Genomic DNA, 72,089 nt, shown 5'->3' on the forward strand with positions numbered 1-72,089 from the left:
TGGTGAATTATACTTTGGCCAGTTAAGTTACTGGAAGGACAAAGAACCTTTTTTCTGCCCTCATTTTCACTCTCACAATGGGTCTGCTACCTATTTTAGCCTTTGATGTTACTCTGGTAAAACCTCATCATGCCTGTTATTTCCCAGCCACAGGAGAGCCAGGGAGGGTCCTGCAGTTCCTCCCCATTCAACAGCAGAATGAGGTTAACATGGATGAAGGAAGCAGGTCTTATTTACGCTCTTGTGACATTTTCAGGAGTACAGTCTCTTTGTGATTTTTACATTGTACCTCCAGACAAAGCCTGCTTCCAGGGCTCTGGCTGTGATGACTTTTTCGGTTGCATTGCATTAGAAGGACATTAGAGAGTTGCGGTACTAAAAGTTACATTGGAGGATAAAGATGAAAGAAAAGGAAAGCAAAAAAAAAAAGTAAGTAAGTGTGGTGTTTGTAAGAACAGAGAACAACGTAATAACCACATTAAAGATAATGAGAATGAAAGTTAAATAGAGTTACTTGTCGTACTTAAAACAGTACTCCACTACGAGAAAGAGGGTGGGAGAATTATCAAAGACAAGTTTTCCTAAATCCTATGTAGCCATTCAAAAATGGTTTCCAAGCAACCAGAACATGTAGATAGCCCCAGGAGTAAGAGGTATTATGAATGCTTGGAGACACAAAGAGGAAGAGAAAGACGAAACAGAGCTGGAGTCAGGCTGGGAAGATGCTGGAGTGGGGGGGTCCCCTCAAGCAGCGCCAGCACTGCAGCCGGTGAGGGAGGGGGCGAGCTGCCTTGTGCTGAGAAGGTCTACCAAAAGAAGGAAAATGAAGGAAAGAAAGCATACAGGGACTGGAAGAACCTAGTTGAAAAGCATGTGTTTTGTATCGCTCTTTCAGACCTCCCATTAAAACAAATGGGCAAGAGTACGTGTCTTGCTGGATGTGATTATCTTTATTTTGCAGAAGGCTGACATTTACAGTTCCCCTGTACTTTCTTTTAGCTGTTTAAGAAATGTTCTTGTTACCTTTTGTCCAGATCAGTAATTGTTCACTGCTTATTTTGGCAAATCTTTCATTAATGGCTGGATTTAATCACAAAGGAGAAAGATGAGTGTCTAAAAAATTACTGGTTGGCTAGATATGTGCGAAAGGTATATAATTGAGTGAATTTGATAGAAAACACTGAAAAGCTGGTCCAAATGGTTGTAACATTACTAGCTGGGGTAACCTGTGGTTCTGTGTACTCTGAATTATTGAAAACAAGTCACGAAACTCCTTATATCATCCTTGTGGAGAAAACTTGGATATATTTTTCAAAATCTGTGTATAACCGAAGAAGTAACTTCTCTAGTTCACACACTGGAACAGGTTGCCCAAAAAGGTTGTGGAGTCTCTATCCTTGCAGATATTCAAAACCTGCCTGGACATGGTCCTGGGCAGCCTGCTCTGGGTGGCTCTGCTTGAGTAGGGGGTTGGACCAGATGACCTGCAGAGGTGCCTTCTGACTTCAACTGTTCTGTGTCTCTGTGAAATATAGGAGGGTCCCTGCCAACAAGCTTTGAGGTGAGAACTTTTACATCTTCTCTTTTTTGTTTTATCCTGTTTTTCCTAAGTATATGGCTCCCCTAACCTTTCTTTTCAAACTCACTAAATGCAGCCCAGAAGACTATAGCACTCCATAAGCAATGGGACTGAAGCCTTATGAAAGCTGCTCCCAGCTAAATCCAGTGGCCATACAGCTAACCACCTGTATGCCGGGGATCCAGATCTCTTCCTTGCTGCATCCATCAAACCCAGAACCTACCTTCCTTCTTGAGTTAAATCTGGTAATTGCCATGCATGTACATATCTGTGTACATTTTCAGCTGGTTTTACTATGGAAGGCTTTAAATGGCAAATTTCTCTAATCCACTCTTTATGTTATATAAATCCTCGCAGTAAATAAATTAAGTAATGTATGTCTCAATACTGACGCACTGAACATCACCCACACCAATCTAAGGACTGCCGATTTTCTCACATTTGTAGGAATAAAATATCTTTGTGGCCTTTTCCCCTAAATCAGTTTTCTTTAACCTAGGTAACTACGGTCAGTAGTTACTAGGGGAAAGGATGGCCTGACGTGCAGCACACAGGCCACATGATTGTTTACCCTTATTTATTTAGGAAGTGAGGCTAAAATTATGATGTTTTCAGGTGTTTTGATGGGAAATTGGGAAGCCCGGGACACTTTTGTCTGTTACCATTTTTTGGAGTGTAGTTTAGATCTGGGTAATCACCATGAACCCTCTACATTTCAGTTCTTACGGAGAGGGGTAGGACCAGAGGAAAACATCTTCCAATCTCAGAGGCACCATCTCTTTGTAAAATATCTGCTAATTACTTAGGCCAGTGCAAAAAAGGCTGAGACCAACAGATTAAATCTGAATTGGGAACCATCCCGGAGAAGATGGTAACTCCTCCACAGCATTCATTGTCAGGACATGTTCCCAACAGGGAGAAAATTTAGTAATCCTTTTAGTTAATATTTTTCAGCAAAATGTCATTTTCAAAGCTTGTTATTAGTTAAGAGCCCTAGATAAAAAAAGAAGAAAAAAATAAGAAAAAAAAGAAAAAAATAAAAAGAAAAGCCAGAAGGTTCTAATAGAGCTATATCGGCTACACCAAAGTTGACTGTCTTTGGATTAGTGAAACTGTCCACAGCTGCAAAAGACTGTAGACCTTGCTGAATGTGACTGCAGTCAGAATGAAAGGCCTGAGTGTATTCAGTAGGGAAGAACATAGATCAAATTCTCCATCTTCCAGGTTTCTTCCTGAAGCCATGTATTGCTTGCATCTTTCTTGAGAGGAGCAACATAGGGCATATGCACTACCACCTTGGTGTCCAGAAGCCACCTTCTACCTGACAGAATGTCAGCATGATCAGCTTTGAGGCTTTCTTATGGCTCATGGCACAGCAACAGAATTTAACCTTAAGTAAATCACTGTTACAGTGAGATACAGTCTACAGCAATTTACATTTATTTACTCCAAAGTTTTCCTGCCAGTGACCAAGATCCATTTCAACAGCTAATGGAAAATATAAATCACATCTTTCTTTGATGTATCTGTAATGTGTATCTAGACAATGATTTAATTACCAAAAGACACTCGAGACTCTGATTCATCTCTAACTTTTTTTTGAACGTCCAAAGATTTTTAATAGATACTCTTGAGTAAATGGGTGATGATCAGCTGTGATTTACGTAGGCTGTTAGCCTCTTAATGTAGTATTTGATTTCCGTCTCAATTTCCCACTAGTTCCTTACTTACGAATAAGAAATTTCATACAGCTTATACAGCTCCATTTCTGCCTGTCTGAAAGGCTTTTCTCCATTCTGGGAGTGATGTACCATAGGCATTTCACTGAAATACTGCAGGATCACGGAAGTGGCTGAGCTGTATACAAGGTATCCTGCTTCTGGTACCTCAGTGGCAGGCTCTAAATTGAGGAGAATAGATTGGTAGAACAGCTAGAAACAATTCTGAATGCTTTGAACTGAGTTAGAAAAAGATTCGGTTTTGCAAAAATAGAATAAATATAGGCCTGATTTTCCAACCTGTCATCCCAATTTTTTAGTAGTGTAACCTCACAGACTTGCATGGAGTTAAAACAGTACACAACTAAGACAAGGGCGATGAGAGATGGACTCCTGTGGGTTTTGGGAAGTGTGCTGCAGCACAGTGCCTGATCTGCAGTGTTGAATTCAAAATGCAACAGAGAAAGCACTCATGTTACACTCACTAATCCCACACCCTCATCCCCTTTTTCAAGTAAGAGTAATATTTTCATCAGGCAATTTGGGGCGAGGAACATTTCAACTGAGGACAAATTGCAGAAGACGACCTGTTTCTGTTGGATGCAAATGTAGTTAGCTTTGAGCTGATAAGGATTAAACAAGATTGAAAAGATTTATCTTTTTATTATTATGCAAAAAAGAATTTTGAGTAGGAAAATCAGCTGGCTGGGAAGAATAACAAGGAAGCTGGGAAAAATAATAGGCGTTAAAATACAATGGAGGAAAAAGCAATCAGATTGGGGAAAAAAAAAAACAGCACGAAGAAAAAACTAGCACAAAGTTGTTTGTTTTTTTTTCCTTAAAAACAGAAGTCTTACATAGGGAACTGTGGTAAACTAGGAAATGGCCCAGTGGATGCAGATCCAGGCAAGGCCGCAGATCTTTGTAACGATGCCGAATGCACAGACTACAGAGGGGCTCTGCATAGATACTACAGTCTGCTCTGACAAATCTGATTGCAGGAGAAAGACTGCATATAGTTATTCACAGAATACTGAATCAACACGATAGCGATACACATTATAAAGTTATCCCAACAGGATCTGGGAGGACTTTGGGCCTCGTGCTTAATGCCAGGCCACTGTAGGGACACTGGGTAGGGGGAGCTCTCTGTTCCATTTAATTATGTTTTTTTAAAAGTGCATTGTTTTCTAAGTCATTTGGGATGAAGGGATTTGTGGGCAGAAATAATTCAGCATTAGAAGGAAGATCCCAGTGAGAAACTATTTTTGTATGGGCAGATGGATTTAAAACTGCAGTTGGCTCAGTGCTGTTCCTAATCTATAATAAGAAACTGTTGTTCTGTGTGATATCCTGGCCATATGCTGAAGCCAGAGGATAGTCTATTATAAAAGAGTGAGGAATAGTTTATCTTTCTGAATTTGTTCGTACACTCTGTGGCTCATGCTTCTTCATCAGACAAGGAAAGCTCAGCGGATGGAAGCAGATACTCCTCTTGACTCCTGTTTTTATCGTAAGAATAGAACATTCTCTGTCTTTCCTGAAAAATGTGGTTTTCAAAACAGACAAGAACGAAGTGAACTTTCAAGCTCAGAGGTTTTAAATAACTCCGTCCCTCAGACTTGTACTCCATTTTATGCTATGCTAGTGGGAGGGAGCACAAAGCACTTTAATTGTATGGAAAATGTGCAGGCGAGTCGGAAGAAAAGAAAAAACACAGTGCTTTCACTTCATGCCATTGCATCAGGTGTTTTTGCATGTACTGTCCTAGACAGCCATCACTCTCTTGTACAATCCTCTTCTTCCCAAGAAACACTGTTTTAATTTACAGACTTTTTTTTCCTTTGGAAGGTAGAACCAATTGAGATACATGAATAAGGTCAATGAATAAGAGTCTGATGCCATGAGGAAAACAGTAGGACAAAAGTGAAAGCTGGATTTGTAAGCGTCAAGGGACAAGACCAGGATCACGCACAATTATGCCAACCTGCAGGATAAGGAGCTGCTACAACTTAGCAAGTAGAAAAAGTAGATAGGAAAAACACGCTTACCTCATTCTTTCTTTGAAAGAGAGTTTACACAGAGCCTGGGAAACTGAATTGGTATGTAAGAGTGGGTATACAGATTCACAGAAAGAAAAAGGGAAGGTAACTCAAGGGACACTCAACAGCTACTCCAGAACCTCATTACAGTCCTTCTGGCTTGTGAAGGAGACTGGCTGCAGAAGAGAAATTGCTTGTGCATCCTCAGTCCCTCACTAGTGCAGTCTGTAAATAAGCCACGGGAGAGATCACAAAATGACACCTATTGACAGGCTATAAGTAACAGTGGACAATGTCCTCCTGCCTAAGGACGCCTGCAGAGCAGCCTGGTCAATGTGAAACCTTGCAAGGAACCTGGCGGGTTACCTCCATTATCACATATAAAAGCTGCTTTCACATTTTTGTAGTTGCAAAGTTTCACATCACTTATTGAGACTGAGTTATTTCTAGAAGCTGCAGATGCAGTAGTTGGTAGACAGTTCTGTTGATGTGTCTTTATATCAATTTATTTTGCTTGTTTGGTCCTATCATGGTTGTGTTAAGGAAGGGAGACTGGATCCTTAAGAAGACAAAAGAGCACTTGGGTGGGCTGGAGCTGCTGCTCTTTTTGTTAGATATATTCTGACTTCCAAATGCAAATACTGTAACATTTTCCTTCTTAGCCAAAACATAAAATTTTAGAAAAGGTATAAATATTGCCAAGATGTGCATATTTATCAGGAGGAACACAGAGCTGGTTGAAATATTTTGACTGAGCTGTAAAATCTGTACCTTTTGGCCTGTGTCTTTCTGGTTTAACATCCATTTTTCAAGTGATACATTTGCTGAAAGGTATGTTAAGAATCAGGACCATACGTGTAATTTCCAGTGAACTAGGACTTACTAGAGTTGTAGCATCACATCAAGGTTCTGGGATTCAAGTGAGATGGCTGAGTATATATATTTCAAAAGGTGGACAGCTCTAAAGGTAGTTTGGCAGATAGATACCTACCCAATCCAGAAAAGCATCGTGTTAGCATTTCCAAACCAGCTGCAAGTTAAGTAGTGCATCTTCACTCTGCAGGACAATGCTCTGCAGGTGCCAGCACCAGTCTCAAGGGTAGAGGAGTTAGCACAGTGCTGACCATGGGCTCATTTGCCCTAGTTCTCAGGACAGCTTATTGGTTTAGGCAGCACGTCTCATTGACATCATTGTCCTCCTTCCAGGCCAGCAGCTGACTTGGGGATCTCAGGACCCTTCTCCACTTTTCAGGTGATGTGATTTAAGCCCAGTTGGCAACTAGGACCATGTGGCCGCACACTCACTCCCCCCAGACTGGATGGGGAGAAAATCAAAAGAGTAAAAGAGAAAAAACTCATGGGTTGAGATAAAGACAGTTCAATGAGTAAAGCAAAAGCCACACAATGCAAGCAAAGCAAATCAAGAAATTCATTCACTGCTTCCCATCGTCAGGCAGGTGTTCGGCCATCTCCAGCAAAGCAGGTCTCCATTACGTGTAATGGTTACTTGGGAAGACAAACGCCATAACTTCGAATATCCCCATCTTCCTTCTTCTCCTCCCAGCTTTATATGCTGAGCATGACATCACATGGTATGGAATATCCCTTTGGTCAGTTGGGGTCAACTGTCCCAGCTGTGTCCCCTCCCAACTTCTTGTGCCGTCCCAGCCTACTCACTGGCAGGGCAAAACAAAGAGCGATAAAGGCCTTAACTGCCTAACAACAACTAAAAACACCAGTGTGCTATCAAAAGTATTTCTCATCCCAAATCCAAAACACAGCACTGTACCAGCTGCTAGTAAAAAAGTCAATGCTATCCCAGCTGAAACCATGACATGAGGACACACCAGTGCTCTGCAATTGCCAGTTTGGTTTGACTTTACCATGTTTTTCTTCTAAATCTCTTACCAATGTCACATGTCATTTAGTCCAAAAAGTTTTTTAAAAATGAAAATATATATCTTTGTCACAGACCTAGGAATGAGGTGATTTTCTTGACAAAATCTATTTTTGACTTTCCAGGCATAACCATTTCAGTGAAAATGGAGTAACTTTATAATAATACCTGGCCTGTCTTTCAGGCCATTTTGACTGCAGCATGATTTTTTCTTATATAAAAGATACGATTTGCATTTAGAAAGGCTGAGGGATACACCTTATTATAAATTAAACCGTTTATACGCAAATGAGAATTAACTAATATAGTGGATTACAAAGCATGTCTCTTTATTGCCTAAGGTCCAGAGAAAGCTCTTAGATCTAGTAAAAAAATAGAGGAAAATGGTTGTGAATATTCAGGTCTTTTATTCCACAGGTCTGGAAAATGGTTGCTTATACAGCCAGAAGTCTTCAGTTGTGATTTTACAGAAGCTATTTTGTTTTCCACACCCATTTTTGCCATCCTCCTTGTTTGCCTGTTTCTCTAGTACTTTACTGAAAAGATATGGTGCAAGAGAGAGAGATGAAAAATTCAATTTTCATGTTTTCATTTTCTTGGAAAAATATGGCATTAAAAAAAAAGGTTTACTTTAATATAAGCCCCTTTTAAATTAATGTTTATTGGAAGATGTTCAATGACCTTCAGAAACAGTAAAGAGCTAGCTAGTAAAAACAGAGTGCTGGTCTGTCCGGACTTTGCTTTGCAGTGAGGTTGCATGCCATTGCATGAAACCACTCCTTTGAACAGGCTGTAAGAAACAAAGGCTGACTATCTCTGTTCCTGTCGGACTGCTGTGCTAGAGAAGATCATGAATGCCACTTTGCTTTCACATGAGACCCAAGATATTGTGAGACCTATTATCTCAAAGCACAAGACATGAAGCTTTTTATGTTAAAACAAGGGGAAAAAAAATAAAATGAAATTCTTTAAGGGGGTCAGGGGCAGAAAGGGACGTGGGCTTTTAGTTTTAGCTGGTGAAAAGGTAGAGCCAAATTCAAGTTGAGTAACAATGAACTGCCTACAACTCTGAAACAGAAGGTATTCTTTGACATGATGGTGTATATAATTGATTTGTTATAATAAATTAAGAGAGGAGTAGTATAATCTAGAAGTTATCCTAAATCTAGGAAAGACAAAATTGGCTGATGGTCTATTCATGGTGGAGAGAGTAAGAATACATTGTAAGACTGTACAGAAATAGAAGAAGGACTCAAGAAATAAATCTGAAAGGGAAGAATGAGAATAAACTCAACGGATAAAATCCAGGCAGTCTGACTTTTGTGTTACTGTGAAGGGTACAAAGGTACGATCCCTTCATAGGAGCTATTTCTGACCAGACTTATCAGATTCTGCTGCCTTATACAAGCCCAGGTGGAGGACAGTAATGTTTGGAGACAGTAACTCGAATGCTTATGAAATTGATAAAAGATAGGCTGACATCAAACGCAGACGTTATCAGTCTGTAAGAAGAAAAGTCCTAAGATTAGAGGAGATGAGACTTATGTGTAGAAAGGCTTCAGCCCTGGCAGACAAAAATAAGATATTATTTATATTCCATAGGGGAAAATGTTATTCCTACTGGAGTAGAAATTTAGCTATATAAAAGACCACTCCAATGTCAACAATAAATAAAGCAAGGGTTTTAATTTGGGAGACATTCTTTCCAGACATTCAGGAAACCATTTGTGGCAGTCACTATTAATATGATTAATTTTGATACTTCGAAATGTGCCTAAGTGTTTGTTTTGCCAGATAGACATCCAGACACCTGAAAACGCTGAATATTTCAGCCAAGAACTGTTTTTTTCACAGATGGGGAAAAAAAAAAAAGGTCACATAACACTTATTATACAGTGACGATAACTTTAATTCTGTGGTTATGTTATTCTGAAAAGAGAAACTGAGTTATTGATTGCCAGAAAAGCCATACATTTTATGGCATTAGGTCAATAAAGCTCATGAAACCAGCTCATGAAACAAGGATGCTCTCAGGAAATGGCTGTAGTGGAGCACCATTAAAACAATTATAAATTTGCCAGTCTGACTACAGGGTAGAAGCAGTTATGAATTTATTAGTCTGACCCAGAGAGAGATAAAGTGCTCTAGAAAAAGATGGGATTAGATTTATTGATCAAAAATATAAAAAAGTAGTTTCAAAGAAAACAGTTAAGTTAATGCAGTGTTTTCTCTCCCAAAGTGGTTCAAATGACCGTCCTGCACCTAAAGCACTGAGGTTTACTTATTTACGTGGCTTCAAACACTAGCATTGATGAGACAAGACACCGCTTTAAACCCACTCTTGTTACTATAAATCCTTAGGGCCATAGGCAGATGCTCTTAATCGTATGGGGTGTGATCTCTTTTCCCAGTTATATCATTTAAAATGTGTTTGTGTGCTGGCAGGTATTTCCAGAACTTGTGTACCTCCAGAGCATTTGAAAATGTCTATCACATTTGAAGGGGAGAGAAGCATGAGACTTGTGCAATTTTACAAGTTTTTTCACATTTTCCTGTTTTTCTTTTTTTTTTTTTTTTCTGGAAACTCATCACATTCCTCTTTTCTTCATAGCCTAATACTTCTATTCCCTATTAAAACATTCCTTCCCCAACTATCCCTTCTTTATAAACTAAAAATTTTCTAAAATAATCTTCTGCTTCTGCTCTGATATTCTCAAAGGCGCCTAAGGGAAGCTGAATTAATTTCTGAAGGGAAGCTGGTAAAATCTCAGGCATAATCTGCAAGATGGTAGTGAATAAGAAATGGCAATAATTCATTAAAAATGAGTCTGGGAATGAATTCTTTGCGAGCTGGAAATGTTTTCTTAATGATGTGAAAGGAAGAAGAAGATCTTTTCAGAAGAAAGGTAGTAAAAAGGACATCAATTTTAATTTTTTATTAACCTAAAATAATAGTACAAAGGACGGAAGCATTGGTTGGACTGTTTTTTTGGCCGTGCTATATACTGCACCAGGGAAAAATAAATGCAAGCAGATATTCCCCAAGTCTGACTTCTTGTCATTAGAGGTTAATCTCAAGTGTCCCATTGTCTCACATTTGCTCAATGTATCTATTTGCTGGTAAGGTAGTCTTCTAGCAGGTGTGCTTGTTGATCTTCTACAGCAAATTCAGGATGTGTCTCCCTTTTGCTTCTCCACAGTTTCTCAGCAAATACCTCTGAAAACCTCCATACTGGGCTGCTGTTTAGCACCTCCTGGGGCAAACACAGATTTACAGGCTTGGAAAGCTGTGGTTGCAGACAGTACATGCACTCCAGGGCACGCAGGCATGGCCACTCTACCTCTTCTTCTGCCAACACAAGCATATTCCCAGTGCAGCTGTGTCCTGCAGTTTTAGGATAATATTGTTTCAGCCTCCTGAAGGATGCCTGCTCCAAACTGATGGGGGCCAGGGCCCAGCAGAGGTTTTTCCTGAGGGTCACCACGCCCCCCACCAAAAGGAAAGGTAAGCGCAGGGGAATCAGCTCTGAAAGCAGATGATGAAAGCTTGGAGAGTAGGTGGAGATTGGTTCACTGAAGGATGATGTGACAGGGAATGACAGGAGATGGGTGTCTCATATGTCCTCGGTCTTTCTCAGACGCTCAGTAATTGGGTCCTGAACCACCGCAGGAGCGGTAGTTCAGACTTTATTTAACTTAACCATTGCCCTCCCCTATTACTAATCGTGCAGTGACACTTCATCTGTCATGTCTTAACAAGCTGGAATGTTGGAAGCTGTGACACATTTCTCAAGAACGGTGAAAAATGATTTGTAAGAGCGTAATTTTGGATTCATAATAGCAGTGTTTCCATTGATTAACATATACACTGACTGCTGTATATTTTGTAGGCTGTCATATGTATCACCATTGTCCCTTTATCTGTCTCCATATAGTATTTGTTCTCTCAGACACACCAGTAGTTTACAAAATGATTAAATGTGCCTTTAAATAAACACAAAGGATATGGAAATGATTATAATAATTGTTTTATCACCTTGGTTGCCATTTATCAGCTCCCTCACAGTTATTAGGAACAGATTTACCCTTCAGACGAGACACCTTCTATGAGATCTGTCAAAGCCAATGCCTGCAAGTACCTCAGTAAAATCAGCCTTTTATCCCAGACAAGTTTTTCCTTCTTTCCCTACATAAAATACATACAGTAACCTCTAAGAAGACAATGGCAGTGCAAATGCATTAAAATCTTTCCAGCACTTGTCAGTTGTCAGTCCCCTTGCTCAGGCCATACTTTTCTGCGGAATCCTTGTCCCACTGCGTACAGCTGAGAAGGAACATCTCAAAGGAGCCAGTCAGCCAGCCATAAGCTCAACCCAGGCAGAGAGCAGCAGAGCCCATAGCAGCAGGGCAATCCAGAGCGAAACCCTGCTGCTGAGGGCTAAAGGAGTGCAAGACAGCGTGCCGGAGCACCAGCTCCTGTCCTCTCTTTTCCTCTTTGAGGGAATCGTGGTAACGAAAAGCAAGAAGAAATTCTCTCTCTCTCACCCTGCAGGGAAACTTGTCTATTTCGAAGGAACCTCACCAGCATACTTCAAACAAATCTCTTCTTTTTTTACACCGATCTAAAGATGAAGTCAGCAGTAGATCTGCCTTATAGAAGCTACAAAATTTCTTTTTTATTCCTTTCCTTCCTCTCTATTTTCATTGTTAAATGACGATGAATCAAGACAATCAAGCTGAAAATTCCTTCCTTGTGTTTTGCTTTCTATTTTTTACTCCAGTGGAAGTGACTGCTCGTTGGTGCAAGGCTAACAATTACAATAATTTATCCCTGAAGGGTTTTCAGATCGTATTCTTTAGAGCTGAAGCTTTTCTTTATGGCTTTAAAGTTGGGTTTTTTTGGTTGTTGATTTTCTTTTTAATTAAAGGCTTCAACCCTTCAATTTTAATCTTGCATTTGAACCATTGTAACATGCTTCAGAAGCTTGCAAACTGAACTTCAAACAGAGGGCCTGCTTCTGCTCCCTTTGAAGTCATGACAAACCTCCTGTTGATTGCAGAGAGGGAAACTGGACCAAAAGCACAAAGCACTTTTATTTCTTTCTGATTTCTTCCATTACCCTGCTATTGTACCATGTATCAGAAGTGCTGCAGACTTTTGTGGGCAAACCAGATATATCATTAAAACAACTTCCCTAGCAGCAGCTTATTAAGCTGCTACTTAAGCACAGTTAAGGGTCATTCAGCAACAACTTTGTCTGGTCTCTGCTCAACAGTCTAAACAGTCCAGCTATCAGATCCCTATGTCAGATTCCTACAGCCTATTGCAGAGCAAAAAGAAAGAGCCCGGAGGTGCTGCGACAGGCTCTGGAGATCAGTGGTGCCACAGCAGGCTGCCAGGCAGATCTGCCAAGGTGGCTGTAGTGCTAGAAAGTGCAAGTGTCCAGGGAGCGTCTCTCTTCTCTTTTAGGTAACATCACGGTTTCAGGATTCTCAAATCACACTTTCTCAGAACTGCTGTTTTTGTAAGAAACAGTAGGAGAAGATAAGGACTGTGGCTTGATTGAACTCAAAAACCTTTATATTCTTTTTTTAAATAGCGCTCCCCACAGATTGGCAACTTTGCTTTCCTTCTAGCTCTAATCAGAAAGACATCTGAAATTGGTCAAGTGGGATACAATACTTGTCCTAAACTTAGAAAACTTAGAAAAATCAGCGGTTGTACTCTGACAAGCCATCTTTGATAAGAGTCACCAGAATGAATGAAATGACACTATCTTGGAAATGAAAAATGTGTCAACTTCTTTAGCCAGGTCATGAGCAGAGATGAGTCTCCTTATGATGAAGGAGGAAGGCAGACTTGGGGGTTGTCATTGCCTGGATGTTGTGTGCTACACACTGACATGACTGCTGGTAAGTTCCTCAAAATGCATCCCACTAGAGGTGTACCAGCCTTGCTGAAGTTAAGTGCTTTCAAGATGATTCTTACCTATTTATCACTCCTGTTTTCTATATGCTTCTGTCCTCATCTTTCTGACTCACTCCTTATCTCTCTTTTCTTCAGATGAAAGTGCAAAGAAATTGTCCTGCTGAGAGAGGATAAAGAGAATATGCGTTCAGGAACGTGTCACTGGGGTAGTGACTGCCATTAGTGGTTGGCATAGGAGGGAGTTACAGATTTCCAAGAGCTAGTCTGGCGGTACTCCACATAGGAGAGGGAAAGGAGCAACTGCTTCTCAGGAATTTATGATATTCGTCAGGAACAAAAAAACATGTTGGAAACCTAATTCCTGTAAAGAAGGATGGCCACAATTCAGGGCTGGGGTCCCTCTCACCTGACAAAACTGAGCCATGCACACCCGGCTTCCTGAATTGCGAACAGACAGAAGCAGGAGGATCCTGTTGTGTGATTCATTTGACCTATTTTAATAGACTTAGATAATTGTCTTTAGTTGTCTTCAGGACAAGAATGGTTGCAACCTAAAAGTTCCTACTTTCCTCTGTTGGTTATAAATTTGCAGAAAATGCTCTGCATCCAAAAAAGGAGGATCAGGCATGACAGTGCAGCCAGGTTGATCCCACCCCAGTAGCCATGCTCAGGAAGTGAAAATTAGAGGCCTGGAAATTGCTTGATAAGTTAGAGTCAGGCGAGGGATTTGCGTTCAATAGGCCAGGCTGCAGCGTGGTTCAAAGCAAATCGCTAATATGAATACTTGCTGGAAGACAATGGCATGGGATGAGACATTTCAGCCAGCCAGTTGCTAGTCAATTTTATAGATGCTGAATTCTAGAGAGGTCACTACTGGCTTTGGGCTGCGAACGGTAACCTTTGGTGTGTAAAGCAAACAGGGAAACAGCAATGTCACGCTCGGTGTGGGTTTGTGCAACAATGCAAGGCAAGGAATCTTTTCTCAAGCACTGTAAATGTGTCTATATGTACCTTCTCTGAGCTCCCAATGGCACATGCCTTTCTCCCAGTCACCTCCATTGTTCACATCTGACTCTTCCTTGTTGAAAAGAAAATTCTTTCTTTAAAACCTAAAAATTCTGTGAATAAAAAAATCTGTATTATAAATTCTGCTATGACTTCAGAAGTGTTTCAAGGTATGTATACTACAAAGAATTTTGGCCAGCGTATGACTTACTAGGCACATATATCTCTGTAAAGAGTCCGGACAGCATTTTTCATTCAACTCTATTTAGGAAGGATATGTGGTCCAGTTATTAAGGAGAGAGATTACGAAGCAAGTGCCTGGTTTGTACTCAATTTTGCATGCAACACTAAGCAAATCCTACAGCTTCTCTGTGGCTTAGTTTTCCCATCTGTAAAATGAGAGTGATGGCACTCATTTATTTCACAGGGGTGAGTCTTAATTATTGTTTTTAGAATGCCTGCTGAGCTGGATGCGAATTCTTTCTTCTGCTGAAGTCAGTGCAGGTTTTGCTTTGTGTTCATTGCAACAGGATTGAGATTTCATCCTTGAAGCAATAACAGAATAAAGCTTCTCTCCTGCATTTGGAAACTTCTCTCTCCCCTGCTCATAGACACCTGAACAGCTCTGTGATAGTACAAATCACACTGATTCAATTTATGAATTTATACTACAAAAACATTTAAAATTATGAATAATATATGAATTTTCTGATTTCCATTTCCTTTTTTTTTTCCAGCAGGGATGGCTAAAGATGGCTTATCCACTCTGAATTTTTTTAAGTCTTCAAGACAACTGACTTTTTGGAACCACAGGAGATTTGTCGTCAGCAAGGTATTAAAACTCCTTTCCCCACTGCTGAAGAGCCTAAGTCATTAACAGCTGCATCCTTCCAGCTTTGCCCATCATTCAAGATATATTATTCCACAAAGAGTAATGGGAAACTTGAAATTAGGGAATTTAATTATTATATCACCTCCTCCCTTGAATTTAATGAGGCAAGGCTGTCAGTCACCACTCACGCATCTAAGATGGCTGGGCACAGAGACTTTGCAGCTGTCATGGAAAGAAAACCATAGTCATCCATAGTTCATCAGGAAAAGACAAGCTTTGAGAAAATATCCAATGACAGAGATTGTAAGAAGATTTAAAAAATACGTAGGGTATTAGCTCATAAAAATTGAGAAATATCTAGATTGAAGGATTTGATATCCAAAACAGGAAGAATTTGAAAATTAGCATCTTGCCAAGAAGATAGGAACAAATTTCAAGCAATAAAGAAAGGCTGTTAAAATAATGCATGACAATTTCTTTTGATGCTGAAGGAACAGTGAGAAGAAAAATCCTGAAAATGATGCTTTTTCCAAAAAGAGAAGACCAATGGAATTTTTCACTCTTGTATCTCTCTACTTCATTAAAGCTTAAATAGCAAATAAGCCCATTGTTCACCAGCAAACTCCTGCCTTCCTCCTCTTAGTGATTCCTGCACGTTGCAGAAGGCAGAGTCTGCTGCTTCCCAAAGTGCCTTGGCAGCACCTTCCCCACCAGTAAGCATCATCCCCCAACGCCCAGGGACCCAAATTCTCATGGAGCAGCCAAAGAGACTTCCTGCATATGGGTTATGTAAGTAAGTAAGAAGGCAAAGGTTCTGAATTTTCATTTAAAAAGGAGTATTTTTACTTCCTGAGCAATTTCTGAAATCCCACCAACCTGTGTAATGAAGAATCACCATTGGCTAAGAATAAAAAAATAAACAAAAAACCAAAACCTTCCATAAAGCTTACAAAACAACTTCTGTCTTGTAATCATTATTATGACGAAATAAGGCAAGGCAAGTCCTATCTTTTCTTCGTGACTTATTTACAGGTTTTTTTTATAGAATTCCTGGTCTTTACATTATAGTGTGGGAATGACAGTGGCACACAGAAAGCCACTTCACGTCTTGACCTGAAGGAAACTTTAATTTTTCTATTCGTAAGCCTGAAAAAAATGCAAATAAGCAGTGTTGTACTTTTAAACACAGCCGTTTAATCTATGTGAATATATTTACAAAATTATGACTATGGTTAAGAAAAAAGTACTTTACCTGTTTTGACCCAGCACATCAAATTTATTCCTCAAAAAAGGCCTGCTCTAGACCACACATTGACGGATGATACAGAATTTCATATTCATTCTGCAAATCTAGATGCAGTCAGTTCACTTGAAAAAAAATAATTGTTTTGATGGGAACAGACTATGTTAGTTCTAGTTCTAGTCACAATTTTTACTTCTTAACAAATATCAAAATATTTCCCTTTTCGGTTTGGAAAATTAAAGAAGAATGCCCATTATGTTCAGTCACTGTCAAAGAGTTGAATAGATCTGAAGAGAAACTCAGCGATTCAGACAATGCATCTTGTTTTACATTCAGGTGAACATTTTCCTACTTGTTACAAGCCTGGATCAATTATTTCAAATATCCTACAAATAGTAATTAACTTCGGCAACTTCTCCAACTAAAAGACAGATCACGATAAATCAGAAGCAGTGAGGATTTTGTTAGATAGAAATAGAACGGGGCATTTTATGGAAACATTCAGAACATAAAAGGAGAGACAAACATCAAAGATTTAGACATCCATTTCCCCTTGGAAACAGAAACAGAGCCAAGGTTAACGCAGTTCCAGTAACTGCACAGTTAGCAAGTGGCATAAATATATGGCAGGTACTTTTTCTTCCTTTTGGGAGAAAACAAGCATAGTTGAAATGAATGCCATTTATAGCTTGCTGTTTATTCTGAATATTCACCTTGTCCTACACTCCTGCCTTTAACGTTAATTAAAAAATACTGTCTATTGAAAGCTTTATTGGGCAGTGGAGGCTTACAAAACCAGAATTTCCTTGCAACAATGCAAATATCAAAATCTAGGAATTATTTTTAGATTTCAACTGCCCTGCTTATTTCTGCCAAACAGTTTTAATTCTGGAGAGGCTCGACATTAGTTTAATCTCCTGGGTTACGGAGTGCCAGACCAGCTGTAGTACACCTGGCTTCTTTATTCCTTCCCTACATGGTGCCCTCAGCGTGTCACGACAATCCTGCAGTGAACGGACAGCTCCAAAAAGTAGTGTGTGGTCTCCACTATCTTAAAAAAATCTTATTTTTCTGTGTGTCAGGGGGAACTCAAGTCTCTGCAGAGGAGACAAAGCTGTCCTCTGGTTTAGGAAGGTCCTCTGCCCAAGGAACTGGCTGCTAAACAATGTACTGCAAAAATACGCCTTCTTTTTGCAGCAGCAAAGAAAAGACTCTATCCAGAGAACAGCAAGAAATAGTGCTATATCCAACAGGACTAGGGTGTCGTCCTTTCAATAGCCCTGGTGCTTGGACTGTCACAGTGCCCTCCAGAATGACCTTTGCCATCCGCTGTGTCTGCCTGTGTTGCCATGGTGTGCAGCAAAATCACACATTGCTCACCAGGAAGTTCGAATTAAACACAGATTTCAGAAGAGAATGTGGGTTGAAGGATCTCTGCCACCCCAAAACCAAGGGAAACACATTTTCACATGTGTTCTCACCATTGCTTGGAGCTTTGCTTAAGAGTAATTCAGCAGAAAATTGCCTGAAAAATTGTATGTGGCCCCCTATTGACTATTTAAAACAGGTGATGCTAATCACACTGAGGCAGATGCCGTGACTTGGCAGGTGCTAAGTTGCTGCTTATGTCGTGGGAATGCCGTAAGATCTCTTTGCTAAAAGTGGAGCTGGGTGACAGGTTTATATTTTCACAGTCACAACAGTGGTATTGCAGCATAGCTATGCATCCTGCTAAAGAGAAGTTAAACAAATGTGAGAAGAGTTGGGCTTTTGGTTTGTTTTGGTTTTGTTTTTTAAGCAAAGAAGTTATTTAACACTGTTAATAGTGCATATTTTCTCTAGAGTGCACAGATTTCAGTTTTCATGCCTCAAACTAAGGACAGCCACAGCTTTCGAAGCCACACATATGGAAATAAGTGGGCAAACACTAGGAGCTGGAAGCTGCTGTCTCAGGTGGAAGCGAGCTACCATGTGTTGAAATGTGGCAATTTTGTTTTTTGTGGGACAGCTTGGCTGCATGGTTAGCTACAAGAACTCACTTGTCAGCAGCATCTGTGCTTCCCTGTAAAGATGCAGGTGAAAATTTGGAAACGGGAAATCCCAGGATTTTGAGGGGGTGGTGAATAATCAGAAGTTGAGAGCAGAACAATTGGTATCCTCATTTGGGAAGATGCAGGAAAGCAGAACAGAAGATGACCAGATAGTTGTCTGCTAGGTGAGTATTTGGGTACGTGGCACAGGCTCAAAAGGTCTGTCTGCCCTAGAAATATGTTGTAAAATCAGTCTGTTTCTTGCCCAGTGAATACTGAATCAGCCTCAATAAAAAATACTAAAAGAGAACTTTGGCATATCCAATAAAAGTAAGAGTGTTAACGGTATAAGAACTTGAGCAGGATGGGAGATCAAGGCCCTTTGTCATCTAGATTTACATTCCCTAATAAAAATATTATACTGCTATGAGAAAGGAAAACTGTGTTGCCAGTATCAGGTATGATTTATACACAGTAGTAGTTACAAGAACGCTTGGCATAAGTCTGGTATAGCTCTTTTGTGGGATATGTAAGTACCTCTAGACATCACAAGAGGGTCCAGGGGTATGATGAATAACGTTATACTCATTGTGCATACTAAAAAGGAGAGTGACCAGAAGGGTCAGTATACAGAGAGCAGAGAATAGGAAAGTCCTAAACAATTTGTCCTTGATGAGAAGGCAATCAGTCCTCTTTCCTTGTGGTCAGAGTTGTTTTTCTGAAGTTTCTGCCTGTAGTCAGGAGATGTTTTAGGCAGAGTAGGTGCTCGCCATAGAAGTAGATGGCTAAGGGCATCAAATGGACCTGATGATGGAAAGCCTGTGCTCTGCTATCAGTGCACCTGATGCTGTCCTGCACTTGCCAGCATCCCTCCATCTGTGGGGCTGCACTTTGCAGGTTGAGTGACCCTTATTCTCCTGTCCCACAGCTGGACTACAGCCTGTTGTGCTGCTGCAGTCTGTGAAGGCAGGCAGCCTGCCTGTCCATGGACACTTCCACACTCACATCACCCATATCCCTGTCCCCAAACTCTTCCTCTGCTTCAAAGACTCATGAATCATAGAATCACAGAATCGTTTTGGTTGGAAGAGACCTTTAAGATCATCGAGTCCAACCGTTAGCCTAGCACTGCCAAGTTGCCACTAAACTATGTCCCTCAACATCACATCTACAAGTCTTCTAAATACTTCCAGGGATGGTGACTCAACCACTTCCCTAGGCAGCCTGTTCCAATGCTTGACAACCCTTTTAGTGAAGAAATTTTTCCTGATATCCAATCTAAACATCTATGACATGGGACTTGGGATGTGTTTCTCCAAAGGAAAGGTTTCAGGGGAAGAGGACTTCTTCTGATAAATGACCTCCACTTAAATTCTTGGAGAAAGGGAGTACAGGAAGAGGAAAATCTTGTAGAAAGGCATATAGCAATGGATGAAGACAGGAGGGACAGCAGAGAGAAAGTGCTGGTATAGCTGGGGACATATATACCTGTGACCAGGGAAGTGAATGTAGGATGGAGACCTACTTAAGCCAAAGTAAAAAGTTGTCATAAGTAATGCAGCACAGTTAAGTCATGGGAGAAAAAACTCAACCTGGATGTGAGAAGACGGTTTCCATGTACCAGAGAGTCAAGTTCCTGGAGCAGTCTTTGGAAGGTAACCAAGCAGTGTTAGAATGGAGCCGATGTATTTATGAAAGAAATTATATAAGCTGGATGTTACAGCTGGCAGGAAACTGGTCATAGTGGTGAAAAGATCCCCTGAAGGATCTATCTGTCAGTGTTAACCAAAGTACACATCTTAACCAAATTACACATTTGAAAGGGGCCTCAATCTAGGATCCAAACTGTAGTACAACATGGCAAAAACCCTGTTACCCATTAAGCATAAACCAAAGCCACCACAGTGGAGGTGACCTGCTGAGGCTTTGCTGTACTACACCTTGCTTGTCCTCTGGCCCTCTCTGGGCTGATCCCGCTGGGCCCTTCCCAGTGCAGCTGCCCTGAGGGCCCTCCAGGGTGGGAGGTGGGCTGCAAACTGGCAAACGTGTGTGCATGGCACTGGTGTCAGGGAGTCCCCAGCCCGCACCACCCCAGCAGAGTGGTCACGGCCTCAGAGACCCCTGCTCCTCCGAGGGAACAGCGACATGGAATATGGTTCCCACCCACCATGGGAAGTCAGCCTGTGCCAGAACAGAAACACTGAGCTGAGAAATAAATGATAATTAATACTTTGTAGTTAAACAAAGAGGTCCAATGGCCAAAGTGTAGGTTAGAAAGCCAAAGTGTACAAAGCCAGAAGGGTCATCCATGTGAGCTGCAGCTAATGTGTTATCTACGGTTTCTTGTAAGATTGCTTTTAACCAAGAGGTTGATCAAATGCCAACGTGTCTTGATAGCAGGAATTGTTAGGTGAAGATGAAATATACCTGGTAGCAAGGAAATGCTGTAATCCACCTGATCTTCACTAGAAACGAGTGGTGGTGTTTTGAGCTGTGCTTGCTTCTAACTGCAATTGTATTGTGCAAGTGTTGAGTTTCATTTCTGCTGCTAGCCTCTGATGATGAATTAATTTGAATAAACACATTTTCCATTTCAAAGGAAAACCAAGCTTCTTCTCATGCTTTCTACAGCATACAGCATTTTTCTATGAACTTCTCCACTTCATAATAGTCTGGTTTAGCATTATTTAGGCAATTCAAATATAAAACAATTTAGGGATGTAGTTGCTTATTTCACAGTATTTTTGATCTTATTTTACATATCTTCACAATGAAAAGACATGGAATGAAATTCTGCATATTTTCACAAAAATGTATCTTTTCTGCATCATACTTCTTTTTGCATTTTCTGAACAAGATCTTTTTACTTTTTTTCATGGAATATCCAATGTCCTTTGAAGGTTCAGTTAGCAGCAACTGTCTATGGAGTTATTAAGAATATGTTATGGGCAAGAATAGTCTATTGTGAGTAATGTCTAAATATGTTTCCCCTTTTATAGGCTGTTTATAGATCTAATGTTGGAGTTTTTTATACATGCGTATATGTATATGTATTGTATGTATTACTTTTTGAAATGTATCAGCTCCAAAATAAGTTCCAGAATTTTTTTTAAGTTATTGTCTGCAATAAAATAGAGATTTTTTTGTGATGCAACTCAACCTTATCCAAAAAATTTAAACCAAAACCGTCTATAAATATTTAGTAAGCTCTCCAGAACATTTGAAATTATATATAGTATTATTTCTGTTGCACACTTCATAACAAAATAAATGATATCTGCATTGCCACAGTATATATCAACATTTAGCATCGCTGCCTGCCTTCCAACCTCAGCCAAGTTCCTTGGCACCCTCCATAGTTTTATGATCCAAGAAACTTACTCCAAAAGCCCCAAATAATACAGATACCACCACTGATATTTTGAAGTGTGATCATAAAGTCTCCCCACTCCCAGAACGAGATACATTTTGTCCTGACTTTGTCAAGCTATGGAGACCTAATAGATTTCTGTTGATTAAGAGGAACACTACTTCTTCATAGAGGCTTCTCGAGAGGTACGCTATTGCTCGATAAAGAAGCAGCACCACTAAGTAACTTCACCATCCATGCTATAACTGCATGAAACTCTGCTTTCCCATCCATGGAAAATGTCTCAGAGCTACTTGAACTCTCTTGACACACTAATAAAAGTCTTTTTAATATAGAAATGTGCTTTTAAGGTCGTACACAGAACACAGCTACTACCTAGGAGGTAAAGAAAGCAGCAGGGAGATCAGCTGGATGTTTTTCTGTCCTGACAGCTGTAAATGGCATCATTGCGACAACCTCTGGGAAAACCGGCTGCCTCTGGGTTCAGGGTACAACAGTAGAGGCACACACAGCAATACTGCCTATATACACATCAGATGAACCCTACGTTTCCATGATGATTTTCACATAACCCTGCCATTGTTTGCTCTCACCCACCACAGAAGGCTTGCTGGCTCCAGTGGTGCTCCTAGTTTCTGTCTTTCCTTTTAAATGCATTTTCACATTGCTTCTTCCCAGGTAAATGGTAGTGTGCCCGTGTATTCTTCTTCCTGGGAGAAGCAGCGAAAATGGGCATCCCTTCACCTCTGTTTATTATGACTTAGGGATGCCTCACTGTTGAAGTCTGGTGATGAGCTGATGCAGGAAGCTGCCTGCTTGGTTGAAGGTCAGGTGTGCGAGCTACTGTGTGCTGCCTACCAGTGCCTCTGATCTTTCCTTCCGACCCAGGAGGAAGAAGAGAGCAGAAAGAGTTCAACAGACACAAGTAAGAGAAGATCCTTCTTTTCTGCGAAGAAAGAAGCCAGACATCATCAGCATCAGCATGAAGCCAGTCTGTGCTGTTTTGACCAAGCAAATCCTAGACTCATTTATTAATATGACTCAGTTCATCATCCTTTCATTGACTCTGGCAGCCAAGATATCAGACAACTCCTTGTTGCAGATTCTTAAAGTAAGAAAGCTGTATTTAACTTTTCTTTGCTGAATGCCTACTCATAAGACACGGCAATTTCAGGCATGCTGAGGCCCTTTGCAATTGGTTGCTCGTTCCGCTTCAAAAATGAAGGATGGAAGTACTGTTGTACAATGGCTGCTTTGGAATAAATGTAGTATCATATCCCATCACCTTTGAAGGGACAATACATAATTTTTGTGACAACAGCACAATGTTTATTCTGCTATTACTTTCTTGTAATTCCTCATCTAACCAATTTTCTTTCATTCTGGGTTGTTGACATTGAGCTGACCTTGCCAATGGCTGTATTGATGGCTGTATAAGAGTAACATTCTTCAGCCTGATCTTTACTGTGTTTTTCCTTACATGCAATGAATGAAGTCTCTTCCAATAACAAGAGCTGAAGAAGCGACCCTGTATCAGAAACCCATAAAATGCATTTGTAGTTTGATAGAAGCGCTTTAGAAACCTGTATTTCTGCAATGGAAATGCTGAATTTGTTCAGAATTGATTTAAATAATTCTCTGACATCCTGAGAACTCAGATATTCTCCACTGCAAGATTTTCCTGCATTTGGTATCCTCTACAGTAAATCCCTTTCATCTTGTCTTTATTACACATCATGTCCCCCCTCCCTTAACTCCAATAAGAGTGTGGGTGGTAAACATGACTTTTCTTTTTAAAACAGAATCAGTCTAAGCATCTTCTGTGCTGTCAGCTACACAAAGGTACTTACTGAATGGGTATGTTCTGAAAAGATAATTGAACTTTATAAGAAAAAGCACTCTGGAAGGCAGTAGTAGGAATAATATATAGACCTTTTAGCAGCGTATACATAAACACTTTCCTTAAGGAATTCCTACCCTTGTAAATGGTGGCCTATATCTCGGGTATTCCCATTGGTGAATGATTCATTTGAAGTCAAACCAGGCTTATCTGACACATAAACAAGGTAAGTTTTCACCTTTTCGCTATGTCCAGATGTCTTTCATATCATGATATTGAGATTGGGTAGCTTAAAGGGATCCCTCTGCATTTTACAGCTGTGCTGCAGTTGTTCTGTGTACCTCACCTGGGACCTTGGGGCTTGTCAGTGGGGAAAATTTAGTGCACAAGCTGTGGTCTTAACTTACAGATCTATTCACTGCTTTTCACTGATTCATTGTGTGGACCATAAGTGCACATCAAGTGCAGGGAGGCATTATACTGTCTCTAAGGTATGTCTCTAACATACCTTATAAAACATCATTATTAGGGTATCTTGTAAAAGACCTTGAAAAGGTCAGTGCTCAGAGTGTCCTATTGGCTATTATCCCTGATGGGAATAGAAGTTTGAAAGACCAAATTTACCAGTGTCACTTTGTTCATTATAATTAAGACCACAATTAAAGACAAGAAACAGTTTTTAGTGAGCTATGGAGCTGCAATAGTCTTAGTGAAGAGAAGTAGATATACAGAAGATGGTATCATTTATACTTGACATACATTTTCTACCACTCTTGCTAAATGTTAAATACCCGAAGAACACAATCAATGTCCTTCACTGTCAAAATGATGAGATCTTCACAACAAGCATACATTATAGAAATATTTTAACAAACCAGTCCCTACCTGTTTTATAATTATTACTCACTGCAATCCTAATGTTCCTAAGGTTCATCAAGAGTTTACAACATCATTGCTTCAGAATTAGGGGAGTCTGGGTCTCACTTGATGGTAGGAAAAGAGACATAATTCTTACTGTAGGCTAATATATATTACATACATCATTAGGTAACAATCCACGTGGGGACTTGGTACTGGGTTATTAATATACTGTAAGTTGCATTCTAATTTACTCTGCGGTAATAAGAAAAGTGTTATGTAGACAAGCCTCATATAACTTCAGGAACAGAAAGTTCCTGGTTGTAAGGTTATATGCACCCTGTATGTAGATGGCAGGAGAATTTAGCATAGCCTTTAGCAGAAGGTTTACAATAAAAATACAGTAAAGCTTATCGCTAACACTTGTTTCCTTTCCAGAAGCATACCTTTAGGAAGATGGAGAGTAGAGTTTTGTTATTTATTATTTTTGCTTTTTATTGCTTATGGTTCCATTGAGACAAGAAATGCAGCTTTTGCCCGGAGTGCTTACATTGCCTAAAGAAAGGGAAGCTGTACGTAGAAATGCAATCAGTTGGCAGTGGAGCATAGACAGAGCTGATGTGCCTTTTTTTATTACTGATCCTTACCAACACCTGAGACTTCATAACAGAAGCCACCATTTATACTCATCTATAACTTCTCCAAACCGATATCATATGGTATTTCCATGCTAGCTTTCTGACCGTAATAACGGTCTTTCAGAATGGGAAAGAGGTTTCAGAGACAGAAGTTTATGATTTATGTACGAATTTCCTGTGTTCCTGCCTAGGACAAAACTTCCAAGGTCAGAGGCTTATGTGGTATTTTCATTAGTTGGAAAGATGTACTTGCAGGTAGGAATAAATAGCCTTTTGACAGCTGATTTGGCTTCTTCTATTAGCTACTACAAAGTGATGTTGGAGAAGACCTCATGAGAAAATGAAACATAGTTCTACTGAAATGTTATTTATTTATTTTTAAAAATTTCTTGTAAATAACTGTTCTCAGGATTTGTGATGGCTTGTCTGCCTGGCTGAGTGAGCTTCCACAAATCTGTCAGGCATGTGGCTGTGCACAAGTATCTCTTGGACTCAAACAGCTGCCCGAGCACAAGGCCCTCACCGTCGGGAATGGGAGGTGGGTGAGGAAGGCTGAAGTGAGAGTGGGCAGTGCATCTCTGAACTCATGTAGGTGAAGTAGGAAGTAGAAGAAGAAGAAGAAGGAAATGCTCATTTCCTAATGAGCACTAGTAGTGCTTTAACCAAGGAGATGCGTTCCTGACTTAGTATTATTCCCTCCAGACCTCCTGTTTGCAGGACATAAGCATGGACCTAGTGGCTATCAGCAAATAGGTGCCTGCTCTAGCTGCACTTGCCATGGGTAGGGACAGTTAAGTTCAGGCTCTGTGGGAAAAGCAAATCTAAGTATCAAGGTATTTTCTCTTTGCAAGCGCTTTCAGCCTTCCTCCTACGTGTGAAAATGCTTCTCTGCAACTCCGTGCCAGCGCTTTCTTCCGGTCTCCTTGCACTGCACATCAAGGCTTACCAGTACATCTGCTCCGTTCTGCTACGCCCTAGCAACTTGTGTAATAAACCGTTATATGACTCAGGATGACACCAACAGCTGTGGCTTACTCTCCCAAACTGTTTTTAAATTATTTATTCAATTTACCAAATTTGATGGGGTTTATCTCACTTATTGCACTGTTTACCTGTGGAGTATTTTTAAAGTTTATCCACCGCTGCCCTGCTCATTGCTTCATTTCTTTTTATTTTTATTTAATTCTGAAATTTAAGAAATAAAAAAATCTGCAGAAGTTCTGACTTCCTTAGAGAGATTTTAATAATCATACAAATTTATGATGATTTATTTATATTACTATAAACCCTAGTCACAACTAGTTCTAAATGTATATCTCCTTAATTTTTCTTATCACTCTCTTCCTGTTCCCATTTTTCTTGCAGTAACATTAATCTTTTGACATGGCCATCATTAGTTTGCAGGACCTGTAAGAACAGTTCCTTTATGTCTCTGTATTAAGCAAGACTAATTCATCCATTGGTCTGATTGTCAGGGTTAATATGTTAGTAAGAAAAATGCCTGCTGAGAAACATCTGCATTATTAAAGATTATGAATAAACTGAAATGAGGGCAATTTATCTGATGAAGAATAGCAGCACACTCTGTGAAACAGCCTTCCTTTTGAATGACGACCTGCGAAGGGGGCAGTGCTGATCAACAAGAGTGAGGGCTCCCGTGGAAACTTGCCCATAGCACTGTTGGAAATCTGGGTCTATCTGGGTCCCTGCCGCACACATTTACTCTGAAAATTTTCCTCAGGAGAAGTTTCAGACCCCAAAGCCTCAGATCTGGTAGTTCATCCTGCTACTTGCCTGCCATTTCAAGAGCAGGCAGGACTTGGGCAACCATGTTGCTGGAAATCTGGGGTCATGGGGTCCTGGGAAAGTCCACGTAGCATCAGCTTGGTGAGAAAAGCTCTGGGGAAACACCTCATCATCACACGTCTCCTGTTTCTAGTGCATGAGAAAGCTCAAATACCTCTACACTGCCCTATGCCCTGGAAACACACACTGAGAAAAATCTTTTAAATATGATGAGACACTATGAATTTGAAGATATGTAAACCAATGGAGGTGACTTCTATCTGTGTGACTGTTAATGGCAGCCGAGCAGGCTGGATTCTGTGAGAGCTGCATGGAGTTCATGCACTGTGTCCTGGCCTGGCACAACCAAGTACTCAATTAAATTCTTTGTTTGGACATCTCTCCTTTCTGATGGGAAATCAGTCTGTCTTATAAAGTAAGACAGGATAATTGTACTCTTACTGAAGATCACTGAGTCCTTAAAAAAATAATTAGATAGGTAGACAGGTAAATGAATCTGTGACTATGCCGGGGTAACTACTGGTATATCTTTACAAATTAATCTTCAAGCTCAGTCAATTACCAATTACCACGTGAACGTTTCAGTGAGCAAGACATGATTAAATTTCCCAGTTGTTTTCCATATCATCTTATATACTTCCCATGGGAGGCATCCTTGTATGACCTACCGTTAGCACCAGGTAGACGCAAGATAATTACAACGTAAGTGTAATCGATGTTTGCAAGTGTATGCATTATATTCTGTAAATAGAATACAGGACACATGCCTATTTCTTCTTTATATCCTACTGAGTATTTATTATTTAGAAGTGTTGAGCCCAAAGGGGCAGCATAGGATTAAAAAATTTATTATATCACCTTAAATTTGCCCTCTCCTAATCCAGATGTATTTATAATTGTCTGCTTTGCTACACAATAACCCGTTTTATTCATAACATATCAGTAATCAATTAAATGTAATTTAGATTGGTCTATGGGTTTTTTTCCTTTTTTTTTAATCCTGTCTTGCTATTCTGCATTTCAGTCTCCGCTACATTCTACTTGTGTTTAACATGAATCATTTTTGCTGTTGGAAACTGTGGAATGATTGCCCATGAGTCTTCAACTTCGCTATCTTAGGACTCAGAACTATATTAAAAATGGTCTATTGCTTCTTTGGCCAAAATTTCTAGTGGCAGAATTTAACTGACATCAGTGGAATTACGCTAGCATGTAATTTCCAGCTAATATCAGACTAGCATCAAAGAGCCTTAGAAAATCAAAGTTAACATAGAACAGTCTTTGTTTCTATCTCTTCAGCATTACTATGCATGTGGAGTTATTTTTCCATTGTGTTACTGAATATCCATGACAGTCAGAAGAGATTCACTCTTTGGTTGCAAGCAGTTCTTATTTCTAATGCTAGAATCACAAAGAAACACAAAAATGTCTTTTGCTAGTTGTCTCAGCTATTCTTCATGATTGCACAGAACATATTGAGTTTAGCTGTAACTTTAGGTGACTGCAAGAAGCTCATGTCCCATGCCAAGGCTCCAAATGTCAAACTCAAAGGTTTTGAATTTGATTGAGTTCTCGACAGAAAACCAGCTTAGTAAGTAAAGAACTTGGGTGACTTATTAGTATCAGATAGGTCTAGACTCTGAGTTTTCTCCGTCTTAGACACTGAAATTTCTGCTTCCCTTTTCAATGTTACTAACCGAAGATATCCATAGCATTAAAAGCCAGAATAATTTATTTAAAATTTATTTTTAAAAACCCATTTTTTTCTTGGGAAAAACCTAACAGATTTCAGTGCAAAACTGCTCCAATTATGCATTTAACAACTATTCACATATAGCCTTTGTACCACTTGCAATACTTCTTTTAACAATTCTTTAAATGGGATTATCTGACTGGGTACCATCTAGTTATGTGGCATTTGTTCAGTCGTGCAGTGGGAGCTTTTGAAAACTAGTGGCCTTGCTAATATTCTCACAAGCAATTGTCTAAGGCCTCAAGAACTACTAACACAATGAGACAAAGGACAACAGGCATCCCACAATCACAAATGAAACTTATCAGTGCATTTTTCTGTCATTTGACTACTTCTGCTTTAGGTCTATTGAACACCATATAGAAATTCTAGAAAGACTGACCGTATTACAAGAAACCACCTCTCCTTTCTTGCCTATTGCTTCTGAAAAGTTTATAGCCATCCATTGCAACACTCCACTTGTGTGAGTCATCGCACCATGTTTCTGCAGTGGCAACTATATCGTAGTTTTCCAGAAGCACAACGGCTTCCAGCCCCTCCTGTTTGTTGCCCATGCTGCATACATCGGTGTAGACGCAATTCAGTTGGACTATTGACCCTGCCATTTTTCTTGGGGGGGAGAAGCCCTAATTCCTATGTAACTGCTCTCAGGAGCTTTCGTGGTTTCTAACGCATCAGCAACCCCTATGTCTTTGCTACTGCATAGACTTCCATCCCCTGCCTCCACTGAGATGTTTAAGGTGCTGCACACATTAGTACAGGAACATTTCAAATGTGCTCCAGTGTACTCAGCACATCATAAAGCAGACTGAAGGACCTCACTAGCACACAAAATTGGCATGCCATCCCCAGGCTTATCTCTAGTGAGCCTAGTTTTATCCCTTTCCCCCTTCAAATCGAGTTTATTATTATATTATTCTATTATCTTATTATTTTGTTATTTATTAGTCTATCAGCAGGCACACAGTTTTTATATCTGTATCAACTGATGCTGAATGCCGAAATGGATGAGGGGTGAGGAAGGCATAACCTCTTCTACACAGTCTGTCATTTGCACTATTAGCATGGCATGTTCACTCTTTTTGAGAATCTAGAGACAAGGTGGCAAGGATGTTCAGTTTGATAACATGAAATATTTCTTGTGACACACACAAAAAAATATATAGGATACTCCTTATGTATCCCTGTAAAGAGCTATAACAACCTTGAATAGGCTTTAACTGGGAAGAGGTTCTATCAGTTAGAGGGACTGCTCTGCTTAAGAAAGGGAATGTTCTGTTTAAGGTACACAGATTGGTATTTACTTTGAAGGAAAGCCAGGGACATGAATGGTCTCACTGTGGATTTGGTATCCAAAAAAAGGCACAGAAAATAAATAGCACTACAACTGTATGTGATCTCACCCCCACAAACGGAATTTGTATTAGCTAAAATAACCAAGATGGATGTTTTAAAGAGAAAGGCAGGAACACACTGTATGGTAAGAAAAAGTGGGGAGAATAAATATGCTCAGAAAGCACCTCAATGATATGAGCTCCCCAGGGTGAAGGTAGGAGATGATTAGTATTGTTTCCCACCCTAGGAAATGTCCCTTACATGACTGAGACACTAAAGCTACTTTTTAAGAACCACCTTCTTAAGCATAGTTCAATTTTGCAATTTATTAGATTTAGCTGATGAGACTTTCAGTTGAGTTTATAACCTGTTAATTAAGACTGCCCCCTTTGCTTTGCAAGAGTAAACATGTTGTTTTAATTTTTTTAGGCTTGTCTCATTTTTCAAATGAGTCCAGACTAATTTAACTCATTTAACTATATTCTTACTTCCAAAAAGAGGTTGAATACAAACAAAGTGTTTGAATACACACACAGGGCAGTCCTTTGGGAGCCTGCAACCACAAGGGTGGAAAACACAGGAGCTGTTTTCCATAAGGCTGTGAGAGTCAGCAGCAAGATTCTGGAAGAAATTTCCTTTGGTGAGCTTGATCCAAGGAGCAGGCTTGTCCTTGCAAGATGACCGCTGTCTTCAGGTAGCTCCCAGTTATTACAGGCAGCACTGGCACTTGGCTTTATATCTTCCAAACTGAGGGCTGAAGCACTGGTGCAGTGCATGTGGTTTTCTGCTGCTTGCCAGCTCCAGCTCTCACACCCTGCAGAGCAGGTGCTCCAAGAGCTAATGGAGCTGGAGATTTTCAAGGTGCCCAAACAGAGCCATAGGCTGTCAAACAGTTTGTCTCAGATTTATTTCAGCAGGCTGATGAAAGCAGAGACATATTTTCTGCTCTGAGATTCTCTCTCCAAGTGATAGAGCATGCTGCAACCTTTGCAGGAGGGCCTGGACGGACTGCTACAGCCACGGGGAACGAGAATGGTGTAAAGCCAAATAAATGGCTTATTTTGCATCAGAAAACACCCATGGCTTCAAACTGTTTAATTTGCTGGAAACTCTGAAAACAACTTTCTGTAATGGTACCAGGCTCAGTCCTCAGTCACAAAGACGGAAACAGGTGCACTTCCAGAAAGTGTTTTCTGCCACCCCTCTCCTCATCTTGCACCAAGCACAGCAGTTTGACCAAGCTCAAAAATATTTTGGAGGCAGGTGCTGATTGAGTCCTTCCACTTTCCTCTCTGAGAAAACACTTCGTACTGTACAGTAAAACAGGTGTCAGTGAATAAATTTTAAAGAGACTATCACTACTGTCAGAAAACAGAAGCTAATTTTCTTTAGAGCACAATATCTTAAGAGACATAAACTTGTAATGCCGTTTATTCAATGCTTTGAATCATGAATATATACAGGAAAAAAGAAATCTTATTTTTCAATTTGATTCCAATGAAGAAGCCACTTTCTGCTACCAAGTAGCCTGAGGACACACAATCAAGCAATCAAAATCACTGCTGAGACAGCATGCTATCAAACATGCTACACATACAAATTTAATAGTGAATATTGTATAGATTGCTTAACAAAACACCTTGAAATGTGTGAAATTCAAAACTATTCTGAAAAGGCATGTTTGAACAGTGCAGGAAAAATAAAGAGCTGGTTTCTACTGCAAGAGCGTATATCAAAATAGATGATTACGCAGTGGGGCTCCTTTCTAACAAGGCAACAAATAGAAAACAATCACTGAGGTGTAACACCTGCCTGCATGAAGCCCCTTAAGTATTGAATTTGCTAGCAGTATTTTGTTTGCTTTATTCCAAGCATATGTTATGACTAACTTAAGCATAGTTGCTTTTTCCTTGAGCTAGAGAAAAGACTGTATTATCCCATGAGCTCCTTTCCAGGAGCATTTTCCTTTGATTCTCTGGGATTTTTAGGTGCATGGAGAGGAATGCCTGTATGAAATGGTCTTCTCAAGTGACTCTGGTATGGGATATGGTCAGAGAGACACACATTTGTCTTGTGCATCAGATCACCTGAAAATGGGACTGTACAGATCACATTTAACTAATGTTTCCTCCAGAAGAGTTTACCTGAATTCTGGATATGTAACAAGGAATGTAGTCTGTACCCATGGCAGAGTGGAAATGGCTTTTCACATGAGAAATTACCAGATTGCAGGCTAAGGACTGTTCAGAAAGGACAGCCAAGGAAGGAGGGGCAGAGGTTGGTTGCCCACTACATAGAAGAATGGATTGACCACGCAGAGCTGTCTTTGAGAAACTAATGACAACTGACATGATGAAGGCTAAGGTACCCAACAACGTTTTAGCCTCAATTTTCAATGGTAATCTCTCTTCCCTCATATCTCAAGCCCCTGAACCTCAAGGCAGGGACTGTGGAAACAAAATGTCTTCCATTGTAGAAGATAAAGTTCGGGGCCACCTGAAGAACCCCAACATGCACAAGTCCATGGGACCTGACAAGATGCATTCCAGGATACTGAGGGAATTGGCTGATGAGGTTGCCAAGCTACTCTATCATATTTGAAAAGTCATGGCAGTCAGGTACAGGCCCCAGTGACTGGAAAAAGGGAAATTTCACACCTGGTTTTAAAAATAGTAAAAAGGAGGACACTGAGAACTACCACCAGTCAGCTTCAACTCTGTGCCTGGTAAGATCATGGAGCAGATGCTCCTGGCACACATGTTAAAACATGTAGTAGATAGGGAGTTGATTAGAAACAGACAAATTAGCTTCTCCAAGGGCAAATCATGCCTGACTAAACCAGTGGCTTTTTATGATGCAGTGACTGAATCAGTGGACAAGAAAAGAGCTATGGATGTCATCTACCTGGACTTCTGTAAGGCCTTTGATACAGTCCCACACAACATTCTAAATGAGAGAAATATGGTTTTGATGAATGGAATGGATATGAAATTGGATGGATGGCAACGTCCAAAAAGTTATAGTCCATGGCCCAATGTCCAAGTGGAAACCAAAACGAATGGTGTCCCTCAAGGGTCTGTACTGGGACCAGGACTATTTAACATCTTCACCAACAACATAGACAGTGGGATTGAATGCACTCTCAGCAAGCTTACAGACAACACCAAGGTGAGTGGCGCGGTTGGTTCACTAGAGAGAAGGGATGACATTCAGAGGGACCTTGACAAGCTTGAGAGGTGGGCCTATGCAAACCGCATGAGGTTCAACAAGGCCAAGTGCAATGTCCTGGACCTGGGTTGGGGCAATCCCCGCTATCAATACGGGCTGGGGTATGAAAAATTAAACATGAGCTGGCAACGTGCGCTTGCAGCCAAGAAAGCCCGTCAGTTTCTGGCATGCATCAAAAGAAGCGTGGCCAGCAGGTCGAGGGAGGTGATTCTGCCCTTCTACTCCACTCTGGTGAGACCCCACCTGGAGTACTGCATCCAGTACAAGGAAGACACGGACCTGTTAGAGAAAGTCTGTAGGAGGGCCATGAAAATGATCAGAGGGCCGGAACACCTCTCCTCTGAAGAAATGCTGAAAGAATTGGGGTTGTTAAGCCTGGAGAAGAAAAGGCTCCAGGGAGAACTTATTGTGGTCTTTCAATACATAAAGGGGGCTTATAAGAAAGATGGAGAGAGACTTTTTAGACGTCCTGTAGTGACAGGACAAAAGGTGATGGTTTTGAACTGAAAGAGATTTAGATTGGACATAAGGGAGAAATTGTTTACGATGAGGGTGGTGAAAGACTGGAACAGATTGCCCAGAGAAGTCGTGTATGCCTCATCATTGGAAATGTTGAAGGTGAGGCTGGACGAGGCTCTGAGCAGTCTGATCCAGTGAAAGATGTCCCTGCCCACAGCAGGAAGGTTGGACTAGGTGGTTTATTAAAGGTTCCTTCCAACCCAAACAATTCTATGATTCTGTGATTCAAAATCCTGACAGATAAATGTAGGCTTCCTAAGCCTGGAGAAAGAGATGAAGTTAAACAATGATACCTGCAAATGTCAGAAAAACCTGGGACTGTGAATTTTTTATAAACTAAAAAGTACATGGATTTTGTAGTAGTCCAGACTTATTGCCACTTTACACATATCTGAGTGTTCTGACTGCTGCGTTTGTACCATCATGTCTGCTGTAACCAATAAATTGTTTGTAACAAGCAAAACTTAGCCTAAAATGTAAGGAGCACATTATTAAAAAATGTTGTTTATTCATATGTTCTAAACCTCTGAAAATGAGTTACTGGCGACTTTGACAAACACAAAAAATAGCCAGGATCTGTTTATATGTTATTTTTATCTTCCACATAGTATGCTGTGGGCAAAAAATATTCAAGCAGGTGCTAGGGAACACATTTAAATATTTTAGGGTCCTTTGCAGTATGTGTGTGGTGGATGAACTCTGATCAAACATGAAAATATTTTGTGCCAGGTAAGCTTTCAAGACATATGGTTAATTGGCTACTCAGAGCTCAAGTTCAAGAAAATTTTAACATTTGTAGAAAAAGTACTTTCTCTAGTAAAGTTTAATTTTCCTCTGGCTGTCATGGACTAGAGTTAAAGCCCAAAAGAAATTAGGGGCACAGTTATTTAAGTGGAGGACTCAAAATGTATCTTGCATTCTGGATCAAATACATTACTAAGTCTCTCTTCACCTTCAGCTGAACACGCAACACGCATTAAAGAGTAGTTGCTAGGAGTTTAGGATGAATTAGGGACTGAACCATGGGTTACAGGACATGTAAAATTGAAAACCAAACAACTTCCAGCAAAGGAAATTAGCATCATTCCGACCCTTTCTTTTCCCTAAAAATTATAATGTAGAAAAGTTATATATTTGACACTTTTTAGAGGCATAACATGTACAGCATTTTTTTCCCTCAAGTCAGAATAGGGAAAGAAATAAATTTCAAAGACATCATACTTCAAGGGGTGCCAGAATTTAACACCTCCTACCATGATCTTTCACTTCCATTTTTCTTTCCTCCCAGAATATAATTGCATGCCCTCAAGGTGATGAAAATAGGTAAAGAAAGTTGGTCAGGGTCAATTACTTGCAGCAGGACTCATCTGTCTAAAATCTTATGTCTATATTTGAGTTACCTAACCTTGGTTCCCTTTATATTAATTGAAGGGAGATTTTCAGGTATATTAAAGAGATATTTAAGACAGGTTAGATGAATTGCACACAAAAAGTGCCAATTTCTTTCTGCTGACTTGAAAGGGAGCCTAGCTCAGATGTAGGCATAGTTAGGTCAGATGAGTCCCATTCTGGATGTTTCCTTTCTTGCTAACCCTCCAACAAACAATAGCTTTTCTCATGACATCTACAGCAGTAATCACTATCCAAAAGGTCGCTCTGAAGGCCTGATGTGTCTGTCATCTTTTAAATTTCTTTTACCAAAAGTTCATACTCTGAAATCAAATTCCAGCTAAAAAGGGCAATCAAAATCACCTTGGTTTTATGGCGGTATGTACCTATAGTCTTGGTTTTACAGTCTTTACAGTCCTTGTCCTGGGAAACATGCCTTGATCATATTTTAACTGTGAGATTTGGTGAAACCTGGATATGTTTGGACCTCCTGCCTGTTATGATTACTTTAAGAAGAAACTCATATACCCCTAGGGTGAGATCCAGGGTGTGCTTCATAACAGGTGATCCGGGGTGATCAGGGGACAAGGCTTGCACCATGGAATTCCGTGTAGGCACAGACAGGTTTGTTGCTTTGAAAAATGTGTCTCTCTGGATGTGTGAAAAGAAATACGAATATTAATGAGATCCTACCTCTGCCTCTGTAAGGCTGACACCAGAATAACGTATATGGGTGTAGAGATTTGCAAAACTGGAGAAAGCCAGAATGAAGATGTAAATGTTGTCCTACAGAGATAGTCACAAATCAGGTGCAAAAAAAAAAAAAAAAAGACTGCAAGTTACATTAGTTGTATTAAATCAATATTTTGTGAGGAAAAAAGTAAGTCAGGCAGTAAGAACTCTCTGTCTAGAAATGAATGAAAGGCATTGAAAGAAACAGCAACGCTCCTGAGGCTCATTTTCAAAAGTGCACCAGCATGATTAACAACTGAAACAAACTCTAAGGACAATGATTGGTTCGTTCCCACGATGCCTTCAAATACTTGATTTCTTTATGGAAGATTTTGTAGACTGTGTTTTGTATCAAGTCAGACTAGAGGGTCTAATGATCCTCTCTAGCCTTAGAATCAATGAACCCATTAATGACTTGGACAGTGCGTTAGAGTTAGCCTGTTATCCTGCCATCAGATGATACTACTGTGCTCTAAATTCATGCACTGCACTCTAACTCCCTGCCTCTAATTTCAGATTATCTTCTTGAACCAGGCTACTTTTCCTGCTGTGTTAACTCACAGAAAAGCTCAGTACTAGCAGCCAGCAATTGTTTCTCATGCGCTTCAGCTGGTATTAACCAAAAAGGTGTGTGTGAGTGACAGTGGTTGGAGAATCTAATATTCCCTGTAGCTTCTGTCTCTTTGAATGTACTGAACCTGCACTATTTACATTTTGGTTTTTTTTGCTTAAAACGGAGAAAGCTGTTAGGTTTTGCTGTTCACTGCAGTGGAAGAAGAAATGTCTTTCTGTTATGGAAACTGAAAAAATTATGCAAGGACTGTTTGCTATTGGTAATATCACCCTGACCATCCAGACTTCTGCCTGTCATCCCCTTCACCTTTTTTCCTACCATTTTTCATATAAGATTTCCTTTCTGCATAGCAGGTACTCTGTAATTCTGCTTCAGATCCCTGCTGAAGTCTCATTTCTTAGTGGAATTGCAGAGCAGTGAGTCGAAGACATTCATTGAAATTTTCTCTGTGGTCAGAGAATCGTGCAGGAGGGCAACTCTGTGCCAGCCACCCTCCCTGAGAAGTCATATTTGGCATATACCCGCATAATTATTCTTGTATATTTATTCTCTGATTTTTCTACTTCTTCATAGCCTTTCCCCCCTTTCTTCTCACAATCCTATTAATCATGAATAAGGGCATCCATGGAGCTCCACTGCCAGCCATGATAATTTGCATACGTATGAAATTTTGCCCTGTCATACTTTCAATGCAGGAGGTCTGAAACTAAAAATCTTAAGGGTAAAATTAAATACTGGTCTCTTGAGTCTCACTAAAAGCAGGGGACATCCAGTTACTATGGAGACTTATTCAGATCATGCTAAAGCAGGTACGTACATGTATTCAGCTGAAGAGCTCCCTGGGCTCCATTGACTTAGCTACCTCATGCACATGGAGACACCTACATCATGGACACCTAATCTGTCCCTAATCTGACCCTTACTGTCATTTTCCAGTCGTCATTTTCATTGAATTCTTCACACAATGGCCTGGGTTTCAACAGAAAGTTTGAAAAATTCCTTCATTCAGACCAGTCTTGTTGACAGACACCTCTGGTAGGAAGGAAATGAAAGAAATGGTCATGAAGCTCCTTGAGTTAAGGTTGGTGATAGATCCAAGTTTTTCACTTGCTGGGTATGCACTCAGACCATTATTTTGTAATAAATAAGGGAAATATAACACCACCATCTCTACTTTGAAAGAAAACTCCATTTCGTTGGCACTGTGATTCTGCTGATGTATGTTAGGTGTGTGCATGTCTATTCAATAGCCTCTTCAGTTGACAGATAATTGGAAACAGCTGCTTTCTGGATCATGTTGCCCTTATGTATGTCATTTGAAGATACATGCAGTGTTTATCTTAAGCACCAAACTTGCAGAGGTGGGTACTAAACCTATTTTGGCATCTAAGACATGAAGTCAATTTAGCCTCGTCCTGTGCCAGAAGATAGCTCAGTGCAAGGATCCAGAAACTATTCTCTTCTATAGCTTGTCCCCATTACTTTCTCAGTTTCATGACCCTCTTTTTTCTGACATCGTTATGAGTCTGCCTAAAACCTTCCTTGGTATCACTCAGTATCACATAATCTGACTTGTGAAGGAAACTCTGCTCTTATGCATCCTGTAGGGAACTATTATAATCATAGAATCATAGAATGGTTAGAATTGGAAGGGACCTTAGAGATCATCTAGTTCCAACCCCCCTGTCATGGGCAGGGACACCTCCCACTAGACCAGGTTGCTCAAACTGTCATCCAGCCTGGTCTTGAACACTTCCAGGGATGGGGCATAATGTTATGCTTCATGTTTTTTACCTGTGTTTTACATGTTTTAGGACACCAATGACAGAATCACAGAATGGCTGAGGTCGGAAGACACCTCTGGAAGTCATCTTGTCTGATCCTTCTCCTCAAGCTGGAACACCCTTGTCCAGAGAGTTTTTCAGTATCTCTAAGGATGGAGACTCCACAACATCCCTGGGCAACCTGTGCCAGTGCTCAGTCACCCTCACAGTAAAAAAGTCTTTTCTGATGTTCAGACAGAACCTCCTGTGTTTCAGTTTGCGCCTATTACCTCTGATCCTGTCACTGTGCATCACTGAAAAGAGCGTGGCTCCAACCTCATTGCATTTTTCCTTCAAGTATTTATTTCCATTAATAAGATTCCCCCTGAGCCTTTTCTTCTCTGGGCTGAACAGTCCCAGCTCTCTCAGCCTTTCCTCATATGTGAGGTGCTCCAGTCACTTAATCACCTTTGTGGCCCTTTGTCGGACTCTCTCCAATATGTCCATGTCTCTCTTGCAGTGAGGAGCCCAGAACTGGACACACCAAGTGGTAGGTTCTCAGTCATGGCATAGGTGACCTACTGGCATAGGTCTGGAGGAGTCAGCCCCCAGCCACCATAAGTTACTCCCTGGAAAGGTTCATCTCTCTGTTTCCAGAATTTACTGAGGTGGCATTTGTCAAGCATTATTCAACTTTAGTTTAGTTTAACTTTGTTCAATCACTGCTTTGCTGAATAGTAAATCAATGTCGGAAAAGGTTTATGAATGTAATGGCAAATTGCACATCAGTTAATGAAAGGGTATGAATAGATAATCAGGTTATAAATCAAGTCAGAGTTTTAGACAAAATTACAAACTGTGAGAATAAAGCCTGGGTGGTTAGTCATAGCTTCAAAAACTCATCTGTAGCTATCACTTTTTCAAAATTCAGTTATTGTTCTTAGGACAGAGTTGTGCTTGTGTTTGTGTTTTTGGGCTTATGTTGTCTGGCCAGATTCCAATCTAAGTAATTATATTTGCATACATCAAATTTCCTGTGATGTTTCACATTGTTCTGCATTTCCCTCTCCAAAGCTTTCGTTAGTATGAGAAAATGACAAAATGCTCTTGTCTTGCTAATGCAGTCTTACAGCTGTAGTTCAATGATGAACAAATCACCTTTTCTGATAGGTATAGATACAAACATATACATCTACCAACACATTTTGTATACTTTACTGGTGAAAAGCATGAACAGCCTGGTCATTATTGATCCATATTTATCTAATTATTGAACTCTAGGACAAGTGAATAGATCCTGGTCTTTGATTGCCATCTCCACATTTTGCCCGTTGATTTATTTCAGTCAAAATAAGTCAAAGACTTATTTTAACGTCCCTCATAGTCTGACAAAGAAGATGCAATACCCAAAAGTTAAGGTCTAATATTAACATTTGTATGTTTTGGGTTTTTTTTTAATTTAAGTTAAAGTTAAAATCTTATGATTTTAGCATGTATTATTTCCTGTCCAACTCCTAGTGCCAGCTCTGTTCCGTGTATCTCCTAAAGGTAGTTACAGCTTTGCTCACTGGTGGTATGAGTTATAAATAGGATTTCTGTAAATGCAAAACCTCTCTGACCATAGTAGGACTGAAATAATTGTCATTGGTAGAAATATTTAGGATTTGATCCTTTTTCCCTGGAAGTAAATTGGATATTAATTTAAGTGATTTCACGGACATGCATCAAGTACTAGGGAAAGGGATTTTTTATTTTCACAGCACTCGGTGAAGCAAACTGTAGTAAATTGATTTCCTCATGTGTTAATTAATTTGATTTTGCTAACTAAATATCTTCAAAGGAAATTAATAAAATTAATATCCCCTCAGAGTGCCAGGATTCTCACTCATTGTTTCAAAGAGCTATCTGCCTCCTTCCACCTGGTTTTGCCAGCATCCCAAAACCATCTTCAGTGGATGTGAATAGATTGCCTTTAGTGTAATGCAGTGACTCATCCCTGCACAGAGAGATGAGAAAAACCCTCCAGACTTCCTCCAGAGGGCTTCTAGGCGTAAGCTGTCTAACTCTGCTGATTCTGATTCGTCCCCTGGAAATGTCATATTTGAAAGTTCACTGGCTTTGTTGGCAAAGACATCTATATCTTTGTTAGATTTCATCTGAGACTGGAAGTGTGGTACGTTTGCTACTGTGCTGCAGGTTTGAGGAAGACAGGACCCCATCTCTTGGAAGCAGCATGATAACATGAGTCAGACAGATTTTTGGGACCCTTTCTGTGACGAGGGGGAAAATAAGTAGAAAGGAAAAGGAAATAATTTTTCATGCCCAAAGCAGTATGCCAAAAAAGGCTCCTAAATCAAAACAGGGTTGCTCTAGATAATATTTTTCCTTCCTGATTCAGAGACAAAGAAAGGGAATTGGAAATCAATGATCCATGAAAATATATATTTTTAGAAATGTATTCAACTAAAGGAAAACAGAATTCTATTGAGAAAATGAAATGCTCGTACAATGGCTTATTTTCAACAGGATGAAAAACATTACTTCTGCCTCCCCATCTACAACAGAGATGTGTAATTTTTTTATACCTCATTTTAAAAGATAATTTGAGTTTATGTGTTGCCATGTCCAAAAGTTAAAAATTAAAGACAGACTGAGATTATATGAGTCTTCTCCTCAATTTTTTATTTATTAAAATTCTGTACTGAAAGCGTTTTATTGTTGGTGGGTTTTTGTTTGTTTGTTTGGTTGGTTGTTTTTTTAAGTGATTGAATTCTACTTACAAAAACACCAATATACAGGACCATTTCCTGACCACTTGGAGTACATCTCAGCACAGATTTCATCACAGCTAGATCAGCCTTCCAAGTGTAATTTAGATTCTGAAAAGGTACTTTGACAGCTGTCCATCTCAACATATCATCAGGAAAAAGTGTTGTGCTAACTCTGATTTTTCATCATCATTTTGAGCAGACAGCTCTCACCAGAGGGGTGACCATACCAGCACCCATTGTGAAACATGGATCTCTCCCTTGGAATAAACTCAGGAGATCTTCATCAAAGAAGGTGAGACAGTCCGGAAGCTGTAGCTGTTTATTTTGTTAAAGAAGAGAAACTTGTAATTTCATTATTTATTCCTACTATTCCCCAGTGAGACTTCTCTTGGACTTGTTGGAATCCAATGAATATCTTTATTTTAGTCTTTATTCTCCATCCTTAGCAGTTCTTTATAACATAGACTGTCTGTTTTCCCTCAGGCCATCTATCTCCTCTACAAGAACCAATGATAACCTGAAGGCATCCCAGTCTCTAAAGCAAATTATTCAGAGAATAGTAAATGTGTAAATATGTGGGGTTAATTCACAGAGGGATTTTCTTCTTGGCAAATCCTAACTGGTGAGTGCCCAGCCATGGGTGCAGAAATAGCCAGAGTGCCTGCACAGGCATGGATCAGAGCCAGACAGGCAGGAGGTCCAGTGCAGAGACACCCAATTGTTTGCACCAGGATCTGAGCAACGCTGCACTGTCTCATGTGGCTTTACCACTTTGATCTCTGAGAGCTCAGATCCTTACACCACACATTACAGCTTATATACATGCTCTCGCAAGCCAGGAAAGTGCCCTAATTACCAACCAAAGAGCAATCACTACTAGAAAGAAATTGACTAAAGCAAATATGAAGCCAAGGTTTAACAGAAATATTGCACCACACATACCATTTCATCAAAAAAGGTGCAGAGATCTCTATTTTCCGGAGTCACCTGCAGCAATCTGTAAACACCTGGCCAGATAATCCAGGCTTTTAATGAGTGAGTAGATAGGACAGATGCCTCTTTTTGGATCTAGTTTCAGTACTGCAAATGTTAGGATCATAGAAAGTAATTTCATTGCTTCACTTCACAGCTCACCCCAATTAGATATTTGTATTGACAACAGCTTGGGAGTGGATGAATTTTTAATTCTCTATTGTCCTTTTCAGGGAAGTACATAATATTATACATGCATGCAGAGGCATTGGTACCTCATTGTCTCTGGCAGAAAAATCTTACCTGATCCCATTTGCTGTTTTAACAGTTGCATTTCGTTAGCTATTCCCAGTCCTTTGCATGGCCAAGTAATATATCAATTTTTTCTTTTTCTCTACAGCCTTCCAAATGATGAGCTCCTAGTTTATAACCAAGCTTCTTGTTATTAGTTCCTAAATGCATGATCTTCTACCCCATTCCTACAATTCCCAGGGCCATACAAAGCTTCCTTTACTACATCTCATGCATTAATGTCTCCCAAACTTGTGTTAGTAGCAGTTTCTGTTAGCATAGTCCTGCTCTTTCGCTCCATTTCATGAATAATTCTAAATAAGCTTAAGCTCAAAACTGATATTTGGGTAACAGCACTGGCAAGAGTCTTCCAGTCTCATAGTTTCCCTGCCAAGACAACCTATCCTTGGCTCCCAGCATCCCTACCCAATTTAGACGTCGTGTAAACAATCCCTGTCTTCTAATGTGGCTATAAGTTCTATTGAAGTCCATGTTCAAAATGATCACCATATTAAAACACACTCAGGTATTTGACTCTAATCAGATATGTCTTATACAAAACAGGCGCTTCAAGATCAGCAACAGCTATTTTAAAGAAACATTTCAAAGGTTTTAAAAACAGGAGTGGAAACTATTTTTAATTATTTTCTGATCTCTTTGCCTAGGGAAATGAGTGTATTAGTTACCATGAAAGCAATTACCAAGACTTCTAAGGGAAATGAAAATTAAAAGAATAAATATAAAACTCCTCCAAAATGATCCAAACAGACTTCTAATACATGAGATGATTGTCTCAGCTTTCACTCCCAGTGTCCTGTAATCTCACAGCACTGGTCCCACAGAATACCACTCTTCTCTTGAAAAGATCGTTTTGCTTGGTCTCATTGATTGCATTTGTTATTGGTGTTTTGTTTGTCAAGATTATGGAAGTATAAGCCACAATTAAGTTTCTGAGACATATATCTGAAAGTTAGTTCCCACAACAGACACTGAGCTATTTGATACAACAAATAAGATCCAAGGTAGCACCTCGGCTGTAAAATGTATTGTGGTTTGTCTTTGGTGTAAAAAGGGTGTGTATTGTCTGTTAATAGAGTAGTTTAAAAAAAAAAAAAAAAAAGATAATGCTGAAATGCTGAAAAAGCTTTGCATTTTACTGTTTTTTAAAATAAACATTCCGAAACTCTGTGACTCTAATAATAATGTTAGTGATGGAATGACACGAATGTAGCATTAACCAGCAGAATAATACAGCACAAGCATGTTACAAAGAATATGTAGATGAGGTGGTTTTACAGAGAACGGTTAGAGAAGAATGCTGACATCTTCATTTATCTAACACTTACCAAATGAGAGGTGTGGTCTGTATAAAAGTTGCCAGAGTTTCACTTTATTAAAATGCTTACATAATGTTGGTAATAAGGAGTGTTAATTACATATTTTTCTGTACTTAATGTGCACATACTATATTTCCTATAATTTTAATAACTTTCCTACCACTGTGTTAGAGAGATGAAGCTACTTAAAAAACCAGGTATAACTGACCTGTCTCTTTCTAACACTCAAGAGCCCTGCAGCCAGGGAAGATTTGGTATTTAAATCTGGAATGTCTGATACATATAAATCTTGTATTATCAGGGATGAATCTTTAGGAACAGGACAGAAATTTCACATTTGGAGGAGAGAGGAGTAATTTCTCTGAAAGGCTGATGCATTTAAAAAGTAATAAATTATTTTAATGACCACCTAATGGTAGACATTACACAATGTTCTCTAATTATTAATCCACTGTAGACATGTTCACTGGTCTGAGAAAGTCTTTCTGGTGCATGACTTCCTGCAGTTTGATAAGGTCACTGTTCATCACTGTTTCTGAGTGAGTTCTGGCATTGAAGAGGTTCTCTCGTGTCTTTACTGCTGCCTTCTCCTGGATGGAAAAACCCCTGTCAGAAAGGTGTATCCATTCCTGTCAAAACTGGGATGACTCTTATCACACTGCACTTTCTCCTTTGAAATGCTCCCTTGCTTCTCCACCTCCATCTATTCCGTAGCATTTTGTCATATGCAGTCCCCATCCCCTCCCACCTGTTCCAGGGTTTAATCGTCTCAAGGTTTCTTACCCTCATCATTACGGGATTGTATCCTGGTACTTTAGCTCTCACTGCATGTCTAGTCTGTTGACTTTTGGGCACTTTTGGTCTTATGAGCTGGGCTAGATGAGCAGTAACATGCTTGAGTCAGTGTAGTGCTGTGGAGAAGCTAAAAGTCGATGCAGTGCTGTTGACAAGATATATAATACTCCTATTAATCTACAAGATAAGGTCAAGCATTTCCAGTATGGGACTATGCTGATATGCCTTCCTTGTTTCTAATTCCTGAGCTAGCTTGGATATTTTCAGGTTGTGTATAACTTCACCTTGCTTCACTGTGCAGTAAGTCAGATGCTGATACCAGACATTAATTTTTCAGGTCTGTCACCCTTTGAAACACTGGTACATCAATAATTACCTCTTGCTTTCTTATCTGTAATTTCCTTTCTTTCTAGGCTGCTCCAGGACTCAGTCTTCTGTCTTTAACACATGTATTTCTAAAGCATATTTTCACACTTTTAAAAGATAAAATATTCCTCACCAAAAATCTTTCTTTTTTCAATATTTTTGTTGAGAGATAATCAATCCATAATGTCTATCCTAATTTCTGATAAAAAACATAAGCAGAATATATGTCTGGGCTTTGGTTTGACTATGAAAGACTTCAGTAAGTTTAAGTGCTGTATGATGCTCAATCGGAGAACTGCATTTTATATCAATTTAAACCTTTCAGATTTGTTTTGCTAGTCCCCGTGTTTCCCCATATCTCTCATTAGGACAATATTTTCTTTCTTTCTCCCAGAGGAAGCCAGGACTTGCACATAAGAAGAAAACAATGAAATAGAATATAGCCAATGTTTGTTCGACCATCTTAAAAGCCTGCATGGGTGGCAGGGGTAATGTCTCAAGTTATTGTTTGTCATTTTCTTTTTTATGCTGTAAAGTGTTTTTTTCTGTTTCTCTCTGTGCATTTTCCTTGTGAGTTTTTCAAGACCATATGTTTCCCTGTACCAGCAATGAGAATGGATTTTACTGCCTGTGCATTATTGTGCATATATTTGTGATATAACAAAAGATACTGACTTCAGATATTCCACACAAGACTCATGAAGCTTTCCATTCTGCTTAATGATGCAGAAAATTTTCCTCTTTGGACTGAAGAAATTCTAAAGGAGATTGCAGTTTTGCCCTGAAGGATTCAGCTTTGCATTTACCCTGAGTCTTTCAATCTTATCATAGTACAGAAATCTCATACTGCGCGTCTACCCACTGGTCAGTCTGGGAATTCAGCTCTTTTTGTAAGAATGAAGGATTCTGATACTATTACAATTTTATCCTCTTTATCTAGGGAAAAGTCACAGTAAGATTTTAACTACAGCCCTTCATACTTATTCTCCGTATTTAAAATCTCTTGCCTCTTTCATATATTATGTAGACTTAACAGTTCTAAAAAGGGTAAGAAAATATCTTCTGGTCCCTAGGACTGGAAGATCAATAATATCTTGAAATTAAACCACCCAAAGATAGTTTAAAGATAATGAAGATGTCAAGTAAAGTTGTTAAATTTAACTAAAGTGAATTTGAATTAATTTTAGAAGAACCTTATAAAATGTAGTAGGATATTGCAAAGAGTATGCTTAATGATAGTTAACAATAGATGAAAGTAGAAAGTTGGGAACAAATTCCTGTTCTGTAGAAATACTTAGAGTTGATCTACATCTCAAAAAATTTAGCATCTAACTAAACAATGTCAAAGAAGCAACAGGAAAAAGGACGGCTGTGTCAGTGTCTGACAAACAGAGACACTGCCACAGGGCATCACCTTGCAAACAGCACTTTGGTGCACAGGTGCAGCAATGGCAGCCGTCTTGTTTCAGGCACTAGGATTATTTGTGTTTAAAATCTGCAGCTGGGCTGGGAGGTGAGGGCTGTCCCTTTTCCTTCACTGACAGCACATGGTAGTTCCCAGGGTTTCTCCATGGCTCAGTATTCAAGCTGCTTTTTCCTTTGAAAAAGCACCGTTCATCAAAACTGTTTTGTATAAACAGAAAATTGTCTGGGAGGAAAAAAAAAAACATAAAGAAAGCAAGCTCAGTTTTATTCAGATTTGGAGGGAACTGATTTTTTACCTGATGGGTATTGCTGAAATGGTCTTGGCATGTGGGTTGGCTAGTGAGGAAACCAGGCCAAGACAGCCGCTCGTGGAAATGTGTCTCTGTGTGCTATTGCTTATGAGCTGTTTGGAGAATTGCAGCCAAATTTGGCAAGGAGGAAAAGAAAGAAAAAAAAAAAGAAAGAAAGAAAAAAAAGCTTGTATAGGTTTCATGAAAACAGGCTGCTGAAAAGAGAAGAGGGTACCTACGAGTGCCTTGACTGATTGGACGGGCTGGTGTCCTCGTGCAAACCCTGTTAGACACAGCAGAATCTGTGTGGTGTAAATACCTTACCTATATATAGGTGTGTACATATACGTACACAGATGTCACCACGGCAAAAGCTGCAGAGGAGCTCATGCTCCACCGACAGCCATAAAAGACACCTTTATTTCTTATGCTTAGAGTATTTTTCTTGTGGAAGCATTTGGCAACAGCTATTACATTAATTAACATGTTAATTACTTGTTAATTAACATTAACTACGACTTTCTACAGAAATGCCTGCCAGAACACAAACAAGGCCTCGAAACCAAACTGTTGGTGAGCAATCGTGTGCAGGGTCCCAGGCAGCCACGCGCCATGATGGGGGCAGGAGGCCGAGGGACAGAGGGAGGCCGAGGGATGGAGGGAGGCCAAGCCGGCCAGCAAGTTCCCTGTCCTTCCCCATGCCACCCCTGGAGGCTCTGGGACCAGGCCAGACCCACCTGGACCCATGTCTGAGGATGTCCCCAGGCATCCGCAGACAGGTGCAGGTGCTGTGTGGGGTACAGGGGACAGAAATGGCCGGTGGGGTGTGGGTGGGGGACAGTCAGTCAGTCGGAGCCGGGAAGGCCTGGTAGTGCGCTCAGAGCCCCAGGGGTGTCCTAAAATACTTGCTGTTCTGAGGAATGCGCAGTAAGCACAGGTTAATGACAGCTATTTGGGAAATTGGGTGCACCTCTGAAATGTGTTTATACACTTTTTGTTTCAGTCTCAATGACGGAGATGCACTTGAACTCCTCAAGAAGAAATTTTATGTTAAAAAATAGCTTTCAGCAATACACGAAATGAGGCATCTGGAGGGGAAAAAAAAGCACCTTTCTTGTTACCTAAAGAGCACATTTTGGTGTAATACGTTTGTGAACACACTCTCCTCTGAACCCTCTCCTACAGCACCCAGTCCTGCGCATGGTTGCCCCGTCTTTCCGGTACGTAATGCAGTTTGCTGGAGTACAAGACAGGGCTAATAGGAGTGTCCAAAAATTCAGGCAGGCAGAAGCTTGACAAGACATCCAGGAGAATCGTTAAACTGTGGCTGTTAGTTTATACTTTCAAAGCACCCCATTAACGTGCTCAGCTCGGTAGCATGCACATACACCACTATGCTCTGCTGGCTGCAAAGAGAAGAGGTTGACAGCCCCGTGTTATCCACACCTAACAGAGATTCCAGCCACAGATTGTCTCTGCAATGACCTATAATTCCAGTCGTCTGTTTGGACACGACTGGATCCTCTTTGTTGCAAGGGGCATGCATAACTCATCACTAAAGCCCGACACGTGCACAATGATTTTCTAATGCCCAGGAACATTTTATGTACTTCGGTAATGATGTGATGTGGGAAAAATGCTTATGGTTTATGGGAAGTCTGTCTGCAGGTTTTGCTCGGTAGCTGTAGGCTCTGTAAGATACCCTAAATAAAAAGGAGGAACATGTAAGAGCAACATAGGAGGACAGAGTGTTGTGCGGCATTCATATAGAATTCACAGAGAACCAGAGTAAGTGTGTGACATCCCCTAAGCTAACCTCAAATGCAACATCATACATAGCTTTTTAGGGTAACAGCATAAACACCTAAATGCTTGAAAAACTAACAGATAAACGTAGCTCACGTTTTCTTTTAAATTAAATGATCATGTGAGGAAAAGTCCTGCCTGAAATACTAATCAGAAATTAAGAATCAACTTTAAAAATAAATGTAGCAAGCAGCTGTGAGCTAATTCATAAAGATATAAGTCTCCAAAAGGTTTAATAGTCCATCTCAGAAGAGTTTTGTCAGGGTTATTTTTTCCTAAATTTATTTTTTAAAAATTTACTTTGAAACATCTTCTACAAAGGAAACAACAAACTTCTGGAACATTCTTCTGCAAAGGTTTCCTTTTCCCTCATTAAATTTTAGTTCTGTCCATATCTGCCACTTTCTACTCAAAACATTGTTTCTCCCACATCAAATTATAGTTCTTCCTCCTTTTATTGCAATTTCACCTAACATTCCCACAGCGTTACTCTTTAATCTGGCATTTCTCCTCATCTGCGGTTCTGTAACGATGGTCACCTGTGTAGTCATTTAGTAAAGCTCCAGTAAAAGATAGTCTGTCTGCCTTAATTTTCTCCTAGATTTTCTTGCTCATACAAGCTGGAATCCATCAAGTTTTCCCCTTCAATATAAGTAATATTTCATAAAAATGAGTAGAATCCAAAGTTTCTTTAAAAAATCTCATAGTGGGAAAATTTGAGGGTTGTTGACTCATTTAGCAAGATATCTGGCCTAGTAAGGTCCAGAAATTTGGTTGTCTGTTCTGCTGGGTCTTTGTCAAGGTTGAAAAATACTCCCCTGTAGATTACATGTAGGCTAAGGAATGCATGAGATCTAATGCAGAGTGTTCAGATTTGCAAAACAAACCTGAGGCTTAGAAGCTTTGCTGCAGAGGATCTCAGGAAAATTAGAGAGGCATCAACCTAGTAAAGCTGTCAAAGTCAGTGCAAATATTTGATTGTTGTCATGAGTGTATTGGCTGATTCACAGAGGACAAAACAAAGCAGTCATCTAGTAAACTAGTCATCTGTAAACTTCATCTGGGGCACAGTACCAAAATTCTGTGAGTAAACATCAGATTTCAGACTTACCATCATAGATGCCAATCAGGCTTCCTCTTCTGTCTCTGCACAGCAGGGGAGGCTGAAGTCTGTCACTTCAACTTTTAGTCTTCAACTTCTAGTCCCCACTTAAGTCTGACACATAAGAAACATAATTTTGCTTACAAGAAGGGGTCTTGCTTCACTCTTGTGCCTGCAGTCCATAAGAAGTTAATGTAGTAGTGAGCTGTTCAATGCAGTGCTTTGAAATAGAGTTTCCTCCTATCTCCTCATTATTTCTATAAAATGGGCATAATAAAATAATAAACTAGACTATACACTTACTTGATTTATAGAGTTATCATGGGGAAAGTGGTGAGTACTAGCATTAGTGGGACTATTCTTTTTGCACACTAACCACGAGGATATGTAGAAGGCTGTTGGTTTTCTTTTCAGAGAAGAAATAGATCTTAAGAGGAAGAGGAAGGAGGAGAAACCAGAGCAGAGCTGAAAATGAAAGTGTCAGGGAAAAAGGGAAAATGCAGGCAGAATGGGGAAAAGAATTGTCTTTTCCTGTGTCCTGTCTCATCATTTAAAAATCTAAGTTACAAAAGGTAGGTGACCAAAAGCGAAACCCCATCCATTTTACCTAAATTAGTTCACCCATCCCGTTAATGCTGCTACATGCATTATTGTAGCTATTAATTTATTAATGACACCATTCTTATTGTAAAGGCACACTTGTTACATAGCCCTCAGGGAAAATGTCAAGTGCTGTTATTTAAAAGAATAATTAGGGAACTTACTGAGTTCAATCAGTGTGTATATGTGAGGGAGAAAAAGAATTAACAATGGGATTTATGAATTCGAAGACTCTATTGATATTCCTCCATTCTTCCTAAATACTAAAGCTTTTCTACCACTCCCAAGAATAGTGGAAGACAGCCAGCAAATGTAAGACAGATACCAAGTCACAGTTTAGGTGCTATATTAAATTTCAGAAGATAGCTATTGGGAAAAATTTTCCCGAGCACTGCCACAAACCCAGACTGATCTGAATGCTTGTGCGACGATAAAACTGTGCCCTACTTCTAGCTAACAGGACTCCTCAACTCATCTGGCTTCTAGCCCTTCAAGCTGTGCTTCATGTATAAAATTCTCTGCTGTGGAGGTGCATAGGACTCTCGTCTTTACAGTACCTCCTGGAACACAGAACACCATTAACCAAGGGAATAGATCCTGGTACCATCAGCTGGGTGTCTGTGCAGCGGGCCAACAGCAGGGCTCCTGCATGGTGGTCAGCTTTCCAGTGGAAGATTAGCTAGGAAATGATGGCATTGAGAAGAACAGCAGCGTTTGTATAGAGTGCTGTTATCTTGGTTAAGAGCAATAAGACCCTAGTGTTTTTGCAGCTTGAAAATAAGGACACATTCCCTTACAGAATGATCTAAAACCTGTTTGCTTCTGTGAACTGAATCAAGGAAATGATCTTGCTGACATACAGAAAAATCCTGCCTTTCCCCAGACTTTTTTCACCCAAATCAGTCCTTGGCTTAGGTTCATAAGGAGTCCCAAAGAGCAAAACTGAAGGCAGCTCCCTCACTTGGGGGCTGGAGAAGAAGGGAGAGGAACAATATTGTCAGCATGGTAGGAATGTCTAGTGCTAAACATTGCCTATGAATTTGGGCCCTCACTGTAGATATTGTCCTGGTAAAAGTAATAATTTTCATCTCTCATTTTACCTGTATCCTCGGAGGTTGAGGCTATTGGCCCATTCACCTACACGAGCTTGGTCCCTGGTGTAACAGAGCCTGGCAAGGAGCAGACTGAGACTGTAAGCCACAGAGCCGGATCAGCCCCAAACCACCACAACGTGCTCCCCGCACCTTGGACCCTGGGGTGCAGCTGGAGCAGAGCGCTGCAGTGTGTGGCACGCCAGCCACAGCCACACGGCTGCTGCTTCAGAACAAAGGCAGAGGGAACATATGTCAGTCTGCAAAAAGCCATGTAGACAGACTCAGCGGGATGTGAAACACGCAGTGAGCAGTAGTAACTCCTGCCGCACATCAACAGCGAGAATTTCAGGCTAGATTATAAAGAGCAAATAAAAGATTTTATTTCTTTGCCAACGTTTCTCTGCGTGTTTCTCTAAACATGTATACATCACCTTGACATTATCTACCAAAGGCAAACACTCACTGAAGATGAGCATTTTCCTTATACTGTAAGCATCCTTTGGTTTGCATGAGTACATTTAATGAGCGATCAGAAAATCCCCAGCACGTCAAGACTGCTTTTCACATAAGCTGAGAGGTCACATTATTTTATAACTAATCCCCACTCCATCTGTTGACACACTCAAACTGAGGAATGCATGAGAAATGAGGAAACATTCTTCCCCCTTGTTCTCTGCTAAAAACCTGATTCTGCCAACTTGACCCATCATGAGCTTCTAATTCTGTGGGCAGCCCCCTGAGTCTGGGGGGAAGGATTTACTGGTGGAGCAAAGCAGCAGTCAACATGAGCAAGGGTGGCAGAATGAGGTCATAAACATATGCAAGTGTCTTTTTTGGAGGCATATGGTCATTTAGTAGCATACTGATGGTGGTAGTTTGGAGCTGGCAGTAAATTACACTTTTTCAGGACTGAATCAAGCAAGGCTAAGCACCCTGTATGGTTACTTCTACAAAGTCTTTTACTTTTGCTAAGTATTTTTCATAACTTTTGATTTTCAGAAATTGAGAGGGGAGAAATTTCTGGGGACGATGGACATAAATAACTCTGAAAACCCTCCTCTGCTCCAGGGCTGCCTTACCACCACGGTGTCTTTGTCTGTAGCTGCATAGTACTGAGACATCATCTCCAGTTTTTGGCACAGAGCCCTCCATCTTTTCTGGAATGCAATGGATACCAAAAGAGCACTTTATGAACATCATATGTCCCCAGGTGGTTCTTCACAGAAGAGCTCAGAACAACATTCTGAGGAACAGACCACATTAAATCATGCTGTTGGAAGAATTCTCTGGCTGCATGGGTCGCCGTGTTTACCAGTTTTTCTATCAGCTATGCCCACTAGGTACAACCCAGGTAGTACTCACACAATGGCCTATCAGCCAGGAACACCCCCAGAGGAGCAGTTTATCCTAACAAGTTTTACTCACAGGGAGTCAGAGTCAGCACAAGGGCATACCATTGCGTTGTTTTGTGCTTAGGGCAGTAGTTTTCATTCTGTGGTTAAAAAAATCCCAACAGTCTGGGATCTATGCTGAAGGCACTGTGCAATAGGCAATGAAGGCTACAGTTCAGCACATGCTTTAGATCACCATAAGCCAGCACTTCTGAAAAAAAAAAAAAGTAACCCAGCCACTAATTTCTGTCCCCAAATTACCTTTTGCAATGCTATGGCACAAATGTTTATGTGGTTACTTAGTAAGCCAGAATGAGGAGCTGCCCTGACTGATTTGCTTTAGGCAAGTTGCTTTTCAGCCAGATTGGTACTCTGGTCCAGTTCACTAAGCAGTTATAAAAGTGGACATGCTGACTTAAATTATTCATCAAACAGCAGATTAAAAAAAGCCAGCCTAGTGTCGGTAGTTTTAACTGCACCAAGGAGAAATTCAGACACACCAGCTTGCCATATCCAGGGTCTGCAAATGGATAAGTGTTGAAGACCATGTATATATAAAGCACGATGTGCACTCATCTGTATTTGCAGTCAGTGTTGTGATAGGGGACCTGCTCCCAGCAGGGAACATGGGAGCCGGTGGCAGTCGCAGCTCAGGAGTAGGTTACTGCCTGACACGCTAGTCATCTCCCACAGGCTGTTTGCTAAGAGAAGAAAAATTAGTCACTAACCAGGAGCCAAGGCTGTCTGTTGTTAGACAGCCCCATCCATTGCCTCTGTAAGGCTCCCAAGCCACTCTCATGTCATCTGGCGCCCTGGCTGGGGATTTGTCACATAAACTGCACAAGTATATCTAATAGGCCACTGAGGCATTCGGAAGGTTAGTCTTATCGTGGAGCCTTTTAGTGTTCCCATGGGACATTTTTGCCTGCAAGAGATGCCAGCACCCTTGGGTTGTGGCTGAAGAGAGACGTGCCCTTCAGGGATGTGTGCAGGGAGAGCCCTGTGAGCACCAGGGCTGTGCGTTCAGCTGTCACCTCCTTGGTGTGCAGGGATCAAGATTTTGGACGCATCCACTCTGGAGTCAGCCACAATTGAGTCCCTGCTAACGTCTTTCACAGTAGCTTTTTTCCTTTGCTTTCTTGGAGTCATCCTTTAATGTAGAGAATATAGTTCAGATGACATTGCCTGTTGCCAGAATTGTTAGTGGAAATATCAACTGTGCACCTTCCACAGTCACTTCATTTCCCTCTCTCTTCCCTGTTGGTTCCTCTTTGTTCTCTTCCAAAGGAAGCTAATTCGCTCCTCCAGCTGCAGCAGATCCCTTTAGCAGCACAAAGCGATGCTGCCCAGTGGTTTCATAAACCTTTCCAGCACAATTCTTCCCCAGCTGCCTCCCCAGCCCTGCATGTGGCAGCCCAGAGAAGAGGTCAGGCACTTCTCTTTCATGATATACCGTATATATGCCACCACAGGACCCAGATGGCTAAACAGATGAGAAAAGTGCTGCAGTGACTGCCCAGAAAAATTTGGTTTAATACTGCTTGAAGAGCAGGGGCCAAACTAAGCATTAAACATGATAGCACATATAAAAGCCTGCAGCTCCTTAAGAATATAATTTGTAAAACTGCCGTTTTGTTGAAAATCTCACTTTTTATAGTGCAGCTCTCCTGCTGTGGTTTAAGTTTAGTGAAATTTCCTAAAGCTAATGTTGGTAAATAATTTACAGGGAGCAATTTGACTTAATTTCACTTCTGTGCTATGTGAAGCAGCTGGGGCAAGGTCCAAAGAGTACTTAGCAGCTTGGAGAGGCATGTCAGTGAAATTCAGGCACCTTAGTGATCACAAAGATTCCGCTTACCTCACCGGGGTATCCCAGATACCCACCTGAGATACCAAAACATTGCTTACATGATAAAAGCATTGCATTTGTACTCTCCCCAGAAGACCTGTTTTTTTGCATGAGCTAGGCAAGTACACAGTGGCACTCTCAGGTGGGTATCTGGTTCTGTGACTAAGTCTCTGGGGTTTTTTTAAGGAATACTCATCACTCAAAGCACATTCTGCTGTCTCAAGTCACCTCTTGAGAAGAGGATGCATGCTTCTCACATTGTAGTTTACTGTGCAGAGCCCTGCCTCAGGATTTGGGGCACCTGGCTTCTTAATTGTAACCACAATCCCAAACAGCAGGGATGCTTCTTACCTCAAGGTTTAGAGCAGGAAAACATCTTCTAGCTTTCCCACTGGAGCCTGGTCATGTTGCAAAAAGAGCCCTAAGTCTAGAAGGAAAAGAGGTGAGGTATGAGGAAGAACCTCAACAACAGCTAAGGCGCTCAGCTAGGAGTATAAACAGCCTACCTAAGTTTTATTTAAGTCTCACAAAAAATAACAACCATCACCACAATTTTAATGAATCAACTAATTCCTTTTGCTCTCTGCAACCCAGTCCCTGCCTGGGAACGCCAAAAAAAAACTTACTGAAAAGTTGAAACTAGGAGAAGTTTTAATAACTGGAAGTGACACTGTATAATTGGCACACTTTAGAAATACTAATGAGGGGTTTCAGTAGGCATAGCACCCGCAGAAGAGTGATCGCATCTTATGCTGATAAAATCTCTATGGATTTTCTCAGGAGGGCAATGCAGCTGGCATTCTACTCCAATCATTTTATGCAAGAGGGTTTCAGAAGGGAAATGAAAAATAGCTTATTTAATTGAAACAATAGGGGTGGCAATGAATTTTTACTAATTAGGGAAGGTGTTATTTGGTAAGGGTTTAGCATTTATATACCTCACAGAAATATGGGATACAGTAGGCGACCTTATCATCCCACTTGGTCTTCTCTTGTACACCATTTATGCATTTGTATCTTTGAAATTTGTAGTATAATCAAAATAGAAGATTCACATGTTTTCATTGAACTGCTGCAGTGTTTCATACAGCATATGCAAGGGCTCACAGCGGAATGGCTGAGTGTCACACAAACTGAAAACAGGGAAGGCTTCACATTGCACATGCAACACCGATACTGAAAAAGATTACAAGGTCCTACTCTCTTCTTCAGTTGTGGGTTGCACTGGAAACTTGTAATAAACATCATAGCAGATCATCAGCAAAAGAGCTGTACGTTGATATTTTGCTTTGCTTTGAACCCTGCTTAACTCTTTTTTGCAGAAACAGAAAAATAGCTCATTGTTGGAAGAACAAGGTTGATTTGAGCCAAAAAAGGGGAAGAACTCAGACATAGTGATAGGTCAGTGAGATACATATATATATATTTATATATGTAATGTAAGGAAAATCTATAGTGATAGGCGTCCACCTAATATAAGGATAGTTCCTCAGAGGAACTATGCTGCAGAAACCAAGATAAATCATTGTTTAGATACGCCTTGTTTGCACCATGCTTTTAAAATGTGATTCAGCCAACAACCAGTCATTCACTAACTATTGCAGCCATTAATTCTCACTGATATTTTGTTTGTGGCTCCATATTTGATATTAGCTCAGCAAATTTGTATTTTCTTACTTCTTTGCCTCAAAATCCTGAGTTCAACAACTTCAATGGATGATTTTCCGTTGCCTGAAACAGGGCTAAGACTTTATAGCTGTGCTTTTGAAAGTCAGAGAGACTACTGTACTACATAAACTAAAGGATCACATCCCACAGTCCCTGAAGTGGAATTTTTTGCTCATTCCAAAGCAATTAATCACTTCTGGGTTTCTGAGCTGTGGTTCAGCTAGAGCACCTATTCTGTCGCAGGACACAGCGTGCCATTAGGAAGATTCAGAATAACCTTGAATTTGTCCATCTCACAGTAACACCTTTTGCTTATTTCTTTGTTTTGCTACTTTAGTTTATGCCATTTCCTCCAGTTTAAAAAAAAAAAAGCAAACAACCAAACCAAACACAAAGCTATACATATGCACGTATGTATATGTACACGCACTTTCCTTTTTGTAGAGTAGCTGAAAATAGCTCAACGGACACATTTGCCATTATAGACAGCTCATAATAAGAGCTGATGTTGTACTGGGTGCAAACAGAAGCTAGCTAATAACCTTTCCACACAATAACACACACATATGCACTCACATGATCCTTTGGGTAAGTTGTAGAGTTACCTACCTTAGCTTGAAACACACATTGGCATAACCCACACACTGGTTAACCTCCCTGCTGTCAAATCCATTCACAATGTATTCCTCATTTGAATCTCTTCAGAAATGCAAATTGTCTGTTACCACTTGCCATCTGCAGCTGGGAGCAGGACCAGTGGTTGCAAGGAAATTGTTCTGTAGTACTTTGAAGGGTTAAAATGAAAACCGAAGAGACTTGCATGGCACAGTCCAGTTCCAATGAATTTCACAGAAAGAGACATGCATTATGGCAGGAAAACAGACTGAAATTAGCAGGGTTTAAAGGGAGCATGAAGAGTAAAAAACTAAGTGCCCCTGAAGCAGTATATATTGTACAGTCTAAGGAACATATTGAAGTCAAGGGAAGACTTCCTTTGAAGAATCGTTTTGGTTGAAAAGACCTCTAAAATCATCAAGTCCAACCGTTAACCTAGCACTGCCAAGTTAACACTAAACCATGTCCCTCAGCACCATGTCTACATGTCTTTTAAATACCTCCAGGGACAGTGACTCAAACACTTCCCTGGGCAGCCTGTTCCAATGCTTGACAACCCTTTCAGTGAAAAAAGTTTTCCTAATACCCAATATAAACCTCCCCATGGCACAACTTGAGGCAATTTCCTTTTGTCCTATCACTTGTTACTTGGGAGAAGAGATCGACCCCCACCTAGCTACAGCCTCCTTTCAGGTAGTTGTAGAGAGAGATAAGGTCTCCCCTCAGCCTCCTTTTCTCCAGGCTAAACAGCCCCAGTTCCCTCAGCTGCTCCTCATATAATGTGGTCATAAGACTTGTGCTCCAGACCCTTCACCAGCTTTGTTGCCCTTCTCTGGACTCGCTCCAGCACCTCAATGTCTTTCTTGGAGTGAGGGGCCCAAAACTGAACACAGTATTTGAGGTGGGGCCTCACCAGTGCCGAGGACATGGGGACAATCACTTCCCTAGTCCTGCTGGCCACATTATTTGTGATACAGGCCAGGATCCTGTTGGCCTTCTTGGCCACCTGGGCACACTGCTGGCTCATATTCAGTTTGCTGTTGACCAACACCCCCAGGTCTTTTTCCAATGGGCAGCTTTCCAGCCACTCTTCCCCAAGCCTGTAGCGCTGCATGGTGTTGTTTTGACCCAAGTGCTTGACTCAGCACTTGGCCTTACTGAACCTCATACTACTGGCCTTGGTGCATCAATCCAACCTGTCCACATCTCTCTGTAGAGCCTTCCCACCCTCCAGCAGATCAATACTCCTGCCCAACTTAGTATCGCCTGCAAACTTACTGGGGGTGCCCTTCATCCCATCATCGAGATCATTGATAAAGATATTAAAAAGAACTGGCCACAATACTGAGATTTAGGAGACTAAAGTCAGCAAAGGAGAGTGTCTTCTGCAAGATGAAACTCCTAGGGATGAATCCTTTCTTACCTAGTTTCTTTCCACCTGCCATTGGCTCTGCCTCCAGTCACATAGACATTAATTTATGGGCAAAAGGAAAAAGTTATGGCCCCTTCTCTCTACCACCCCCATTTTTACAGCTTGGTGTGTTACATATGCTCCAGCTTAGGCGATATAGTCACGGAGAGCTCATTTCCCTTTTCTAAGTCACCACCGAGGCTGGCCATGGTCCCTTCAGATCTGAATGGAGTCGCTATAAGCAGGGTTTTCTCGTATCCAGGGTCTAAAAACCCTGCTCAAGTTAACAAGGCACAGATTCAGTTAACAGAGTGCAATATTGAAGAAGTGGTAATGAGACACTTCAGGTTAGGGAGTGATTATTTTCCAGTACTGGCAATTAGGAAGTCTTACTAAATGAATGACGTCAAACTGCCTGCTAAACACATTTCCTCAGAAATTATTTTTAAAATAAGAGGGAAAAAAATGAGATTGTGTAGAATTAGTCTTTGTCCAAAAATGAAACTGCAAAAGATCAGCCTCTACCAGTTGTTTTTCTATTTATTTATATCATACTTTTACTGGAAATAAATCAATTGAGCATGTACTGTGATAAGTCATTCTTGAACACATCATTGAAAAAGGTAGTTGAAATAGTACCTAGAAATATGCAAGTCTATAAATTATTTTGCACATATTTTGGACTTGGTGAAATGAATTAATCAATATTTTTAAAATTAAAAAAAAATTAAAAAGTCAGCTAAACAAAAATAATTTCCCTGAATTTAACTTTGTACTACAAAAAAAATATTTCAAATATATTGACTTTGGATGTACAAACATCCCAGGCATTGATGGTCAGACTCCTGCAATCCTGCTTAGATATTGAGTTACAACCCCCCCCAGGTGACCAGCTCCTCTACCAGTTCTCCAAGATAAAACAGTGATACTGATTTAAATAGGGTAATCCTGAGGCCAGGATTAGCTCTGCTTCTCTGTTTTTATGGAAAGGTGGTTTTATCCATCAAAAGTTGATGAGTTTGTTTTCTTCATTTTAAGAAACACAGCAGTGCAGTTCATTGAACAATCTCAAACCTAGGGGTGTTTAAGCCTTGTTTGCTTCAAATTTATAGATATAATTTCATCTTTCCGAAAAACAACATCACAGTCTAAAGCCAGTGTATATTGCCTATTCATCTGTATTAATTTTAACAGTGTAAAGCCAGTGCCTTCCATGTATAGTAAAGTAATTCTGGTTTTATATATTCTATTAATCCTTATCAATTTTTAAAAAGTCATTGAAATTGTTTGCAGTCGAGTGTTTGCTATGTATATAAAATTCAATGCATTAAAACAGAGTATATTATAAGTAAATTGTGTATTCATATATTAACAGGCATCTCTGTCTTTTCTGAATAAAACTCAAAAGGTATATTCACTGCATAGTTGATATTAATCTTGTGATTACCCATTAGATTTTAGTACAAGCGTGTCTTAGCTCAGTTAATAATTCATGTTCCCTCGGGTTTCTAGGATGAGTTATTTCATAATTGAAAAAATGCAGATGAGCTTAACAACAAATAGCAAGGGCAGTTGTTGTCATTTTTCATATTTCTTTAGGAAGGAGACTATCACACTAAACAGAGAACAGGCGCTTCAGTTATATCCAAGTAACTAATCTCTGTAATCCATCCATTCAGTTTATCTACCTCTCTATAAATTAAAGCAGTCAATAACATGGCATGAGCTTCTGAGCACTCCAGCGAAGAATGTAAAACATTTAGGGATGCCATTCACAAAACCTTTTTTCTCAAGTTTGTAATTTAGTGTCAGGCAGACAATGACAGAAATTGCATAAATTCTCAAGGATGCAAGTGTTTGGAGATTAGTTGATTTACTGGCCTGCTGGTTAAAAGGGAGGCTCTGTCACTCATAAAACTTGCAGATAAGGACAGAGCTACCCACACTGAAACAGCTAGTAATGCTAGTTTAATACAATAACATTTATTGATGCTGTATTCAAGAAAGGATACAGCAAACAAACTTCAGAGAAGCTGTTGGATGAATGCATTTACAATTTCATCAGTATTCTACACCATAGTCATGGTAATAAAGTTAATAGTAATAGAGAAATGTGAGAACTGTAAGCCATCAACTGTTTCCTTCATTTACAGTTTAACCCAAAGGTTTCCACTGACACTTCCTACTATTATCTAGTGATTTTTTTGAAGTGCTGTTGGGCCCTAGTGCCTCACAGGCAGGATATTTCAGATCAGATTGTGGAGTTGCTGTTGTAAGCAGATCTGTAATTGCTGGATACTTTCTAATTTTATGGAGAAAGAGTGACAGGTCTTACAAAGTGATATAGTAATACATAGTATTTATAGCCCCATATAATTTAAGGGGTTCTGACTTATTTCCATAGTTGAGTCACTTACCCATTTTACAGTCCTTCTCTCTCCAAATAATAAAGGAGAAATACATCGCTGAAGTAGGTCTGTCAGGAAAAAAATGTAGTACAGAAGTAGTGAGGTGAAGTTAGTACACAATTTAAGGCCACGTCTACACTAGAAAGTTTTAATAGGAGCATTACTGCTGCCATCTATTTTCTGGGTTTATCTATTTCATATTTATTATTACCCGAAAATATCTATCTTCAGAGCATTTGCTTCCACCTGTGTAGTGCAGGTCGCCTAGACTGGCAGAGGGTACAATTTACTGTGCTGTAGAAAGGCATCCCTTATTCCCCATTTGGCTCCATATCTTAAAAAATGGTGGAATAGCAACATTACTTGCAGGGAACTCTGAGATTTTGGTGCCCGTTTCCTGTTACCCTACTTGTCCCACATCATGATCTCCACTTCTCATTTTCTGTATTTTTTAAGAAGTCTTGCAGCTTTACACCCAATAATTTTCTCAGTGTCGGTCTCTGTCACGTCGTTGCTGTGTTCATGGCTGAGTCAACGCTGAGGATGTTCGTGTCTTTTTCAGAGCTACAGTAACAGACACTGACAAGCTGTGAAACTTTAATTATTACCTTAAAGGTAGTCCATCATGTTACATCCTACCCATCAGTCAAGGTACAAAATTATCTGGTATGTGCGGATACTGTTTTTTGCTATATTTAAGTGTTCACTGAGCAATATGGAGACAGACATAATACCAAAGGTGTAACTTCAGACTTTCCCTGTGAGGGTCTTAACCACTAATCTCGAATCACACATGCACTCTGTCTTTCTGGTATCAGAAATCCTGCAGTCCTACCTGCACTGGCTCAAAAAAAGTAATGCAGAGGGGTTTTTTTGTGGATGCAGAAGTGAAACTCTACTTGCCAGGAGAATTCTGATATGAAATAGATTAAAGTAACCCCAGACGTGGATAGTTCCAGAGCACCAGGCTTTTTATGTTGCTGGAATTAAGGCACTAAAATCTGACTAAATCCTGGATTTTTTTGGCTATGTCCATTTTGATTCTGAACAACTAGCTATATAAAATGGTGACAGAACTGAGAACTCATCCCAGATCATTTTTTTTCTCAGTCAAGCTTTTAATTTCTGGAGCCAACTTCTTGTTCAGGACGTAGAATCTTTCCAGTTTACGTAAGTCTCATATTATGTTGTGCACATAGCTAAGGCTGTTCAAAGACAAGTTTATATTTTCATTCACATTTTATCATCCCTTTGATATCAATCTTGCTATTTGATTTTTCACAGTTTAGCCCCTTCTTAATGTACATTCCTCTCATATACAGCTGAGAACCTGTGTAAGTGATGCTGCTGTATTTTAAGTTACAGGGGAAGGTCGCAATCTAGGGTTTTCTCTGCTGAGACCATGAAGAACCAGGATTGCAATGCATAAATACAATAGAAAAAGAGAAGTCTTAGGACTATTCTGAGAAGAATTTATTATCTGTCCTAAAGACAGACTACTAGAGTTTGACCAGCAAGTGCAAACTATGGAAAAGAGAGTCTGAGTTGCTATCTTTAAAATCCAGACTTTTCATACTAGCTCACATTTTGGACAGGTATAAGGAAGAGGTCAGTGTTTCAGCCTGTGTGAAAAGGTTCCTTTGAAGTGAGGCTTGCTTGTGCATACTGTATTCCAGTGAAACTCCTACAGAAATGAGTGAGAACCACTATAGATTTGGTTAGACCACTGTCTAGCCAAGTAAATGGAAAACAAAGTAAAGATTCAGCAGTATTTTTCCTGTAACTCAGGCAGTGGAATATATGAAACACTTATCCGGGGGGGGTTTCGATGGAAGCTGCTGAGTAGACTCCCTCTTGTACTCAAGTGTAGCAAAACAAACCACTACGGGAGAAAATGTGGTACAATCATTTCACGGAGTAAGTGGAACAGGGCAAAGGAAACTGTAGGAAGGAGGGAAATTATCACTTCTTACTAATTTATGTGACCGCTGTGTCACCATGGCAGCATGAACAAAAGGCAGGTGCTCTCAATTGAAGTAATGCTGCTGCCTGAGACAGAGTTGCATCTAAAATACTGAAGATAAATACTTGTCAGCTCTCCCAACCTTGAAACAGTTCTGAATAAACTTGCAGAGGAGTTGAGATGATTTTATTCACCAGCACTGCTTTGAACAGGATCCTGAGAGTAACTCTCCATTGCCCAAGACACTTCCTTGGATGCTGCAGAGGCATACCTCAAATGTTGTGACATGGGGCAGGTTTCACCCTTGTACACTCACTGAATGATTCTGTTAAAATTGATAGCAAATGCTTTTGGCACAGGAACTACTGCTTTCTTCCTCAGTGCTAAGGGAAAACTGACAGATTAGCAGACTTGGAAGGGATATCTCTATATCTCGTACACAATGCAATATTGTGCAGAGAAACCCAAGCTGAACCAGCTACCTTGTTTACCAGTTACTATGTTAATGTAGCCTTCCACTTACTTACATTAATTATCCTTTCTGGTGAACTACAAAGAGTGGGAAAACTTTTGAAGATTAAAGGGCAGCAAAAGGGAAAAGTAAAAAGCTAGGGAAAGACAGAGTAGCACAGTGAAGGCGGCTGCACAACTGTCTGGTTTCCATTAAGATCTCTTATGAAGTGTTTGACCAGTAAAGACAAACATGTAGTAATTTTAGAAAGAAGTGTATCAGCTGGAGTGCAACAGCATGTCATGAATTAAGAAATTAGGCTGTTTTCTTTCCCTCGAAAGCATGAAAATTGCCTTGTGACCTTGTTGTATATTACAGTTTATAATTCAGCACAGATTTACATGGGCTCATCTTATTTTAAGCGTCTGTTAAGTTTCACTTTTGCTGAATGACAGAGTACCTTTGGGAATGGAGTTTAATACCACATGCATACCAAAAGAGTTAGCTATGACCATTACTGTTACACTGAAAGCCAAGTGAAACCATAGTGGCTGGGCTGTTAAGTATGACTTAACTCTGTGATACGAGAGAACGATGCTTTCCTGAGTATGCCTGCTGCATGCTGTTAAGTAAAGATATAGTCAAATTGACAGCCATCACTGTGAGCAGGATTTCTTCGATTAAATGTAAACATTTAATAAATAGTTAAAAGGTAATAATTGCCATCTGCAGTAATTCAGAGTTTTCATAATTAAGACTACATTCCCATTATAATCAATGGAGAGAAATAGGCTTTGACTAACCATTGACTATAAGAGGGGTTGAGGTGACTAGGCTGGAAGAAGATGCCTGTGTTACAGACCTAGATTGAAAGGATCTGCAGAGTTCATCAGCTGAATCATCTGTGGTCTGCCTGTTCTTCCCTATTCTCCTATTCTCCATCGTGTAACAACCTTTTCTACCATTACAGTATTTACATCTATATGTATTTGTTACATTATGCAAGCTAGTCTTCATCTTTACCACTGTAGAAAGCAAAGGCAACGGGATGGAAATAAAAAAAGGAATCCTGTTTTTATTGAACAGCACCACCTCTCATCTCTTTAAAGATAGCTTTCTTTTTGTCCGTGGTTATCCACTCATGTGAATCAGCAAACACCACACCAACCTAACACAAATCGTCAGAACCCTATATTCACCTGAGTCATACGAGCAGACAACAAAAAGAAAGAGCTCTCTTTAAAGCTGACAGTTGCCACTGTGCAGAAACAAATGGGATCACATCCGTAGCACTCTTTCAATCCCTTCTCTCCCTGCAGCAAATGGCACACACATTCATAAACACTCCGAAGGATTTATTAGCTCATACTGTGCATTTTTCTGGAATACAGAAATGAGCTATAAAGTTTTTACTTAAGAGAAAGACATTGTTTTCCTTGTGTCTATTCCTCAGAGTGCCACGCTGCATCAGATATAAAGAAGATTTCAACAATCCATGCTTAAGAATAAAGCCGTCTGATGTGCTCCAAGCCTTAATTCAAAATTGCTTCACGGAGAAGCCCTGCAGATCTCTGAGGCTGTGTTTGATATGGTAGATGTGCAATGTGAAATACGTGCCACTGCTACAGGTATTGGTCCTAAACCAGTGCAACGCGATGGTGATAAGCCAGGAGACCTAAACTATGGAAAGCCCCAAAGGGAGACATTTAGTGTTCCTGGGATGAACACATGGATGGATGGTTGAATCACCTTGCAAGCTTTATTTACCAATAACTTCATCTACAAAGTCTTCATACTTTTCTAAAATTATATATGCTTTCTGGTTTTATTTTTCAAATATGCTGTTAAGTGACTGGGGTAATACCATCTTTTCACCAAACTCCTTAAATACATTGAGTGAAGTCACAGTTCTCAAAAAAGACTATGAACAAAATTAATTTGATTTTACGTAATTCAAATTCAACCCACATAAGCCTGAACATTTACAACAGTTCAAATTAGAGTCATTGCAGTTTTAATTCCTTCATCTTCGCTTTCTGTCACAACAAATTAAGTTAGATTTGCTGTTTTGAGATTTTTATGGCTTTCTGTGTTCTTGATACTTAAATTAAAGACCCTTCTAATCCATAACATGATGTCTAACAACCTCAGAAATAAGTTATGACATCAATAGGATTATGCTTTTATTAAAATGATGGCAAGTCACAATCAATAAAGCATTCTACAATGTTATCAGCAAAAACAAAGAAATATGAGCAAGATCTGAGAACTTAAACACAAATGAGAGAAGAGTAGTAAGAATACATATGTATATTTTCACTTGGTATTTTGGAGGTTGTAATTATAATTAAAACCTAATAAATGATTAATGGATTGATATATTCAAGAAATTAAACTACTTTTGTAGAATAACCACAAAAAGAGAGATATGGCATTAGAGATATTAATCATTCAATTTATAGCGCTTGCCCGTTTTTTTCTGAGGTTGATGTATGTATTACTTAGATGTAATGGGTCAGGGATGATACATGATTCCTACTCATTATCTGGGTAAGTAGCTTCCCAAAACTTCTGAAGAACACGTTTGAATTTGCTAACAGAAAATGTGTTTTCTATGATTAATGAAAAAAAAATTTTTTGCAATGCTTTTGCCACAAAAAGATGGTTGCTTGTACAATTAACTGTGCCCTTTAAAAATGTATTTCCTGCTTCTTTTGTTCACATTAGCTAACATCCCTACCACAGAAAAAGCTGTCTGGGCTCTGCGTGGCATTTTTGTGATGTGTACAACACCACTAAGTTTCATCAGCAAGCACAATGACAGACCAGGTGTCCTCTGCTTGTAGTTACATATCAGTGCTCAAATGACAGATAATTACCAGTGACAGACCCAAGACCAGAATGGAAGGAATCAAGGGTCAGGAGAGGAGATGGAAGTGACAGTGCAGAGCACTCAAGGCAGCAGGCTTGGAGACAGGCAGCAACAACAAAAATCTGTACAGAGGCCACTTTATTTATTTATTTTTCCAGGAAATGCGATATCATAAGCTAAAAGCTGCTCTTTCAGCTCATATTTGTGGTTTGTGGTTCAGAAATTCTTGGCAAGGGGAAATCATCGCTTTCTTCTTACCTGTCTAACTGGCAGCAATTAGCTACAGATGAGCGAGAGGCATTTCTGTAACCGCAGGCAATGGTAGTTGGAAAACTTGTCAGGGAGTTTTTTTTTCCATTGATAGCAGAGGAGAGAGTAACACTTTCCAGTTTTAGGAATGTAATAACTTTAGAATTACAACTTACTCATAAGGACAGACATTGTTATGGTTATAAATGTTGTCTTTAAAAAAGAGTCTTAGCAGAAAGTAAACTGTGTAGATTGTTCCCCATGAGCCTGCTGTGAGGTAACCCGCCTGATGAAGAGGGAAGCAGAGCTACAAGCACACTTGTGGCCATCTACTGTAATGAAACTCTGGGAAAAAAAACATATTCCAGGGCTTCTTGACTTTGAGCTGAAGAAAAAACCTGTTCAAAAAAGGCGTAGCTGATTGAAAGCAGAGCACTGGTTTTACTGACATTTCCTTAACAGATATGAATACCTTCCTTCCATGGGCTACTTGATCCCACACACGGGCCCTGAAGATACTCTTTGGAAGAAAAGCCATTGACAGAGTTGTCTTTTATTCCCAACACCTGTATCATGGCTGTGTACTTGTTGGACACAGAGGTTGCTTCTAGCAAGCAGAGCTTGCCAGTAGTTTGCCAGAAGTATCAAGTAGAAGGCAATTGGTAGTAAAATCTTACTCCTATCCTGCTTTAGTGATCTAATTAGGGAAGTCTAATTAGGCAGGTATGAGTAGGAACTTCTGCCTCAGTCTGACAAAACGAGGGTGCTTCTGATGTTTGCTTGCTCTGTGCATTCCCAAGAGGATCCAGCTTCCTGGGAAATCCACATACACATATGCTATGCAGATGATCATGGTTTATGTCTAGTATGACAGAAAGAATTGGCTATCAGAGCTTCTCAGAAATAGCAAATATTGTTAAATCCTAGAATGTAAAGCATAAATGGAGAGTGAATACCATAACCTCCCCAAAATCCATCCCTTCTGGTAAGTGTGAAGACCTTTCACTGAAAAGCTCCACAAATGTCAAGCATGACCTCAACAAGAAAGCTAGTGGGCCTCCCTGCAGAGAAGTGCCATCATTTACCAACTGAACAACATGAGGCAGAAGAAGGTTTGTGAGGATGGTGACTTTCCCCATGACTTCTGCAGTTTCCTCCATGTGGATTCTTCTGCTTCTTACACCCTCGGTCTGTCACCATCTCTTTGTGATCTTAGAGAAACCAACTGCCCTTAAAGTCTGTGGAGGGAGGAATGGAAACCAAAAAGACCCTGGAGCACAAAAGCTGTGAAACCAGAGGAAGTTGCTCGCTTGCCTAGACCTCACCTTCCTCCTGAGAGTCTGCCATGGGACACAGCCAGAGCATCTGTGTCTTGTGGGCTGCCTGGGGGCTTGGGGGTCCCCCAGGCTGGGGTTGCCCACTGCATCTGCTCAGTGCATGCATCTGCCCAACAGCTGCCTGCAGTGCAGCCGTGTGAGCCTCTCCACAGAGTTGGGTGAGTGCAGGCTCTGATTGCTGCTGCTTAACGCAGAGTTAGATACGTCTTTAAAGTTAGAGAAGGAGAGAAGAAGCATTTTCCAGCAGTATGAAAAACAATACGTAAATCAAACAACAGTTTTACATGTAGGAGTGCTAAAATCCCTTAATTTAATTGCCTAAACACATAACTCAGAATTTAGGAGATAAATATCCCTACCACATGCCAAGGGGCAGAGGCAGCTACCATTAAAGAGGAAAAGGTAAAGTGCTGGAGGAAAATATAAAATGATAGTCAAATTAAGAATATCTATTGATTAGCACTATTTCAATGGCACAGGGTTCCAGATAGCCCCCTCTGGAAACTCTCAAAAATAACTGGGAACTGTTTCAGATATTTGACTCTCCATAACATAGATTAAAAGGGATATTCTTTATGTTATTCCTCTCCTATGTCTGGCGAGTAGTTTTATTTCCCTTAATTTTGCTGTCCTACATTAATATCTTCTTGCCTTTTATTGATTTCATTCTCAGAATTTATTTGCCTGAAAGGATTTATAATGTGGTTCTCTTATATACACTGTATCTTACATCATCGTTAATATTGGGTGTACTACTGTGAACTATCTTTATAACCTGATATATAAAGGTGTAAGGCAGAAGCGTCTTTGCATGTTTTGAGTTACTTTTTAAGCGTTGTTTCCTTATTTGCATAATTGCATAACTTCTTGGAGATAAGATTTCCTTTACATCATTAAATTTCCTTTTGCTCATTTCTCATCTATGCTAAATGAAATTCACTTCATTCCCAAACAGAGCAATGTTTAGTTGTTGTTTTGCTTTTATTAATTGGTTCATGACCCCTAGGGATACTTGTTTCACTCTCATCTATGCAAAGTGAATTCTAACTATATTGTGTTTTCCTGAAGGCCATAATAATTTAATTAAAGCTTAGAAGATAAAAGCAAAACTTACAAACTCTATGCATAAGTTGGTTTCTCATTGCTGGAAAAATATGATGTTCAAAGAGCTCTTTTCTCGACAACAGAAACTTCAAGCAGAAAAAAGAGAACATGGCGTGATAATTTTGTGATATTAGGGTTTATTGGAGGTTACAATAAAGCTCACACATGAACATGTGTAAGGGTGTGAGAAGCTGAGCTTTTGGACCAACAATTGTGAAGACAAAAGCTCTCTACATTTTGGACTAAGATTCAAGTCCAAAATCTTCTAAAATAGGAGGATTTTTTCCCAGGCTTGAAGACAAGATATTCTGTCCTGAAAATCTTCCACCCATTTTCTTTCAACATGACATCCCAAAGTGATTTTCTTTTGTTTGGAATTTCACTTCATCTTATTTTGATTACTTGTCATCCCATTTTCCCTTGATTACAGTGTCCTCTGCTGCTGTCCTGTATTTCCTGTAGTTTTCAAAAAGGTGAAAGAAATCAAATTTAATTTCATATCCCACTGAAGAATTTTCTCTTGCAGTTAGAAGTAATGTATACTCATTTTAATGTGTATATAAATCAAAGAACTAGAAAAGTGTTGAGTTACAGAATGCACATAATCCTATAGTGCTATTTGACAGAATCCATTTTCAGAGTAGAAACACATTTAATCTCTAAAGATATCCTGACACATTTATGATTTACTTAAAGATTGGTCCTGATAGCCTTGCTAATCTTCATGTAAACTCTCAAGTAGACATTAATTTTCATTAGTCCCTGTATGATTTTGACAGCCTCTTAACTCTTGTGACTGAGAAACAATTTCATCTGTGGATACTGTTTGAAAAAACATTTATGGGTTTGAGAAAACATGATGGGTGCATCAAGAAGAGTGTGGCCAGCAGGTCGAGGGAGGTCATCCTCCCCCTCTATTCTGCCCTGCTGAGGCCGCACCTGGAGTGCTGTGTCCAGTTCTGGGCTCCCCGGTTCAAGAGAGACAGGGAGCTGCTGGAGAGGGTGCAGCAGAGAGCTACCAAGATGATTAGGGAACTGGAACACCTCTCCTATGAAGAAAGGCTGAGGGACTTGGGTCTCTTCAGTCTGGAAAAAAGACGGCTGAGGGGGGATCTTACCAACACTTATAAATACTTAAAGGGTGGGTGTCAGGAGGATGGGGCCAGGCTCTTTTCAGTGGTGCCCGACAACAGGACAAGAGGTAATGGGCACAAACTTGAGCATAGGACGTTCCACCTAAACATGAGGAGGAACTTCTTTACTGTGAGGGTGGCAGAGCACTGGCACAGGCTGCCCAGAGAGGTGGTGGAGTCTCCATCTCTGGAGATATTCAAAACCCGCCTGGATGCGTTCCTGTGCAACCTGCTGTAGGTGACCCTGCTCTGGCAGGGGGGTTGGACTAGATGATCTCCAGAGGTCCTTTCCAACCCTGTGATTCTATGATTCTATGATTCTATTCTGAAGTGCTTCATGCACAAATTATGTCATTAAAATAAGAAGAAAATAGAGCTCATAGTTTGACCTGATGTCCTCAGGAATACCACAGCCCTAACCACTTCTGAACATCTCTCTTTCCTGGATATCATTTAAGAGAAAATTTCCAACTGTGGCAGCAAACTGGGGAGCTGCATCGAGGAAGGAGGCCTGGTGAGCCCCAGACGATGGGCAGCCAGGTGTGTGGCACTCTATTTAAGCCCCCTGCCCTGCCCCGCCATGTAGAAATATCCTTGAGGATCTCTTAGCATGCTGTAAGGGAAAAAAAAAAAATATCTTAAGAATGTCCTTCACAGTTTGTTGAGACAATTTGGCCTTAGAGTTTGGCCATAAGGTGGGAAGCTTAGGCGATTTCTTTGGTTTTGTTTTGAGGTTTTTTTCTTTGTTTATTTTTCTGATTTATCATCACTGAAAGCATTATGAACCTATGCATTTCTTTCACATTTTGGAAACTACAGGAGATACAGGAGAGCAGCAGAGGTCACTGTAATCAGGGGAATTTGGAACAAAATTTAATACATTAGGCATTCTCTGAAATAAAATAACTTCAATTTTCCCAACTTTTTTTTAAACAAAAGCTTAAGTTATGTAATATGTGAATGGGTAGCAGCACTGTGTGCAACAAGAATTGCACTTGTTTAGGTTAAGGAATAATTTGGTTCACTCACTCCAATACGCAGGCCAGTGTAGTGCATGCAAAAAAATTTCCCCTTATCTCAACATATCGCCTTTCAGGTCCGAGAAATGTTGTTATCTGGAGAACCTCACAACTTGCTGGTTATGAATTCTCCATGTACAAGCATTGATTTTGTTGGACATTAATTTTATGCCATTATTGAGGAAAGGCATTTCAGTCTTTCCATTCTTCAGAAATCCTTTGTCTGGTCTGTATAACAAATGTTTTCACATGATCAGGATTTAAATACTGTCACGTTTTTAGTATTACCTCTTCTACAAGCTGGTGTTTTGTTGGTTTTTTTATTGGATTCATTTGCCCACATAATTCAGACTCTAAATTGCAATTTATTTAGATCAGGGACTGACCTGACAGTTAGGGATCATGATTCAGGCCGTTAGATATTTTTCTGTCCAATAGTCATTTCAGCATTTGCCAAAATCCCTTTTTCTAAGGACATATTTAAAACCCTTTCATTTACTGATTTACTTTTGGCTTCCTATATGGATTCATACTGATCTAGCTGCCTTAATCAATAATTCATTATGCCCTGGAGTGAAATTCTCTTTTTTTGGCTCCAATATGTTGCGATTACAAAAACAAAATGAAATAAGAAAAAAGCAAATTTATGGGCCCAAATGTGTTAATTGAAATCAAATTGTATTTTATTGAAACCGTTCCTGTTTGAAGTTGAATATTCCCATGGCAGTTGAAATGCCCATACCTTTTAAATGTATATTACCAGCATCCCTTTTGAGGTAGACTTGGCACATGGGTTACAAAGCAGAGTTGCAGTTTGGCTTCTGTAGTTTGAGTAGTTCATGTGCAGTTTAGGGATTCTTTTTGATACGGGGGACTCTGTGTGATGCCCATGTGACAGAAAATCTAATTTGGATGAAAGTACAGGTCTGTTTGCTTCACCCATTTGATGGCTTCATTCCAGTAAAAGGCTGCAAACCACAGCAATTTGATGCAAACAATCAAATCCCAGAAAAGGTGGGTGATCTACTGCCCAGTGGCATCGTGCTCAGGTAAGGATCTCTCAAGCCTTCATTTCTAGGGGTCAGGCAGGCACACAGTAGATCGCTCAGTAAGTCTGACCACGTGTCTCATCTGACAAAGGACTTATTTGTCAGGGCATCTGAGGAGAGCAAGAAGAAACAGAGCAGAAGGAAACCAGCTGCACAGGAGACAGACAGAGACCACGATTTGGAGGAGAAAAACAATGAAAGACGGGGATAACAGACTCTTTGAAATTGCAAGGTTCAGAGAGCAAACGAGACTTAAGAGTGGCGGTAATATCAGTTTTCATGTCTATATTCCTTAGTTCAATACTGATAAGGTTTCGGCACCTGTAGACACGTTTGGTATTTGTTTGCTTCGGTTATGACCCGTGTCATAAGAGGGAAGTTTTGAACCCAAACCTCCCAGAATACATTCAAGATCTCAGAAAAATGTATTCTTAGGCTTCAGGGCAGCTCACACAGCTCCTGAATGCCCTAAACTGCTGACGTGCAGGACCTGGTGGTTGCTGGCTCGCAGCGGGGCAGCTGATGGTGAGCCATCTGCACCCACCTCTCACCACAGCTTGCAGCCTGGCAGAGGTGTGCAAACACACATCACCAGGGAGCAGTGCGCCACAGAGACCTAGGGAGCATCGTGGGTAGGGAAG

This window comes from Rissa tridactyla, chromosome 1, assembly GCF_028500815.1.
Source record: "Rissa tridactyla isolate bRisTri1 chromosome 1, bRisTri1.patW.cur.20221130, whole genome shotgun sequence".
Taxonomy (NCBI): Eukaryota; Metazoa; Chordata; class Aves; order Charadriiformes; family Laridae; genus Rissa; species Rissa tridactyla.